The sequence below is a fragment of the Magnolia sinica genome, chromosome 7 (genome assembly GCF_029962835.1).
Source record: "Magnolia sinica isolate HGM2019 chromosome 7, MsV1, whole genome shotgun sequence".
Taxonomy (NCBI): Eukaryota; Viridiplantae; Streptophyta; class Magnoliopsida; order Magnoliales; family Magnoliaceae; genus Magnolia; species Magnolia sinica.
In genome coordinates, this window is record NC_080579.1 from 5,694,262 (window position 1) to 5,749,930 (window position 55,669).

Sequence of the window (55,669 nt, forward strand, 5' to 3'; positions counted from 1 at the left end):
GGTAAACATTATAAAAATGAAGTAGTATACGATGTGGTTGACACGAAAGTATATCATATACTACTCGGTTGACCTTAGTAATCTAACCGTGACACCACTCATAAAGGGTAAGATAATATGTATATTTTCATCAAGGACGACCGGAAAACCATATTGGCCCTTATGGATCTAGAGGAACTACCTGAAACTTTTAAAGTGGAGGGTCATTTCCTTTTAACCATGCGAGACTTCGTGGAGGAATCCAAAGAAACAGGACAGGCCTATGCACCAATTATAAAAGGAAAAAAAACTCGATCCCACCAACATCCCTAATGAACTAAAACCCTTATTGCATAAGTTTAAAGAAATCTAGCCTAATGACCTTCCCAATGAATTACCTCTCATGTGAGATATCTAACAGTATGTCGATCTTGTCCCTGAGTCCAGCTTACTCAATCGTCCTCACTATCGGATGAGTCCAAAGGAGTGTGAAATTCTACAAGGACAAGTGGAGGAACTGATCCTTAAAGGTCTCATCAGAGAAAGCATGAGCCTATGTGTCGTATCGGCTCTATTAACTCCTAAGAAAGTTGGGAGTTGGCGCATGTGTGTCAATAAATGAGCCATCAACAAGATCACCATAAAGTACACGTTTCTCATACCACGACTGGATAATATATTGGACATGTTCGAGGGCGTGAAATTATTCTCTAAATTAGATCTAAGGAGCGACTACCATTAGATTCGCATACGGCCAAGTGATGAGTGGAAAATGGCCTTTAGGATGAAGGAAGGATTGTACGAATGGATGGTCATGCTCTTGATCAGTCTTTTGAACGTGCCTAGTATATTTATGAGATTGATGAACCAAGTTATGAAACCTTTCATTGGGCAATTCATTGTGGTTTATTTCGATGATATTTTCATATATAATTAAGATGAAACCACCCATGTGGAACATCTCAAGAAGGTCCTTTAAGTGCTTACTGAAAATAAATTATATCTCAATTTTAAAAGTGTAACTTCATGACCGATGCTTATTATTTTTGGGCTTTGTTGTGACATCCATGGGCATTCAGGTGGATGAGGAAAAGGTGAAGGTAATCAAAGAATGGCCAGTTCCCACAAATATTCACGAAGTACGAAGCTTTCATGGACGGGCAACATTCTATTATCAGTTCGTGAAGAATTTTAGTACCATTGTATCACCAATCACAGATTACATGAAGAAGGGACAGTTTCAGTGGACTGATGAAGCTGACATGAGCTTTGCTAAAATTAAGTGCAGATTATCCACAACCCCAGTTCTTATACTTCCTAACTTCGACAAACTGTTTGAAGTCGAATGCAATGCCTCATATATCGGAATTGGGAGAATTTTGTCTCAAGAAGGTAAACCGGTAGCCTTCTACAGTGAGAAACTTAGCGATGCACCCAAAAAGTGGTTTACATATGAAATCCAATTGTACGTAGTGGTCCAAGCACTGCGACACTAACGACATTATTTGATTCAAAGGGAATTCATGTTTTACACAGACCATCAAACTCTTAAATTCATCAATAGTCATGCTAACGTTAACCGTGTGCATGCTAGGTGGGTTTTGTTTTTTACAGGAATTCACATTCGTGCTGAAACATAAGTTTGGATAACAGAACAAAGTAGTCGATGCACTGAGTCGCCGTGCAACTTTTTTAGTCACTATGAGCAATGAGGTTATCGGGTTCGAGCGCCTCAAGGACATATATGCCGACGATAACGACTTCAAGGATGTGTGGGTTAGATGCCAAGAAGGTCACCCCGGTAATCTTCATATTCAAGATGGGTTCCTTTTCACGAGGAATCGACTGTACATCCCCAGGAGTTCGTTAAGGGAACAAATTATTTAAGAGCTACATGGAGGTGTCCTTAGTAGACACCTTGGGCGAGACAAGACGCGAACTCTTGTGGAAGAGTGGTATTACTAGCTGCAATTGGTATATGATGTGGGAAAAATAATTCAACGTTGTTATATTTGTCATACCTCGAAGGGGCAATCTTAAAATATGGGCCTCTACACCCCGTTACCTATGCCTGACGGCCCTTGGGAGGATTTATCTATGAACTTCGTGCTTGGTCTCTTGCAAACACATCGCAATATGGATTCAGTGTTCATGGTGGTAGATCGTTTCTCCAAGATAACGCACTTCATCCCGTATAAGAAAACCCTCGATGCAACACACGTGGCGAATCTATTCTTTAGGGAGGTCGTACGGCTACATGAGGTCCCTAAGACTATTATTTCTGATCGTGACACGAAGTTCATTAGCCACTTTTGGAGGACTTTGTGAACTCGATTCGATACACGACTTCAATTTAGCAGCGCCTACCACCCACAGACTAATGGGCAGACTGAGGTTGTGAATCGCACGTTGGAAAACCTCCTTTGCTGTATTTCAGGAGAAAAACCAAAGCGGTGAGATTTGGCCCTGTCTCAAGTGGATTTTGCATTTAACGACATGGTGAACCGTTTGATAGGGAAATCCCCGTTCCAAATTATTTACAGACAAGTGCTTCACCACACACTTGACTTGATCTGTTTGCCCAAACTCCCAGGCAGGAGCATTACAGCAGAACATATGGCAAACAGGATCATGGGTATCCATGTGGAAGTGGAGACCAATCTACATACCTCGAACGAGAAGTACAAAGAATAAGAAGCATCGACGACAAAAGGTGTTCGAGGTGGGCGACCGCGTCATGGTCCATCTTTCCAAAAAAAGATTTTCGACCGGGACATACAACAAGTTGAAGAATAAGAAGATTGGACCGATACCAATGATCTGAAAGATCAATGACAACACCTATGTTATTGATCTTCCAGATGATATGGTGATCTCATGGACTTTCAATGTCATGGACCTGACCGAGTATCATGAACCTAATCACTCAGTGGGGTCCACTTTTGATTGTGCATCTCACAAAGTTACTTTATTTAGATTATCACAACCATTTGATTAATGAACACTTGAATTGATGGTGATAGGGAAGTTTGTGAGATGAGTTTTTACCTGATATATAAATCTATTTTAAAACAATCCAAATATTGGTTAGATGGTCATGCTAATAATGCAAATGTGGGTTGAACCTCAACTCTACCCATCTCCTTGAGTTGCAATCCTTTTATCTACACAACCCACTTATGTATGAGATTTTGTTCATCAAGTGTGCTTAATCATGCATGCATGATATAATGACAAAAGCGCCCTTAAAACATTAAAGGTACTTCACCAGGCTGGGCTTATGGACTATTTGGACTATTTGAGACAACCCCACTACAACCCAATTAATAAATGGCCTAGTTTAATGGATTTCGATCTATAGGGGTTTGGGGTTTTTATCTACAACAGGTTCGAGGTATCGGAGATGGTGACTAAGGGAAGAAAAGATATCAACTTGGAAGAAATGATAAGAAAATTGTGAGAGAGAGAGAGAGCGAGAAATCAAACTTGGAAGAAATGAGAAGAAAAATGAGAGAGAATGAGACAATAGGGTTTGCTGAGAGTTTTAGGAAGACTTAGGAATGGTTTCAAACCATCTGCATTAGGAACGGCCTTACCAAAGACATTGTTGTTCCTAAACCAAAGTTTTGGTGTAGTGGCCAGGTTCCGATCCTGGGATCCTACAAGGAGGATTTTCAAGGTGAATATATATATATATATGAGCATAACCACAATGCACCCAAGTCACAAAACAACATCATCACCACATATCCACTAATAAAATCTTTGAGTACAGTGCTAGAAGGAAAATATGAGATATAATTAAAAAAACTCAAAATAACAGGCATATGCTCCGCGCTTAATGCTTCTCATACGCCCTAACATCACCTGCAACATAAACAAACGCACATAAGCCTCCTACAAAGCTCAGTAGAGTGCGTGTGTGCGTGCATAATGCATATGACAAGAATATATATATATATATATATATATATATATATATATATATATATATTAGAGTATGTGGAAGATGGAGGACTAATTAAGTTGCCAAGTCTATGAATGTTGTTAGCCATACCAAGGCTATGCAATGCAAGGCCTACGTGGCCGAGTGTCATATGCTAGAGAAGTAATGTAAACATGTCAATCCTCAACTAGTCCACATATTAGAACAATTCGTCACTAGAAACATTACCGGGGTCTAGTACACTCCAACATTATCTGCTGCCCCATTGCATATATGACCAAATGACTGGAAAAGACCTCACTATCTGTATCGTCAGTGGTATGCCAATTCTCACCCGACTTATCGATAGCAGACCCATTTCATGAGCTGGTCATATTCAACCTAGCTTACAACCCCTACCCTCGGGAGGATAAAATCACACCCCTTTCCAACTGATCACGATATAGTGGGAGACGCATCCTGCTGGTATTTGGCACTCGAGCACTCATATTATCCCATCGGTTTTGATGTTGAAGCATTCTACTGGTACCACAAGAGTTTAGGGACTTTCACCCAAGGACGTTCATAGCATCCAAGTGCTAGAACAGATATTTCCAATATCCAATCTGGCCATTCACGGTATGCCTGTGGAAGCCACAACCCTGATGTCGCTTGGGTGTAAAATGATTGTAACATACAAGATGTGAAATGCACAAGTCATACCATCCAAGTCATGTACTAAATCTGCGCATATCGTGCGATCATGCGAGGCAACCCTATCCCTTATAGTCCCCTAAGTGTCTCAAGCCAAAGGGCATATGCTATAAACAATCATCATCCACAACAGGCATACAAATAATGTGTATGTATAACTAGGCATGATATCATTACTCTAAGCATGTTATCAATGTGTTCTATAAGGCCAAGTACACTGGTATGTTATCAGACATATCATGTGATAATCGGCCTTAATTTAGCACATCATATACAGAGAGTGCGACCCAAACGGCAGGCCCCACTATAAATATGAAGGTCTATGTGGTGTGGCCCACGTTAGACTAACATCGGCTCCTCATGTAGCCTGTAAGGCATGTATAAAATACATATACCAAGGCGAGCCAACTGGGAATGACTTAGATGGACATCCACATTTACAACATGTGTGCCACTAGGCCACCAATCTATCAGGCACGTGGCCCATCGACGATATCCCAAAACAATTGGATTATCAATGGCATCATTAAATTACTTTTATGGGATGATCTGCACCATTTGAGCATTGTCGGTATAATCGACAGTTATAAATCATTAGTTAGTCACTAGGATATAATTTTGTGCTTGTGGCCCATCTGAGTCTTGAGATTTCATCATTTCAAGTAAAGTACATACCTCAATGGATTTAATACAACTATAGTGTCAACATTACATACGGACACTAATTAGGGACTTTAAAATTGGTTTAATAATTAATTTCAAACCTTTGCAAATACACCTTGAATTTTAACCTAGGATTATAGGGATTTTGAATCCAAGGTGCCAAACATAACCAAGGGATTCCATAAATCCAGGAATCCCAAGTCCAAGAGAGCCCAAAATCCAAGAAATCCCAAATTCAAGGATTCTCAAGTCTACGGGATTCCAAATTTAGGAAATCCAAGTACATGGAATTCCAAAGTCCATAAATTCCAAGTCCTAAGAGTTTTCACCGCACAGTTCCTATGATGCGCCCCACTTAAGATTTGTATTGGCGTGAAACTTAGGCCCATGGCATAACATGGCCGGAAGAAAAGGATGAAAGGCGTGCTGCCCACTTTTCCCTTCTATGTGGTTCGCCTTAGATTTTTATTAGCCTGATTTTTGGGTCCTTAGACTAAAACGATCTGGCAAAACGGATGAGTGGAATGGATAAGGCACATGCATCATGAATGATCCCACATGTGGGCCTCACTCCATGCCTCACAGTGGCGTCGGCTCACCCATGGGCGTTGGTAGCACCGCTGATGCTCTATTTTTATTTTTACTTTTATGTTTGGATACATTATCAAGGTGGGCCCCATGTGGATGATATACTCTGTCCACCGTCTTGGCTAGTTCGAACAGGGTCCAATGGGCCTTGAATCGGATTGGTTTGGACAAACAGGGGCCCACAGTGGGCCTTGAAAGGTATCAACAGCTGGGCATTGTTTCCCTCAATGCAGCCCACTTGAGACTCAAATTTGCCTCATTTTTTAGCTCATAGCCTAAAATGATCCAGAGAACTATGTGTATAGTGTGGATTTAACATATACATCATGGTAGGTAGAGTTGTGCATATCTAACCTGAACCAGTGGATCCGACCCAATCAGGCTAGATCCGACCCGTTCCGAACCGAACCGACAATCTAGATCGGTGCAGATCGGGTAAGGCCATTCAGATCCGATATTTTTTCGGATCCAGATCGGGTCGTGGTCAATCCGAACCGATCCGATCTGAATGGATCCGGACCGACCCGATCCGACCCAATTCGAAGTGGTTCTTATAATGATTTTACTTTTTCGTGTGGTATGGTCCACTTAAGCTTTGGATATGCATCAATTTTGGGTTCAACGACTAAAATGATCTAGAAAAACAAATGGACGGCATGGATAGACCACATGCATTCACGGTGGGCCTCAATAGAGTTTAGAGTGTATAATAAAAAAGGATTCGCTATTGTACCAGCTGTTGTAGGAACATATCGTGCGAAGACGACCACTGATGCTCCTCGAGCTCCGAGTTATACGAACAGTTCAAAGAAGATCAAAGTTATATGGCCCACAGTGATGTATTTATTATATCTACACCGTTCATATATTTTTAGAGATCATTGTAGACCATTGTCCAAAAAATGAATCATATCCAAAGATCATCTAGACCACATCATACATAACAGTAGAGAATGATTTTCACTGTTAAACAATTCGTAGGGCCCACCATAACGTTTATTTTCCTTCCAATCTGTTCATTAAGGTCACAAAGACCTAAATTAAGAGGCAAAAGAAATTTCAAATTGATTCCAAAATTCTGTGAGACTATGACCCCAAAAAGGGTTTGAATGGTAGACATTCAATCCCCACTGCTTTTTTCGGTGTGGTCCACTTGATAGTTAGATCTATCTTATTTTTCGTCTCAAGCCTTAAAACGAGCTCGCCAAATGGATGGACAGTTTGGATATAACACATACCCCATGATCAAACCCACGGAACTTGCCAACGTCAATAACAGCTCTTTCATGCACAGCACATTACAGCTTCAGCACGTGAATACAGCTAGTGCCTCCAGCTCCGAGTTGTACGAACAGCTCAAATAAGATCAACATTATATGGGCCCCACAATGATGTATTTATTATATCCACACCGTTTATCCATTTTTAGTGATTATTTTAGAGTATTAGGAAAAGAATTGAATCATATCTAAAGTTCAAATGGATCACACCAAAAATAGCAGTGAGGATAATGATTTTCACCGTTAAAAAGATCCAAATAATACCCAACCCAATCCGACTCGATTTCCCTAACCGAGTCGGACTCGGTTCGGGTCAGGTCAACCTTGCGTCCGATCAGTTCGAGGTTCGAGTCAGGTGTTCCGGACTCGGTCCCGGATCGATCGGGTTCGGATCAGTTTGTCTGGATTTCGGACCGAACCAAGTTGGACCCAATCTGATCTGACTTGGTCCAATGCCTAGCTCTAATGGTAGGGTCCACAGGCGAGACGCCCCCACCCAAGTATGCATGGCTGACATAACGGATGCTCCCGGCCCCACTGTCCCCTCTGATATGGTCAACTTGATGGTTGGATCATCTTGATTTTTGGGTTCAACCCTTGAAAGGGGCTGAGAAAATAGATACATGGTTTAGATCTAAGAAATACATCGTAAAGGGAGTTAGTGATGCAGGGCCTTACAGGTCGATGAATCAACTTCATGTATTGGCTCCAGCTGGGGATTCGGATGGACAGTGGGGATGGAAAATATGCATCCTGGTGGGACCCACACAATGGCCTCGAGAAGGTGCACACTGCACACAAAAACAGATGGACGACGTGAATACATTATATATATATATATATATATATATATGATTTATCTAGGTCGTACATCATGGTGTGGATCTAAGAAATACATCATGGTGGGTCACACGAGTGGGAACCACCTCCATGGCCCCATGCAAAGGGCGTTAGTGATGTAGGACCTTACAAGTGGTCTTTGTACTTGGTGTGGCACACCTGAGACATGGATCAGCTTCATGTTTTGGCTCAAGCTGGGGATTCAGATGGACAACGGGGATGTAACATATGCATCCTTTTGGGACCCACAAGGTGGCCTCGGGAAGGTGCACGCTGCCCACAAAAATGGATGGACGGTGTGAATACATAATATATATCAAGGTGGGCCCCAAAGTAAGGGATGCACCGTCTTGGATGAGTCTCGATCTGTAGTCATTACAAAATTGTAAAATCCTCTCTCCGTCTACCCCCCTGTCTCTGTCTTTTAATCGCCGGAACAAGATAATCCGTCTGTATTTCATCTCTCTCCGGCAGACAAGATACCATTCTCGGTCCCTCTGTATTTCATCTCTCCTGTAGACAAGATACCCATTTTTTCAGTAAAGTAATATTTCTGAAATATAAAAGAGAACTAATTTTAGGTAAAAAGAAAAAAAAAATCAAATTGGAATTTGGATTTAGAAAAAGCTTAATAGCCTTCTAGAAAACTTTTTTTAAAAAAAAAATGAACTTTGGATATACAATCATGTCCTAATGATATGGCAAAACTGATGGACCATATAAATATAACTAACATACATAATATGGGCAGACTTACAACGCTCAACACCACCTCTGTAAAGCCCCCATGGGTTTAAATCCCTGTCCACATCAAACAAATCAACTCTAACGGCATGTTTGGTTGGATATCATTACATGTAATTTGTCTTTCATGTAATTAATCTCAAAGGAAACAACGTATCAACTGCATATTAGCACAACAGTGAAAATTGCTCATACCAATACATTACATGAAATATAAGTAAACTGCCAAAACATGACTCCATTTGATTAATTTTAGTTTTTGGTTTATGTTGACATGGCAATGGGTGTGTGTCAAGTGGATGTTCAGTCAGATTTTTAACAATTATATCATTTCTTCCTCTCACCTTCATTTCAATGAAATTTCCATCTTCATTTCTGTTCAATATTACCACAGTTTCTTCTTACCCATCAATGCCACAATGCATTATTTTTCTTCTGCATGAAAAACTTTAATGCTCTATGCATTTTGTGGGCATAGCAATAAATGTTCTCCACCAAAAATATCAATAACAACAAAAACTAATGGTGAAAAAGTTAACGTAATCATTAAAATTGACTAATTCACCACTGTTGATTATATCTTCAACGCAAGGAATTCGGAGTTGCTGAATACAGTGACATACAGATGTACTTGAAATTCTTAAGAAAATGTGAAAGAAAGAATGATTCTGCGCAAAATCAAAATTACGGAATTGAGACTCTAGGTAGCGGATTAGGTGTTACCGGGTAACACATTGAAGTGTTATTGGGACCATGTGGGGCTCACTTTGATGAATCAATTGTATATCCACGCCATCCATCTATATTACCGGAGTCATTTGATACTCCGAAAGTATATGATTATTGATACGCAGTCACTCAAAAGTTCTACTTTTTGGGTTTTATCAAATAGTATAGTGAAAATCTCTTTGAAAATAAAAATATTTATTTTAAATTAATAAATAAATTCGATTTTTAATTAAAATTTTATGGTGGAATTAGCCCATCTTTGTTATATCCACACATAATGCACCTAGTTATGTCCACACATAATGCACAAGAGACCATGCATCAAATGTAATCTTTGTAAAAGTGTTCTATTTCATTTTGGTGTTTGTATTAATTGACACATGGGCTTAGTGCATACCCATTATTTATTCTTCAATGGTATGAGTCTACACCCATATTTTTATGGTGGGATTGGACAGTTTGGCCTATACAGAAAACATCTGCATATAATATCAGATAATAAATGAAATGAAATACAAATTAAAATATATACCTGTAGTAATTTCTTTAGCTTTCTCCAGTATCTTAGTTATTTAAAATCATGATACACAAATAAAAAATTCAAGTAGAAGTTAATAAAAATGATATATAAAATGTATTGGAAAAAGAAAATTGAATAAAATAATAATTTTAAAATTTTATTTTAAATACAAATCTTATAACATAATTTAAAACAAACAAATGCAAAAAACAATTACCAAACTCATGTTTTTTAAGGGTTATCAAACTCGAAGGGTTAACTACGTGTGGTGCGAAGCTACACCTCCTCCAAATCATCACCATCTTCTTTCTCATCTCATCCATCATCCTCAACACCACATCCATCATCAGATTCACCAATTTTCACATCAAAATCCCCTCTTATAGTGGTGCACAAGAAAATTTTCAAATTCTGACGCATCTATAAGGTTGAAACTTTGGCGGAGTAGTACGCACAAACCATGTGCCGGATCGAAGTGATTTTTGGTACAAAAACAGGAATCAGATTGCGTCCTACCCCCGCTTGGACGATAATCCGTCCGGGCAGCGATCTGTGGGGCTCATAGTAAGGTAAATACTTTATCCACGCCGTTTATCACTTTTTTCAGATCATTTTACAGCATGAACCTAAAAATGAAGCATGTACACAATTCCAGTGGACCACACCAAAGGAAGCAGCGTTGATAATGAATCCACCGTTGAAACCTTTCTAAGGGCCACGGCGATGTTTTTTTTACCATACAACCTATTCATAAGGTCATGTATACACGTATGAAGTGAGAAAAAAAAAATATCAGCTTAATCCGAAACTTCTACAGCTCCCAAGACGTTTTTAATGGTGAGCGTTCAACCCTCACTTTGTGGTCCACTTAAACATTAGTTCCACCTAATTTTTAAGTTCATATCCTAAAATGATCTGTAAATATGGATGGATGGTGTGGATAAAACCCTTACTTCAATGTGGATTCCACAGATCGCTGCCCGGACGGATTATCGTCCGAGCGGGGGTAGGACGCAATCCGTTTCACCCACCCCTAGCCGATTCTAGCCTATGAGTCCTTTCCTGATATTGTGAGCCCCATACACTTATGAGCGTCCAGTGCATCCAAGCCAACCTACTGTCCAGCATGTGTGGCCCATCCCAGGTCCTCTTCTCCTCCGTTTCTTTCCATTTTTTTAACTTAAAACCTCATTAATCCTCTATTGAAGTGACGTCACCAAGTTTTGTGGGCCCTACCATGATGTATGTGTTGTATCCACACCGTCCATACATTTGGAGAGATCATTTTAGGGCATGATCCAAAGAATGAGGCAGATCCAAGGCTGTAGTGGACCCCACCACATAAAACAGTGCGGAGAGTAACGCCCACTGTTGAAACCTTACAAAGGTCCACCATGATGTTTATTTTAGATCCAATCTATTCATGTGCTAACGCAGACATAGAAGAAGTGAAAACACAAATATAAGCTTGATCGAAAACTTTTGTGGCCCTTAGAACTTTTTAACGGTGGGCATCACTCTCCCCACTATTTTATGTGGTGGAGTCCACTTGAGCTTTGGATCATGCCCTAATATGATCTCTCCAAATGAATGGACGGTGTGGATACAAAACATACATCATGGTGGGCCCCACGGAACTTGGTGACGTCCAGTAGCGAGTCTCGCTACTCAACCTATCCGACGCGGATTAGCTGCCTCGACGGATCCAACCAGTGGGTGTGACCCTGACCGTGGGGCCCACCTCAATGTATGTGCTGTATATCGGTGCTTCCATTTTTTTCAGATCAAATTAGGATATGGTAACAAAATCAAAGCTGATACAAATCTTAGGTGGACCACATACAAAGCTTTTGATGGTGAGAATTCAATCTCACTGTATGGTCCACCTGAGATTTGTGTCATCTTCGGTTTTGTGACCATTACTGAAATAAGCTTGCAAAGCCGATCGACGGCGTGGCTATAAAACACATACACCAAGATGGGCCCACGGTCAGGATCGCACCCACGTGGATTTATGCGGGTTGTGGCTAATAAGCGAACGGGGAAAGGATTGGCTACTCCCCCTGACACCAGCCCCGTGGCTGTGGTCGGTGCTCTGTGGGCCCCATCATGATGTACGTGTTTCATCCATTCCGTTCATCCATTTTTACAGATCATTTTAGGGCTTTTTAAAAATAATGATAGGGATATAAATCTTAAGTGGGCCACACCACAGGACAAAAATAATGAATGGATATTCACAATTAAAAACCTCCTAAGGCCCACTGTACTGTTTATTTGACATACAATCTGTTGATTTCGTCATAAAGACCCAGATGAAGGGAAAAAAAACTTTTATGGCTCCCAAAACGTTTTTAATGGTCAAAATTCATTTAACACTGTTTCCTGTAATGTGGTCTACTTGAGATTGAGATATACTTCATTTTTTCTATCATATCATAAAATGATATATAAAAATATATGGACGGCATGGATTATACACATACATCATAATGGGCCCCACAGAGCACCGACCACCAGCCAATGGCTGGTGTCAGGGGGAGTAGCCAATCCGTTCCCGAGCGAATGGCTACTTGTCAGTGCGCTCTTATCCTACTGAGTAAACTCTGTTCGGCCCACCGAGAATGCATGTGGTTTATCCACGCTGTCCATTCATTTTTCCAAATCATTTTAGGGGTTAAACCCAAAATTGATGCATATATAAAGCTCAAGTGGATCATACCACGGGAAAAAGCGGAAGTATTGATTTCCATTGTTGAAAACTTTCTAAGGCCACCATTGACGTTTATTTGTCATCCAACCTGTTCGCAAGATCATACAGACATGGATGAATGGAAAAAAAACAAATATCAGCTTGATCTAAAACTTCGTATGCCCCCAAGAATTTTTCAACGGTAGATGTTCAATTCACACTGTTTCCGGTGGTGTGGTACAATTGAGATTTGTATATATTTCATTTTTTGTATAAAGACCTAAAATCATGTGGTAAAACAGATGGACGTAGTGGATACAATGTATAAATGACAGTTAGGCCCACGGAGTCTATTCGTAATGAGTAACTCAGTACGCTTCCTGCTCTCTGGGCCTTTCTTTTCAGACTAGCACCGCTCGTCATTATTATGCTCCGTGTTAATGGCTTCGAACGGTCACCGCTTGATTTCCTCATCCTCTTTGTCATCGAACTTGAACCTGTTACCCATTAACAAATAGAGAAAGAAACATTTCTAATTAGGGATATTATTATGTAAAATAATACATTTTACAGGTAATAAAGATTTAGGCATTTTAATAGTGAAAAATATAATTTCCCCTGTATCTTCACTTATATTTTTGCCACCAGTTGCAGGTTGTCATTTGTGTTTTGGTTTGTTATTTTTCGAACATATTGTTCATAGGAAACTGTAGTTGCATTGTTAATATTTTCTTTTTTTGTGGGTTTGTCAGCTCTTCTTCATTTCTTGAATTTCCATTGATCTCATTTACCTCTCTTCCTTTATTTCTCACTGCTAGGGTTGGATTTTCTTGGCAACCGCTTTCATAGTTGATATTCTTCTTCTTCTTCTTTTTTCTTTTTCATTCTTTTTTTTTTTTTCCTTTTTTGCTTTTTAATGAAAATTTTTATAGCTCTTTAAATTATATGAAATCCACTTTTTTCTCCAAATTATTAGTGGATTTAGAATTATAAATGTTTTATAGAAAACTGAATTTATGAAGAAAGGATTGCAAATAGCAAAATAATAATAGAAAAAACATGTACTGTTACCTGAAGTTATGTATTGTTTCTCTTATATGAGCTGTAAATGTTTCACAGATTCTGTCTTACTTATGTCTTATGTATTGGTGGTAATAGCAGAAAATTAAAAAAAGCCCGAGAATTTCATATTTTTTGGGGACCCTCGAAAGTGGATAAAAAATTGAGAATTTCTTCAGTGGAGAGAAGAGCGGGAGTGATCCGAAACAATCGATCTGTAAGGACATTGGAGTAGTTTGAATTAGGAAAAAGAAAATATGATGACAAAATCAGTTATCTCTAGCAATACCTCAAAACTCTTACATACATTTGTATTGTGATATCATACATCATGTGATTATAGATTTTTACCTTTAACCGGCTTTGATTTCTTAATGTTATTGAGATAAAGGATGTGGCATGTAATGCCAGTATCTATTTAGTTAGCAAGTACCATAATCTCAGCGCTTATGGCATGCATGCATGTGCAAAATCCTGCCTGTTCATCTGTGTCACATGTATGGTCAGGCCAATTGATGAACAACGAACGACATGTGTAAGATCTTGCGCATTCATTTGTGCCATGTGGCATGTCTATGGTCAGGCCGATTGATGAAAGACCTATTTCTATGCCTGTACATAACAAGCTGAGAATTCAAAACATAGCATTAATATAACGTTAAGTTAGGGCATGACAATGGGTCTGGGAGCGAGTTGTCTTGCTAATGAAACCTGTAAAGAGGCCATTATGGAAAAAGTAATTATAGACTTTCACTTTTTGGGTGGAAAAGTATATGATTGATGGGGCCAATAGAGCAATGACTCTTACTTTATACACTACCCTACCCGAAGGATATGCATGATATACAGTGTTTTAAGTTTGTATGAACCTTCTCTTACAACAAAATCAGAACTCCAAACACTAAGTTAGAGCACAAGAAATATTCTTTCCAACCAATTTATGACAACATATTAGGCCGTTACAATTGGACCGTGCTTGCGCTAGTTGATTTGATACTCAAATGCTAATCTTCTCACATATGCCAATGTAGGCTAGATATAGGTCATTCATCGATGGACCACCCAACTATACTATGGTGTAAAAATTGGGCCAATTATTTCATTCTTATTATGTGAAATTGTTGTATGTATCAGACTATGCATGCCACTGTCTTACATATATATGTAATGAAGACCGTCTATACCTTAACTTGTATAAAAATAAGAGAGATGCAACTTAAATGAGCTAGGCTCAGAATTCCCTTTCAGCTTGCCTGACTTTTGATTCATACAGATTTTCTACCCATGGAGCTTTATTGATGTGATACATCTTATAGATGTGTTGAATGTGACATGTACATCAAGTGAGCCCTATGGAGCTTTATTGATGTGATGTGTCTTGTAGATGTGTTGAATGTGACATGTACATCAAGTGAGCCCTACATCTACCTGTACTACCAGTAAAAGTTAATGTTCTGGGAGTATATGATTATTCCACTCAAAAGTTTGAAATTTCTTATTTTTTGGGTTTTTTTTTTTTTTTGATATTATTAAAAAAATCTCAAAAAAAAAAATCTAAAAATTATTTTAAATTGATAAACAAATTTAAAATTTAAATAAATAGTTCATACTATCTATCTTTCCGGTTAATATTGTGATAATATGCTTAGTGGACACTTTCACCCAACCATGGCTAAAGTTCATTCAGAAGTTGAAGTATTTTACAAGTGAACGCTAATAACTATTCACCAAAGGGATACTTGTATATAATCTTAACCAATAATAATAAAATATAAATTAAATTTACCTATGATGATTTCTTTAGCTTCCTCCAATCTCTTAGTTATGTCAAATCCTATTATAAAAAAAGAATAAAAGTAAAAAAATTAAATATTGATACATAAAATATACCACAAAAAATGAATTAAATAATAAATTAATCTTTTTTTAATTAAAAATAAAACAACATATTTTAAAACAAATGCGGATGTAAAAAGTAAAACTAAATACAAGTATTGAAAAATAAGTAATTAATTAACTCTTATCTTTCGTGATAATCATTTTAATTTCTAATTTATAATTATTATTGTAAGTTTGAAGATTCACCTTCTAGCTTGGATATCATGAAGTTTTAGTTAAGTTTTTAATTTACCATACCCACCATGAGTTGAGAGATTTTATAGGCATTTTTTATGCTCTGATATCATGTAGTATTGGTTAAGTTTCGGACAATCATGTAAAATGTTATAAAAATTGATTCATGCTTTTCTAATTTTCTTAAATTAATGTTATACGCATGATGAACAGTCGCAAGTATGGAATCCATCTTGCCTTCAATGCTACTCACAATCGTCATTATATGTTGGTCCATTGGAGCACATGATGGTCCAATGACAGAGCTACCCACTTTCTATTTTCAATGCAATGCGAGCCACCATGAGAAACTATGTTTAAATGAAATAGAAAATTTAAAAGAAAATTTTCAATGGCTCAAATTCAAATTCATAAATTGATTATCACAATCATCAATGTAGAGTGATAGTGAGATCTAAACAATGGGAAGATGGACGGTTCAAATCATGACCATCTCACCATGTTCGCCACAAATGGGCTAACACATGCCAAAAATCCTGACCCTAGGCAGAAAAAAGACAAAATATGTTACAAAATCCAGTTTACACCATGCCTAAACCAACCAGGTTTGTGGGTCTACCATGTTGTATGATGTAAAATCCACTACATCTACCAAGTTAGAGAAATGCACCAATGCTCCTGGAGAACTCCCTTTTGGACAATTCAATCTATCAATTTGAACTGATTTTTAAGTCCACAGTACATTCCCTGAGCTCCCATCCAAAAGTTTCAGTAATCAAATGATCTAATCCCAGCCCATTTCCATCCCTACATGTGTACCATCAGGGTCATATTTAAAAGGGTTGATGTGATGAAATATAATGACAAAGGTGTCTCTGCCTAAAAAAAATGTATAAAAAATTTTAAGAAAAAATGGAAAGAGTAAAGACTTTCAAATTTAAGGCTGTCAATGGGTGGGCCTGGGGCCTGATAAAATCAATATTTTAAATAAGCTTGGCCCGGACAGCTTAAAATCCCGGCCGAAGCGAACCCACTAGTTGCAGCCCAATTCAATGGTAGACAAGGAAGCAGCGGAGAAGACAATTCATAATTCAAAAGAAGAGACAGAGACACACAATAACATAAGCCACCTATGTCTTAGAGCATTTTCAAAAAGGAGCCTGCTTTAAAATTCTTTTCCAAAAAACTGATGTAAAAAATCTGCCTTATTTAACTTTGATTAATAGACTTAAACCGTTCTCCCGTAAAAAGATGATTTCACTCAAAATGATTCAAATATTATTTCGGATTGTCGTGGCATGACAATGATGTGGTTTTGATTCACACCGTCCATCTTCCGTGGATTGTTTTATTTGAAGGCATGAGCTCAAAAATGAGAAAGTTTAAAATCTTAGGTTGAGTTTTAAATCCAAGCAGTTTTTATTATATAGTGTCTAGGGAGGTTAGGAGTGAGTTAAGCTGCCTATCCTTGATTTTTACATCATCCACAGCAGTGATTATACAAAATCGGATCCAATTATAAGGTGGTCCACTAAAATTTATGCATATTATAAAAAAAACTCAAGCTCAACCATAATTCAGGCAGGCCACACGAATGGAAATCTTTTTGAGGGCGAGCATGCCCTGTACACTTTCCAATCGTTTAGTATATTGGAGTCAAGGTTGGACCAGAAATTTGAGCCCTGAGCCTAAATGGGGTGACACACCTCGTGGTCTAGGTTGATTTCACATGGGAATGAAGGTTGGCCAATTATTATTATTTTTTTATAGCCCAGGAGGCTCACCTAAAGTACTAACCTCATTCCAGCCGAGGCCTATAAGGACGGTGGATACAAATCTCTGTGGGCCGCACCATGATGTATATGTTTTATCCACACTATCCATCCATTTTTCCATATCATTTTAGTGCATAGCTCAAAAATAAATTAAACACAAATCTCATGAAAACATAGTGATTAAGCGCCGAAGATTAATATCTTCTTGAGGACTACAACAGTTTTGGATGAAGCTTATATTTGTGTTCTCTTCCTCTAGGTCCTTATTCTATTGGATGGCAAATAAAAATTACAATGGACCCTAGGAAATTTTTAACTATGGTCGTTCAACCACAACTGTTTTCGCGCGGTATGGTCCACTTGAGGTTTGAATCTACCTCATATTTAGGCTCGTCACCTAAAATAATCTAGAAAAATGGATAGACAACATGGATAAAACACAGTGCACAGAGCACCAACCACTAGCCACCTTGCCACTGTCAGGGACAACGGCAATCCTCACAGTGCAGCCCCAGCCTCACCCAACACGTTGTCGCCCTTACTGTGGGGCCCGCCTTAATGCATGCATTCTATATCGCATTGTTCATCTGTTTTTTATTTTAGGGCATGGGCCAAAAATGAAGCAGCTCCAAATCTCAGGTGGACCATACCATAGGAAACAGTAGTTATTGAGCATTAAAAACTTATTATGGGCCACAAGTTTTGGATGAAGTACATGTGATTGGCCACCAATGGGGACCCACACCAGATGCTTAGATCCATCTCTCACAGTGCATGTGTCATAGTGATGTGTGCATTGGAATTGTTCATCTAATAGGCCTCATTATCAATGGCAATTTTTTATTTTTATTTTCCAAAAGATCACTAATCAAACCATTATCTTCACTTTTGTCATTTTTAGCAGTATTCAGTTGCTAACGTGAATTTCTAACTGAAATTTTTGCACCATTGGATGACGGTCCACATAGCCAACTGAATATATATATATATATATCAGCTATAGTCGATAGCAGTTGCAATGAGCCAGGTTTAGGTTGGGTAGAGGATCCTTCAATGGGTACTGAATCCATATTTATACCAGTACAGTGGCACCCACGCCAGCTCGTGTGGGTCCCAAACTGAAGATTGCAGGTGTGATCCAAACACAAAAGGGGCCCTGCCCCTTTGCCGGGAGTGGCTCCAGCAAGGAGAAACATAGATGCCTAGAAGGATTTGGATAGAGGCGGCGAGGATGGATATGAAAACTGGTTCACCTGCCCATGTATAGTTAAAAAAATTGATAGCGATTACTTGCTCACATTGGTATGCAGTGCAGCACCCCAATTTCAGACATCTATGAAAACAAAGGGGCAAACATGCATGGAGACAAGCTGCATGTTAATCTGCACCATCCAATCTTTTGGCTCAATGACAATGAGGACCCACCCATCCAACTTTTACACAGCTTCACCTACAAACACTTGATTTCAGCAACACAACTATGAAAGAAAAGATCCAAAGCTAAAAATAACTAAAGCTAAATCAGACCAAAAATAAGAGACAAGAGGCACAAAGATTTACATGATTCGATAATATGCAAACTCTGTGAGACAGCTTGCCTCTCACTCCCACTACACAAGATATCTCTCTGGGCCTAGAGAACCGCACAAGTAGATGCTCTCTAGAAGATACCCTCTCTCTATCTATGCTCCTTATATAGACCACCACAGGAGGGGGCTTTGCAAAAAGCCTGAAGAAACTAGGCTACCCCAACGTACACACGAGAGAGGGGGTGGAGTTAGAGAGAGAGATGGATGTCTCACGCTAGGAGACTACCACACCAACATCCTAACCATTCAATTGATCAATGGACAACTAAACACAATGGGGACCAATCCAAATTCAATTGATGAAATCAAATGACTAAAGATCATTCAGTCAGTATATTCAGCATATGCTCAATCAGCGCTCCCACTAAAATGGGTGGTTTGGATTGGCATAATGGCGTCATGGATAGCATGGCATGAACCTTGGATGAGTGTAGCATACAATCTCTTCGGATATGGAAACCCATGGTTCAGTGACAGGAACTTTCATGTCTCTGTTTCTTAAACTGCAGACTGATTTCCCATTTGGACAGTCACATGCACATATAAATACGATGGGCAAATATAAATAAGGTGAAATGAACAAAATACCTAAATATTTTTCTTTTAAAAGGGGCAAGGTAGAGAATTGTAGGGGCCACCTGTGGGCCATACTATAAAAAAGCAAAGTACACCACCCAGAAACCTCCAAATTCATGCAGCCCATCTGATGATTCAATCAACCAGATTCTTCGTTCCTCTGGATGTCCTGGCAGGGCAACATCATGGTGGGGCAAATATGTTGGATGTGCTGGATGCCATACACAGCCATGCGGCCCCCACAAATATCAACTTCATCAATTCGTATATGGGGGCCCTAGACACTTCAAATGAGTTGATGTTAACAGTAATTAGGTATTGGACTGTGATCTCTAATACATAATGAGTTCATGTTAGCAGTGATTGTGTATTTGAGGTCAAGACCTCTAATACATACGAGATGAACCCACAAATATCAACTTCATCATTTCTTATATGGGGGCCCTTGACACCTAAAATGAGTTGATGTTGACAGTAATTAGGTATTAGACTGTGATATCTAATATATAATGAGTTCTAGCAGCGATAGTGTATTTGAGGTCAAGATCTCTAATACATTCGAGATGAACTCATTTTTAGGCGTCTACCAAACAGGGTCTCATGAATTTCCCCAGTAAAAACCCCTAGGAATAATAAATACAATGCTGCTCCAATAAAACTGCGAGGTTTGCTCAAGTACATCCTGTATCATCAGGATTTTAGCCATTTATGTGATAAGGGTCCCGTGGATTGGAGATGCCTAAAAAATTCTCAAATTGAACATTTCAAACCTTTGATTACACAAGGCCACAACGGACCATCCACATTCAAAGCAAAAGAGCCAGAATATCATAGATTGAAATAGTTCAATTTAAGAGATTTTATTTGTCATTTATCCAAGAAGAGTCAATTTAAGAGCTTTTACTTGCTGTCTATTCAAGAAGTGTCACCTTATAAATCGTTTGGATCATTGGAAGATGTCCCAAATTCAAAGGCTAATGTCCCGACATACTGTAATACTTGTAATACACTGCATGGTATTTGGGCAAACCTCTAAAAGGCATTGATAGAGTTGGCTCCTTTGTTCCAGTCGATAACAATTCCCTCCAGCTTCAACGGTTGAATCTCAGATGGATTCAAAACTAACAGAAAGAGAATAAACAAAACGAACTTTCTAAGAATCTTTTACAGAATCGGTCCTATATTAGATGGTCAATATCCCACAACAAACACCGATTGGATAATGCTAACCTTTGATTGAAACTTCCATGGACATTTTATAACCATCCATTTTCTTAATCCAAAATTCCTATTATAGAATGGTTAGGATTATCAAATTGTTTTTTGTTTTTTTTTAAAAGGCATAGGCCATCCAAGGAAGAGCAAACCTGATAATAAGTTAAGGATATTGTACCTATTTGCCAAACATAGAAGAAATCCAAAGCACAAGCTAAAAACAACAGGAACGTTAAAGAAAAAGTAGCTAGTGCATGTATAACATTTTCTTCAAGATCTGTAAAATAACATTCAAAGTTATGAATTCTACATTCTACAATTACAACACTCTACTTACTTTTCCACCCTTACAATTGAATTGATCAACTGCAATACCTCCATTGTACATCTTCATCAAACCCGGGATTTCATCAACGTATGGAATCACATAGTTCTCCAAGAACTTCTTTTCAGGAAGACAAAATATCCTAATCAGCTTCTTATCGTTCTTAAGCAGCTTCTTTGAATCCAAAACCTGAATAACCACATACCTCGGAAAAATCCTCTTATCCAACCCATACATAAGAAGTTTCGGATTTGTAATCAACATTGACAGGTCAAACCTCAATGTGTTCACATAGAAATCCACCATCCTCCGAATCTTCTCCTCCGAACATGTCATACAAATCGGCTCTCGCTTAAAGATGGTCAAGATCTCCTCTTCCGACCACCCCAAGCTCTTTAGAAATGTGAGCTTACTCTCCCACAAGGAATTACTCATTGTACTCATCCCTCGGATTGCGTGCACAAACATAGGAGACCCCGGCATGATACCCAATTTCTTGACCCTTTCCATGATGTCGACAAACAGGCTCGCTTTTAGCATTATAGCTCTCGGATAGTTCAGAATCAATTTCGAAATGCTTGACTTGGGTACTCCTTGATGAACTAAAAGATTGAGATTCGGCCTCAATCTCCCCTTCAAATCAAAAGTTAGCAACCATCTTGAGCGCCTGATTGCGGTTATGACATTCTCATTCGTCTGAAGAAAGCTCTTGAGGAAATAAAACGATGGTTTTAGGTGATTGATCAAGCTTCTTTGCAGAATGAGAGGATTTGATATGATCAGTTCGGGTAGCCTTGAGTTTGAGAAGCCCATTTTAAGGAAGAACTTGATTTTGGGCTTGAGATTGCTGTCCATTTTGGATTGGAGGAGTTGAGGACGCTTTGTGATTAGTTTTGTGATGTGTGTCTCTGAGAATCCATGGGATTTGAGGAAGGTGAGGACAGAGTCAGGTTTTTGCAGGTTGTTTTCCTCAAGGTGGAGCCTTTTGGATATAGAGAGAGCTGTTTCTAATGCGAGTCTGCATGAGTTTATGAGGTATTGGACTGTGAAAGATGGTAGTGGGGTTGTGGAGGCTGTTGTGAAGGATTTGAGAGATGGGTTTTGCAGGAAATGGAAATGTAGTAGCCTTTTGTATAGAAAATGAGACATCTGAGCAGATCAATGAAAAAGAGAAGGATCAAGTGTTCCAATAATGGAGATTATATGTGTTGACTGAGAGAAGTTGATCAGAGTTCATTGGAATACAGATGGATGGATGGATAACAGGTGTTGAGCTTGGAGAGTTGTTCTTCAAACTTCATTTAAGTTAAATGATAAAATGCGGGGCTGCAAAATGTGTTAAGCTGCCACTGTCACTTTCCAACCTAGATTTCAAAATGAACAAATTCATGTTACCTTCGACATATATGTCACCTACAATACCATTTGAGTAATATAATAATTATAAACATTAAAACACAAACTAGACTTTTGATTATTACCCACCAATGCAAGGTATTCAAAACCAGTTATGTGACGACCGAAACAGCCGTTACGTAACGGTAACAGTCATAACCGTTATGCATTACAGGGTTGAAACGGCCGTTACAGAAAAAATATGACGTAACGGTCCTGTAACAGTTTTTTCAAATAATAAAAAAGGGCCATAACAGCCCATATGGGGGCCGTAACGGCCGTTATGGCCTGTATCATAATGGCAACAGTGACGGCCACCATTACCATTTTGGAACACCTTGCATCAATGTAACTGCATTCACCCTGAAATTTTGTTATTTTATTTTACTTGCATCATGTACTACAAAGCATGAGCTCCTTCAAAATTGGTCATATGGCATAACAGTGTGGTGGTATTGACAGTGTTTGTTTTTTCAAATCTGCTGTGGAATGGCTATGCTTCAAAAACTGCCTGAATTAGAGAAATTGGCAGTTCCTGCGATCATTTTTTTATTTATTTTTACAGAACATGAATTATTGATATTATTTTTAGGTGTCCATTTTCAGATCACAGAAAGATGGGTAAGATTGTCCAACTGATGAGATGCTTCGCTTGTAGTTCAAGCATGTAGGAGGCCAGCAGATGAACAGTCCACAATTCCATGTAAAATGGACAGTTTTAGTGACAACACAGGTAGCCAGAAGCCTAAGATTTTCCCATTTCTTCAGTACAACAATCAGCTCAAACCTATCATTGCCAATAAATTTACTTCCCCATAATTCACCATGCAATTTAATATTATAATAGGGTCATTGCACAATGGTCCAGATGGAACTTTTTTTTTAAGGGTCAGATGAAACCTATTTTGGATGGGCATGATCCAAGGTGGTTTGAATTATGAAATCCTATTTTCCACATTGGTGGACTTTTTCTCCTTAGATATGGACCGTTGCATCCATATGCAAGAAACAGTTTGGATGGTTGAAATTTCAGACAGGTTAGATTTCTCTTTTTCTTTTTCAGGGTTCTGTGGCCCATGGTGGCAGCTCAGATCACCATTGCTGTGCCACAAGCACATTTCTCAGTGGAATCCCATGATAAATTCTGCTCTTTTTGCGATTATACACATCCACATCTATCTCCGCCCCATGAACGGCCTAGATCTCGATAGCATTCGTGTTTAGGGTTTTGCAGATGCAAGATCAAATGAGAGAGAGAGAGAGAGAGAGAGAGAGAACTTACATTGAATCGTCTTGCGAGTAGGCAAGGAGCTCTTCTTGCGTCTGACCGGTAAATGCACCTGACGGGAAGGAGATGAAGCGGATCTTCTCGCTCTTTCTCTGCAACCTAGAAATCCCCCCCTTTTTTTTTGTAAGAAACAAAAAAAAAAAAAAAACCTCGAAATCCTCACACTAGTAGCAGCTAACAGCTTCGCATGAACATGAAACGCGCTTGGGTAACTCGCTCTCGGTACTAACAGACGCGATTGCTAACTGACCGACTGACGGTGCTCTGTGGGCCCCACATGATATATGTGTGTTTTATCCGAGCTGTCCATCTATTTTTCTAGATCATTATCGACCATGAGCCCAAAAATGAGGGAGGTCCACATCACTATTGGACCACACCACATGAAAACAGTGGCGATTGAATGCCCACCATTAAAAACTTTCAAGGGTTCACTGTAAAGTAGGGATTGCCTATTAATGAACCATAAAACTTTTGCATCAAGTTGATATGTATATTTTTTTTCCCTTCATCAAAGTTTACATGACCTTATCAACTAATTGAATGTCAAATAAATATTAGGGATATATTAGGGTAGGATCTAGGAATTTTTTTAATGGTAAAAATCAATTGAAGTATGGATTTTGTATAAATTGAAGTTCAAATTATAATTACCATGAAATTCACGTGAACTGATATTCACAATGGTATTTGGTAATGTGCATTTGGATTCCATATGAATTTAAAGGTTGATGTTTAACACATTTTCCATGTGCCGCATACATTTTACTAATTCTCAATTGTGACTTATATTAGGGTTTATGTGAAATTCACTCCAATCACCGGGGATATCACTTGATAATTGTTGTTTCCTATGGTGTGGTCACTTGAAGTTTGTATCTGCTTTATTTGTTGTCTTCATTTTTTTGTTTTTTAGACCACACCCCGTAATAAGGTAGCAAGATAGATGGTGTGGATATACGATGCACACATAGGTGGGCAATAGTGTCAGGGTCACCCACTTTGATGGTTCTAGGGCTGCAGCCAAGCGGTGCTAGTAAGTTGAAGGAATGCTCACTTGTTAAGGGACCATTGTGCGCACATCCCAAGCATTGTGTTGGGTTTAACATAGGACGCGGATTGCCTTGGACCCTAGACCTTAGGAACTTCTTGACGTGGAAGTTAGGTGGGGCCACTGTGATGTTTATAAATAAATTCTCCCCATCTATCTATTTTGCTAGCTCATGATAGGACATGAGCCCAATAATGAGCGAACAAAACTCTGGCTGGCCACCTGACAAGAAAATTTCCCGGGGGGGCGGGGGTGTGTGGAGTCCACCATGACACCCGAACTCGGAAACCGGGCTCACAAAATTCCCGATCAACGAATCCGGCGCCGACATCCTCCGTAGAACCCCGTTCTCGGATCCCGATACCCATTCACCAGGTTCCGATCCTGGGATACTACAAGGAGGGTTTCAAATCATCAGTCTGATTCATAATGAGCATAACAAAAGCATAACCCACAAACAATAACCACAACAACACCACCACAAAATCCACTATGATCAAAAACTTTTTGTACAATACAACAGAAAGGGAAAATACAATGTAACAAAAGAAGCGAAACTCCAGAAGCTCAGCTGCACGCTCCAACTACAGTGAGACTATGGCTGCGACTGCTTCCTGGCATCACCTGCACGCATCAATCGTGCATAAGCTTATAGAAAGCTTAGAGGGTGGTGTGAGTGTGTGCGCAATACAAACGTGCTCAAAATGCAAGGTCAGAGTAATGCGGAATCATGGTGATGAGCACATGAATGCAATTAGCCGTATCAAGGCTATGCGGTGCAAGATATGAATGCCATCGGCCATACACAACCATGCGATGCGAGATGCAACTCAAGCATGCCAATCCTCATCATGTATCAGTACAGTTCTCATTCTGGATAATCACCGGGGTTCAATACACTCCAAATGGCACTGTCGCTCTCCTAGCCGCACAGTCCAAGTGAGCGTAAGAAACCTCACTATCCGCCTGACCAATAGTCTGCCAATACCTATCCGGCACGTCGATAGCGGACCCATTCGCGAGCTGGTCAAACTCAGCCTAGTATTGCCCCCTACCCTCGGGCGAGTAAGGCCACACTCCTTTCCAACCGACCACGACACAGTGGGAGACGCGGCCTCCTGGTATTCAGCCCTCGTGCGCTCATATATCCACTCGGTCTCGACGTTGGAGTCATCTTCTGGTACCATGGGGTTTAGGGATTTTTACCCAGGGACATCTATGGTGCCCGTATGCTAGAATCAAATATTTTCGGTCTCCAATCCTGCCATCTACGATGTATCTGTGGAGGCTATGGCCCTGATGTCGCTAGGGCATACAGTAACTACAATCGCACAAATGCAAGTGCATGAATCATACTATCAGTCATGCAACAGCCCTGTATATACCATGCACTTATATGAGGCAACTCCGCCTATCAGGGAGCCCATAAACAGTCTATCCAAAGGTATATGCTATGATCGGTCATTCCTCACATCAGGCATACATATGGTGCGAATGATCATGAATCATGCATCTATACTAAACATGTAATAAGAGATGGGTTCTAGGTATAATGGAGATGGGCCTAGACGGCCTACTTACCACAAGTTTGGGCCTATCAGTGGGCCTTAGGGAGAGTTATAATGCGAACATTTAACCAACATTATCTATTCAATGTGGACATCAAACCAACGTTGCTCCCAAGGAATGGCCTTCCATGAATCACATATTGTAATGGGCCTTTTGTACATCTAATTAGGCCTTGACCTAAGGACCCAAATACATCAAATGGGCTATATAACATGAGCCCCATATCTATATCAAGGTGGGCCTCAATGGACCTCATAATATAGGCCTAATACAAATCAAGGTGGGCCTCAACAAGGACCACTACTGCATGAAGATGGGCCTCCATAATGAGCCTTAAATTATCTCCAAAATAGTTGGACAGTTGGATGAAACACATACATTATGATGGAGCCCTCACTAATAGAGGGTGTGGTTTACAGTACTTACATAAGTGGGGCCCACCAAAATGCTCATTCTTCACCCAGCCTAAGGCCCAATATAATGTTTATTTTCCACCCAACTTAAGGCCCAACAAAATGTTTATTTTCCACCCAACTGTTCATAAGATCATGTGGACCAGGGTAGGGCCCACTAAAATATTTATTATCATCCAATCTATTCATAAGGTCACGTGGGCCTGAATAGGGCCCACTGAAATATTTATTTTCCATACAACCCGTTGACAGGGTGGTGTGGACCAAGGGCCCACTGATATGTTTATTTTTATTATTAATATTATTATTATTATTATTATTATTATTTTTATACAACCTGTTGGGCCACGTGGTGAAGGGGCCCACCGTAATGTTTATTTTTCATCTAACGTGCTGGGCCGGTCACGTGGGCAGGGAGCCCACTGTGACGTTTGTTTTAACGTCCAACCGGTTGATAAGGTCATTGGACCTTGGGGCGGATGTGGGGCCCACCGAAATGTGGTTCACAAATCCAGCCCATCCATTATGTGGGTCCCATCTAAATGACGGTACAGACCAAGTTTAAGCAACATCCAAAACTCAGGTAGGCCCTGCCAAATGATTTTATATGTTTTAGCATGTCTTCACATGATTTTAAATGATGTGGCCCACCGGAGTTCCATATACAGCTGAATTTTGGGGTGGACGGCTGAACTATGGGGACCCATCAAATGCACGGTTTGGATGGAAGAAATGCATCAAGGTGGGGCCCACAGCTGGGGCCGTGAGCCCCAGCTCGTCCGTCCGTCAGCCGTCTGCGGAAGTGCTGCTGCCTCTCTTGTATATAAATTTTTTTTTTTTTTAGGAAACAAAGTTTTTCTGCGGATTTTCTATGGTAGGGCCCACTTCAGTCCGATCCGTCCCAGCCACAGGATTCTACGACTCATGATCGACGAAACGAGACCAATATGCAATGTGTTGTTGGCGGATGGAAGGATCAAAGTGGATTTCAATGGTGATACGTCTATTTCTTACGGTATGGCCCGCTTGAGAACCGGATTGGTTCCAAAATTTAGCTCAACGTCTAAAATAATCCAAGGAAGAGGATAGACGGATTAGATCAAATACCTGAATCAAGGTGGGGCCTATATGAATGGTCCACCCTAAAGGTTACCTTTTTCCCCCTTTTTTTTTTTTTGTTAGTACACACCCACGCCACTTGCCAACGTCCAGGGACGCTGGACGGCATACACAGATATATTATTGGGGTGGGTCCCACGTAGATGTGGCCCACCAACATATATGCATATAAATAATATATATACATTATATTATATATATAATACATATTATATTATATATATTATATAAAATATAACATATATACATATATTTATATATATATAAATACATTGGGTCCATCCAAACAATGGATGGCGTGGATCATCACCTGCAATAGAGTGGGCCACACCGTCTGGTGTAGATGGACGGGGTAGATGTAGCACATATTGGTGGGATCCACACCATTACAAAGAGAGAGAAAGAGAGAGATAAAGGGAGATATACGGTGAGATAGAGGAACCCCGCCACTATGGGCCCTCTTGATTAGATCACATACATCCAAATGGGTCCCACCAACAAGTGGGCCCTAAAATTTAAAATAATGGAAAATCACCCACCTTATCTTCCTTCTCCTTGCTCCCTTGGACTCCTTAGCTCCTTACCTTCACTTTTAATGGAGGATGATGGGGGATTAATGGTGTGGATGAGAGATGGGAGGGTGTAGATGGAAGATGGAAGGTGGGCCACACTTGAGAGGGAGAGGAAGCTTGGACGTTTGAGGCTTGGGGGTTGCTTGGAGAGATATGAGAAATGAGAGAGAGAGGGGTGATAAGGATGGGTGAGGTGTGATGGGGGATGGTTTAGGTTGAAAAATTGTAAAAGGTGTATGGTTGTTGTTGAAATTTGGAAAAGAGGAGTGGTGAGGTGGAAAGAATGGTGGACTTTTGGAAAAAGAGGGAATGGGTGTAGTACTTGATGTATGGGATGCATTAAATGTTGATTAATGGAACTTATTGTGTAGAGATTCCCTCGAAATCCGCAACGCGCGGTGTTTCTTTGGAATAAACGCTGATCGGTATCTTCTTACCTGGGTATCAGTTCGGTGCGCAAGTCACGGCGTTGGAACCGCGGCGACGACGCGGTCGCTATGATACAACTTTCGGATCAAGCCGACGTCGGTGCACGGGACCTAGCTTAGGATCGTGCGCAAACACCGAATACGGTGCGAAAGTTGCCGGAATTTGACCGGAAGGACCGCGGAAGCTAACGGAATGGTACGGATTAGGACACGGGTCTTACAGGGACCATTCATAAGATCATTTCCACTTAGATGAACTAAAAACATATATTAGCCCAATCTTTAGCTGTACAAATGTTTTAACGGTTGGTGTTCAATCCCCACATTTTCCTATCATATGGCCCACTAGCTTCACAGACAGATGGCATAAATTTCTCACAAACATCATAATGAGCTGCTAAGCTTCGGGTCCCAAGACAAGGTCGTACGCAATTTGCGTCCAAGATCTAGTGCCATTTATAAGTGGACCCATAAACCAATCTTAACATCCTCTCCATCAAAAAGGTGTTGAAACCTTCCTGAGTCCACCATGATGTTTACATGTCATCTAAACCATTCATAAGATCATTTCCACTGAGATGAACTAAAAACATATATTAGCCCAATCTTTAGCCGCACAAATGTTTTAACGGTTGGTGTTCAATCCCCACATTTTCCTATCATATGGCCCACTAGCTTCACAGACGGATGGCATAAATTTCTCACAAACATCATAGTGAGCTGCTAAGCTGCAGGTCCCAAGACAAGGTCGTAGGCAATTTGCGTTCAAGATCTAGTGTCATTTATAAGTGGACCCATAAACCAATCTTAACATCCTCTCCATCAAAAAGGTGGTCATTGATCTTATACATGCCATGTTCACACAGTGCCATGTAGAATACCTTCTTCCTTAATTAGTTTTGCACCATTTTAATGGTGGTGGCAGCGGCAGTTTTGTAAGGGGTCGTTTAGATGCTTATAAAGTCATTAAGTTGTAATTTGATTGTAAGTAATTTAATTGCAAGTATAAAGTGCTTACATGCAGTCCTATTTGGCTTTAAGTTGTAATTTGATTATGGAGAAATAGTTGTTTGTGTTCAGATAACTTGAAATTTGTTTACAACTTGTAATTAGGTATTCACTCACAACGTGGAGTAGTAAATCCTTTAAAAATAATCAAACGATGCATATAAGTTTTTATGTAAGATAGATAATTGGGATAAGTCTAACTCAATAAAGCACGTGATCAATTTTTACGATAAACAAATCATTTGGTGGGTTATAGAAGTAGATCCACTAATTCAAACACAGCACTAAGGTTTGATAACATCCCAACATACGAGAAGTTTTAACCCTAGCAACAGTAACAAAGAGAGAGGTTTGTCTTCTTCTTCTTTTTTCTTATTCATCTTTTTCTTTCATTTTACATCCTTGTAGCTATTGAAAGATGATATACAATTATTCCTGCTTTAAAAATTTTAAAGAATTGTAGCCATTGCCTGAAATCTCTTTACCTATAATATAAAATAATACTTTTTCTTATATTTCATATCACAACTAAAAGTTGTAATCGGATTATAACATGCAATCTAATTATAGACGGATATATCCATCTAAACACTCTTTATAATTTAATTACCTGTAAACAGATTCCTACTTAGGGACTTTACAGGCATCCAAACGACCCATAAGGTAATCTAATAGCCTTCAATCCCTTAGTGAAAATTTACACTATAAGATGATATTAGCGATACCCCTAAGGTAATCTAATACCCTTCAATCCCTTACCGAAGTTTTGCACAGATGATATCATTGATCCTATCTTCCCTTTTAAATTTGGATCGCCTACTATTTTACTTCTCAACAAGTTATTTGATTGTCATTGAATGGATGATTAGAATCAATATCCGCAGTATCAATAACCGATGAATTCTCTTCTAATGAAGCAGCTTGAAAGTTATAGAATTTTTAGGTATCAAGTGATATATTAGTAAATATGGACATGTATTGTAGATATATTGATATTTCTTGTGATGCATTTATTAGAAATAATGCAAAATTTACAATAGAGGAATGGAAAAATTGAGATGAATAAAATCAGATTTGCAAGTTTAAGGTTTAATTAGAGTAATCAATATCTCAAAACAATAAATGAAGGAAATTTGTAAATTGTCTTCAAAATATAACGAACTCTTAATTCGAATTTCAATATGAAAATTTACATCTTCAAGTGTTGAATGGATCTCTAGTTTTGACATCGATATGCCACTAAAACATTCAAAAGAAAAAAAAAAAACACACACACACACACACATAGCAAGAAGTCTGATATAAGAGTACCAAACAATGATATATATATATATATATATATATATATGGAAAATGTCCCTTTTAAACTATGGTATCCCGGATATATAAAAATGGAAGGATCATGGAGTCTTCCCCGGAGAGACACTCATGTGCTTATTCAAGACATCCACACCCATTTACTGTAAAAGATAATCTTATATGAAAGGACATGATCCTATCCTAAGGTAGTTATATTTGTAGCATTTTAGAAAAAAATGGTTATCTACCAGTGTAAAACTGTTGTCACATGTAACTTGGGTCCTAATCACCATAATTGTCATCACACGTAAGACACGCGCACACCAAGATAAAAACCTTAGGTGCCAGAGGGTCATACCTCAAGCTAGACACTAATTCAGTTTGAGTTACACCATGGCTCACATAGGTTTGAAACAAGTGTCAAAAAAACTAAGAATCTTTTGGCTCTTTGCGATGATGTGCATGTGTGAAGTGTATGTGAGCGAGGACGATTCACATATTCCTTGTGAAGATTCGAACCTTAGTTTAAAAAGCAAAAACCCATTCTCTTACCATTTGAATATCTAAAATCATATAAAATGTTTCCATAATAAATATATTTATTTACTTATTAAAAATAAACTTTAAAAAAAAAAAAATTATTTTTACTATAAAAACAGACAATATTTAGTATATCACCATTATAAAGTAGAGTGTATTGACCATATGTTGATACTTATTGCCTGTACATTCTGGATTCGATCCCCTTTTGAAAAATTTAAAAATCATATAAAATGCATTAAAAATTATAATTTCTCTTCTTCTTCTTCTTCTTCTTCTTCCTCTTCTTTTTTTTTTTTGGCTTCCAGTACTTTCTTAAGTTGATTTCAACCAATTCTTTTCAATTTTTGGAAAAATGAAAGCTCTGACGTGAAAAATCAACATTGCATGATAGATGGGTCAAAAATGAAATTGGTAAGCTTTTTTAAAATATATATATATACACACACACACTTGTTCAAAACACTCAGAATCATTTAAAAAAAATACAAAATGCTAAGCCATGATTTCACATGCTTAATTATGAGTTTCAATATTTAATTTATGAATTTAAGGACATTAGAAAAAAAAAATCAAATTTTTTTCCTAATTTCACCATTTAACTTGCAATTACAGTGTGCAAATATTATATTAGAATGGTTGGAGGTTGATCTACAAATTGCCGGTATTTTTTAGATTTTGGAAAAAAAATTATTTTTAATAAAAAAAAAATTTAAAATATATATATTTTAAAAATCGATCAATAGATGTTATTTAGCCTTGATATTTATGTGTTAGTTGTGTTTTTGCATGCATCTTTTATTATTTATAAATTATATGAACTAATTTTTAATGTAGTTGTATAGCTTTTGTCTAGTAGTAGATAATTTAAGACTCTTTACCGAAGAAAAAACCCTTATTATGTATGTTTGTTTTTATGATCTTTTGAGTTTTGAGTATGTAATGATGTTTTTTATTATTATTATTTAATATTATTTAAAGTTTCATTAAAAAATTTGACCAATTTTCCAAAGTTTTTCAAAACTAAAAACACATATCGTGATACATACAGTAATTTCCATGCAATGCTCTATATGTTTCCATATCCAAAGGGCACGACACATTTGTTAAAACCAATACTGAAAATACTAATTATATATAATAGGTTTATCTATGTGATTTTAGATATCTGTTTCATGGACAATGTGACCCATCATTTTGGATGGCTTAATGTTTGTGCATCATTGTGGTGTGTAAGGAAGACGAGTCATATTCAATTTTCAAATCATGAATAAGTTGGGTAGGAGGGCAGTTTGGGTTTAAACAAAGGTGTTTCAAAAGAAAGACAGTGCAACACCACTAAAGCCTGAAGGCATGACCTCTAAGGCATGTTCAAGTAAGGCAAGCCAGGCTTGAAGCACCAATCTTTCCTTCTTAGGAGAGGTCTCTGCAGCCCACCCTACAAGCTAGTAATTAGATTTGTTGCTTTGCTAAAGAGGTGAGATTACTTGTTCGTATTTCAATGCATATGAGGAATGTTCCCGTCTATGCACCTGTGTCACATATTCCAAACGCACTGAGCCTGCAACCTTCTAGCTTCAAGCTTGTTGTATGCACAGGGTTTCAGTCCTTGCCCGAGTGGTAGACTCTAAGGAGTTTCAACACGAGGTCTTGGGTTTGAAACCCATAGGTGGTGAAATCCCACTATGGTGTGCGGGGCTGTGTGGTGGGTGCATGTGTAAAAATAAAATAAAAATTGCCATATGCACAATATGCCATCATCTATATTAATCTCCTCATATGTTTCAAGGTGTGTGATAAATGAGAAATAGAACAACCAACCGTAATAACATACCCGCGAACAACTAGTCCTCACAGGGCAGCAGGGGTCTTTTGTTTCTTATTATTTCTCTTAGCTTTTCTCTTTCATTTTGCTTGTTTCCTAAGTCGGAGTGTGGGCCATTTGAAAGAAATAAAGGTGCTTCCTTACTTTTTAAAAAAAATTAAAAATAAAAAAATTTAGTCCAAACAACATATCCTTAGATAACTAATCACAACACAAATTTTCTTATATTTAAATAACCCACTAAATTAGTTGAAAAATATCGTCATCATTTTAACCAGTTCAAAAAAATTAAGAAATAAAAGAGAGCAAATGGTAACATTTTTCTTAGGTTTTGTTTTGAGATTTGTAGAAATAATTTTCCTTTCATCATTTTTTCTTTTAGGTGGTTAATTGGACAATTACCCTGTAAATTTGGGGGTTATATTTCACAATTTACTTGTTTAATGCCCTTCTCTTGTCACTTTTTTGTGAGATTATTATTGATGCCTTCTTTTTTACCACCTCCTGTTAGATGGAAGTAATGGTAATGGTTGTCTGATTTTTTTTATTATTTATTTATTTATTATTTTTTAAATGACAAAAGTATTATCAATATTGAAAATGGGGAAACACCAGTAAACAAAATGCCAGAAATATCTTTAAATCTGAGGTGAAGCAACCTTTGAAATGAGTATGTTCATCATCTTTGAGCTTCGGACCACTAGTAAAATAGGCAGGATGGTTTCTAGAAAATACAAATGGTCATACTGATTTTGCGAATTTTTGTCATTTACAAAAAGGGGATGATCATGTCTTCAATCTGGCAATAAATAAGTAAATAAAAATAAATTATAGGTGCTGAAATGTAATATAATTTTTTGGGTGGTTTTGTTTGCTTAAACAATGAAAGAGCGGATGTTTCTAAAAGATTATTTTATTTTATACCTGTCCCAAAAGTATTATCTCTAAATATTAAAAAACATGGTCTCATGTAATTTACAGATGTGGCCACATAACTGGTAAATTGGTATTATATTCAGCTACTAGTGAACTTTAGAATCGATCCACCTTTCCAACGATTGTGATTCTCTTTGAAAGTGATCCAAGCTCTATAAAGTGTGTGAATAAGTGTAGGAATCCGTTTGATTTATATATTACAATGTAAATACATTGTAAATAGTTATCATTACTTATACTTGTATTTCCTCTTATTCCAAAGTTTACATTGATAGGTTAAAAATTTTAGGCAAAATTGAGGTGCCAAAATTGTGGAGCGCATCATGATGTATAAATCATATCCATGCATGCCGTCTATCCATTCGCTAGTACATTTTAGGGCTTAAGTCCCAAAAATGAGATAGATCTAAAGCTCAAGTGAACCACATCTATAACATGGGAATTGAAATCCTACTCTTGGGATTTGCTTGGAGGCCATTGAAAATTTGGATCAAGTGAACTTTTTTCTCTCTTTATTTATGTTTGTGAGATATTATGAACATGTCGTATAGCAAATAACATTAACGTGGACTTAGGAAGGCATTAGCTTTCAACAGTTGAGATTACTTATAACCACTATTTCATGTGATGTGATCCATTTGAGTCATGGATTTGCCTCATGTTGCCTCATTTTTGGATGCATGCGCTGAAATGAGCCTGTGGAATGGATGAACAATATGGATATGGCATATTAGTTATGGTGGGCTCCATGTTTTTGTGTATATACAAATACAAAAAATTCAATTAAAATTTTCACAATTCCAGAGGTATAGCAGCCTTCAAAAAAAAAAAACAAAACAAAACAAAACAAAAAACAAAAATTGTAAAGGATAATAATGACTCTCGTCATGTCATTTTTGTCATACCCACAGACAATGGAAAATAATAATTACTACCAAATCATTTCACTTAGCTGATACCATGCATCTTCTTTGAATGGTAAGTGAAAAGCTTGTATTTGTGAGATGATGGTGAGCAGTTCAATAATTTAAATAAACAAATTTATGTTAATTGAAATCATCATCAGTTGAGTTTGATAGCCTAAAATCAAAATTAGCTACATCCAGCAATCCAACAATTGGAATCACCAATTTACATATGGTAGCTTGTATTTAAATGAAATGACTTTGACTCGCATATTGGTAGTAATTGGCTGTAAACGAAATCCATGAAACATGAAATCATATTTATATGATGCTGTTGTGATTTCAAAAAAAGTGCCTTCCGAGATATTTGATTCCAACTCACATCGAATGCATTACTCCAAACACGCCAATTAACAGCAATTCGTATTCTCAAATAACCTTGACATATGAAAAACCAACTGTTACTTTACTATTGAAGATATCATCCTATCAATGAAAACCTTCTCCATATCTTTCTTTTTTTTTTTCCATGAATTTCATGTATCCAAAACATGGCCTTACATTCAAAGAGGATTCATGCATGACACCGCGCACACAGGCATTTCAAATGGTTTACTTGGAATGTATTAACTAAAAATTTAAATAGATTATTCAGTGAGTGAATGGCTAAGTTACAGTATGTAAATAATGTTTGGACAATTCAAACCTTGAATTCGTCCTATTTTTTTCTTCCACTTAAAAATATCTCTAGATTTATTTTAATTTTAATTTTTTTACTGTCTAATAAATGTGTAGCAATCTAATAATTAGATAATAAAATAAAAGTGAATTTTAGTTCATGATACATCTAAACTGGTACCCATGGTCTGTACTGCTTTGTTTTGTGTTATAGGGAAAATAAAGGTCAGTTTGGAACCCCGCACACTTCCCCAAGTCAAACACAACAGTGGGTTCTATCCCATATTCAAAACTTGAAGAAGAAGTAAGATCGAGTTCAACATCTCGTCACCAGATTGGAATACCTACCAACCTGACACTCGAAAGAGCACTACCTCCGTTGCTTCCAAGATTTCTAGAGTTCATCAGAAACAACCCGTCCAGCTTCTCAACTAAGGAGACAGGTCGGCATAGCCCGGGTTAGTATGACTTAGGTCGGCTTGACCCAGCTCCTCATGACCCAAGTTGGCACAACCCAAGTTGGTGTGGCCTAGGTCGGCATAGCTCAAAGCGGCATGTCACTCTTATGTTAGGTCAACAAAGGCCACCTTGGCCTCCCATTGTACATCTCTACTGGTCTAAGATAATTAGATTTCACCTAAGAGAGATCTGTTCGAGGCCTTCTCCAAGGATCTCCAAGGATATCCGTGACACGCTTGGACCCTCGAGATATTCCGTAAGGACTTCGGAAGATTTTCCTACCAATTCGGGATCTGAATCCATTTTCAATATGCACCTACTAAGTAAGGAGATTCCCTGTACGCCACTACCTCTCTTAAAGCTATAAGTAAAGTACCTCTAATGGTGAATGATATGTACTATCTTTAACCATAAATCTTCAATACTCAACTAGACTTATATTCATTTTTTGACTTAAGCATCGAAAGGTTCCTTACTCTAATAGAGTCTTTCTTGTCTGTTACTTATACAAGTGAGCGGGTCCAAAAGAGCTAATTAGATTTCGCACCAATATTTTACACAAAAATTATATAATTTATAGATAACTTTCAACTGAGTGCTTATCATCCATCGCACTCACTCTTCACGAGCATCGAAGGAAAGGGCATGATGGTGATTTCATGCCAATCTTCGATGGACAACTCTATACGAAAAGTATCGAAGGAAAGGGCGTGAAGGTAATTTCACACTCTCCTTCCATACACAACTTTATGTGAAAAGCATTAAAGGAAAGGGCATGAAGGTAATTTCACACTCTTCTTCCGTAGACTGTTATTCTTCCTTAGACAGTTCCAAATAGCAGAGAGATGGAAGCAGAGTAAAACAGTAACACATGGAGAGGAGACGCAGAGATTGGAAAGCGGGAAGAGCTCATCTTCCCTCTTCTTCTTCTTCTCAATCTGCCAATTCCACATATCAACGACCGAAATTCCCCTCAAATGCCTCTAGAAATCCAGAAAATTACAACCGTAATCCTTCCACTGGCAAACAGAGGATCAAAGAAGGCGAAGATTCTTGCAATCTTCCCTCCGTAATCGGAACCTGCCCCGACATGTGCCCAGGTTTTCCCTCTCTCCCTTTCCCCATCTTCTTCAAAATTCGATTTCTTTTTTCTTTTTTCTTTTTGGTTTCAATGGCTGTGATCCAGTCGATCGGTAGAGGTATTATTGCAATTTTGTGGAAGATGATTGTTGTTTTGCGAAATGAAGAATGCTGCTGTGATGCCTGATTGAAGTTCTAATGTTCTATCAAATGCTACCCCAGGAGTACACATGGCGTGGATGTGTATTGGGACAGTTGACCGGCGGTCTGATGCGTTGATGGGCTGTGTACAAAGAAATTGCAGTGATTGGAGAAATCTAACCGTCCGATTGTTGTGGGTTTTGGTTGTTGAATGTTGAATTCTTGAGTCGACCATCCCTTGGCAACTGACTGGATGCCTGTTGTGGGATATGGTTTATCCAAGTGGTGGCCCACCGAATTAACGGTCCTGATATCCGGCACAAGTGCCATGTGTACACTAGAGATGTTTTGTTCCACATTCGACGGAGGTTGGATCCCAGTCGCATGCCCTCTTTGCAAGATAGTTGATATTTGCTTGACTTGTTTGAGTAGATTGATCCTGATTTTTGGTCCATGCTTTGTTCTTGGTGGGGCCCACTGTATGAGTGGGCCTGATCTTTGTCATGTTCACCATGTATTCCTCCGTTATGTGCTGAACAAAATTTATATCATGCTATTTGGTATTTTATTTACATGTTAGCATTATTTTTCTGTTTTGTGAATTACTTGGACATTAGACAAATAAGATTCCTCTCTAGTGTTTTTTTTTTTTTTTTGGATGGGGCCCACATGCTTCTGCGGTCGGATGATTGGAATTGCCCATCTGGTGGGCACTGCTATGGATGGATAGCAGTCTGAAAACCACACCAACTTGATGATCCTGGCCATCAAGTGGGGGCATTCAGTTGATGATTGAGAGCAAATGGTCAAAAGGTCCACAATCAGCAGATAAGATTCAATGCTTGGTGTTTAGGGTCATTCAGTGTGTTTTGGAGCAGCGGCTTATCCATGGCTGTGCCACCAGATGGATGGTTCTATCATATGGCCATGTCTGCTCGTCGGACCCATCCACGGTGTAGGATATACTTCACTGTGACTGAATCAAAACACTGTCTTAAAGAATATGTGAACTTTCTAGTTTATAGAGATTTTTGGTTACGTAAGGCTGTGTTTGATTGCACCAAATATTGTATCATGAAATTTCATGATATTTGGTGAAACCAAACACAGCCTCAATGAAATGTCACGGTTGAATTGATGTTTTGATAATTTCCTATGATTTGTCGATGAGGAAAGTTGTGATGAAGTTTCAAAGATTCTTAGTTTTGGATAATTGTTTAAGAACCATTTGGATGGACTACTTTTTTTAATCATTACACAGATTTCTTAATAAAATTTGTTGGGGCAACCGAAAGCTGTCTGATTTTGTTGCAATGAAATATTCAGAATCAGTCCAATATCATGATTTTAGAAATTTGTCCAATATCATGATTTTAGAAATTTTAAGTCGACATGAAATTTTAAGAATCGCTGTACTGAATTGCCTAGGTTTTTGTTGTCCTGTCTTCCCTCCACCGAATGGGCCCCAAGGCCAGTAGCTATTTTACATTTTCTTGTTTGCTGATTGTGTCCATTTGATAATAGCAAGGGAAAGAGCCCAACGTGAGCGACTCAGAGATTTATCTGTGTTCGAGAGGTTAAATGGGAATCCAGGGAGAACGTCTTCTACCCTTGCTGTCAAAAAGGTATGGTCATGAATATCATTTCTTTCTCCTATCTTGATGAAACTTTTCTTGAGGATTCTGTTTTCACATTTATGAAGCAATATGGAATGGATCCAAAAATAAACAAATAAACAAATAAATAAATAAACAATAAATAAAAGGAAAGAAAGAAAGAAGAAAAGGAGTGTTGGATTGTTACTAGAGGTACTGTTGGAGAAGTATGTTATGAATGTTTGATTTTTTGACAGGAGACAGTGGGGCAATTTTAGTTCCTTACGTGAATACTAAATTTATTAATGAGAACACACAGACACACGTGCGCGCGCGCACACACACACACACGCACTCACACGCACACATGCATAAACAAACAAACAAAAAAGGAGAGAGATGAGAGAGCTCCAGGACACTTATCCTATGCTGCTGTGGAGAAAATTGAAAAATTGCATGATTCCCGGTATACTGACATGGCTAATTAATTTACTGGTTCATGTGCTGTTGCGGAGAAAATCCCCTTATTTCCAATGGACGGACATGACTAACTAATTCCTGTTCATGTACGACTGGAGAGGAAGTCGTGTTACATTCAGTATTTGACTCTTACAACTTTCAACCAAAACAGGGGTGTTGTCTGTTTCTTTCTTCACGTGTTATGGTATATTATTTCAGTCTCATCATTATATTGGATAGACAGCCTTTGGCTGCATGGCAACGATGGTTGGTTTACATGGCTCATATTTGTTATTTATTTGTGCATATCCATTGCATGATGGCTTTTCAATTCATATATAGGTTCAAGTAAAGCTCGTACAGGGAACTTTTCATTTTTTTTAAATGGTTGAACTTCTGAACTGGTGATGTTTTTGCAAAGCTAACATGTTGATACGTGTGAATATGCATGTATTCTCTTTTTTCCCATTGTAATACACGGTCCTGTATTTTATTCCTGCACTATTGATGCAGAAAACAGTTCACGTAACATCCTTGTCACTAGTTTTGCAGAACTATGTCTACCATGGATATGCAGGCATCAGACGTGCGGCCTCTCCCAGTGTTACGAAACACATTGAAGTACCTCTTCAACTTATTGGACTCTTCAGAACAACCATTTGAAGTAGTTCATGACTTTGTCTTTGATAGGACAAGATCGATTCGACAAGATCTTGGCATGCAGAACATCATTAGTGATCAATCGATTCACATGTATGAGGAAATGGTACATTTCTGTTTAACTAATTCCTGTATCTTGTAGTTGCAGATATTGTTGTTATGCTTAGCACACATATCTAGCTTCCACTTCAGAAAATGGTTACCCATATAAAACCATATTTCAATTGAAAATTTCACATTCAAGTTTCAATTTCGAATCTTACACGGTGATGAGATGCTCCAGTCTCTCTTCACACCCCCCCCCCCCCCCCCCCCCCCCCAAAACAGTAATCTCATTGATAAAGGGCCGTGCATTATACAACCAGAAGAGTTGTGTGCATGACTGACCTTCCAGCACGTGTTTCGTGTTTCCTGATTTATTAGATAGCGAATACTTAGCTGTGAGTCACCTTCAATCTCAAGGCCCTTCATTTAAGTTTCCTTGCTGGGACAATGCCCAGGGCAATTGCCGAGCATTCCTTGAAGATAAACTGAGCAGTGAAGAGTTTAGAGGAGAAGCCTCCTATGAGCATCCTGCATGATCACAAATAATGCCCCCAGTACCACCATCCACCTCATTTTCTTGGGAGGAACCATTGAAGTTCAGTTTGCAGCATTGCGGCTTATGGAAATCCCATTGCACTGGAATTAGACATCCAGAGATAGTATTCAGTTGTTTTGATTCCATTGCGTTTCTCCTACCAATAAGTCACGTTTCGGGGACAGTGAGTTGCGAAATGTGGCAACCTTAATTCTGATGCATTGAATCAGATATTCTGCTTTACTTTCTTTGTTTAGGTTCCTGATGGTTTATTGAAAGATGGACTCCCAGAGAATTTGAGCTTGCCCCCACCCAAATCGGAAGTGTGCCACTCACAAGATGCATATGGGATTGATGAATACTGGTTCAGATCTGGTTGAGTTGGCTCTTCCCATGTTCCCAGATGAGTTGTGAGCATTGACAGTTGAGGACCAGGTGGGAGCTGCTCTTAAGATCTGTTTGCATGATGGGCAAATGGGTCAACAGGAGTTTTTTTTTTTTTTTTTTTTTGTGATAAGGGTATCTTTGGTTAGGGCTAGGTGATGAAGAACCATCCAAGGGAAGAGTTGCACTTCCGGTGCTGCGGGGCATTTAGATGCCATTTTCCAAATATTGGGGTGTCTGTCCGTAGTCAAATGGTTGTCCAGTTAAAGAAGGTGATAGGCAATTTAATTGGGAATTGACTGTTAGGTGAGGGTTCCTAGGTTCTTTCATCCTGTAGAAACTATATGCCAATTGGCGTTTGGAGGATGCAGTCTGACAGTGGAGATTCCAGGTGAAATTGATGAAAGGAGAGTTCCAAGATGTCCAGTCTGGTTGGATTAGCTGGGATGTAGTGGCATTAGGTTGGGGTTGTAGGTTGGGCTTGAATGTTAGCTGTTTTATAAGGGAACCATTGGTCTGTCCAAATTGGAGTTTGTTGACTATTTCGCAGCAGCCAGAAAGTTCATCACCATCTATATAAGCCTTATCCCGATTAATTGGAATCAGCCACATATATCCTGTTCCTAATCAGCTAGAAGGATCACTTCCTCAAATGTTCACGTATGTCCAGAATACTCGTCTAGACAAGATATGTATTTTGGCTTTGGGAGATACTGTCTAAAGCTTGTCCGTGAGATATTTATATTTATGTACTTACACCACAAGCTTTGCTCACTGTCTTGGGATTGGATGAGAAGATCCCTACTCAACTTCATCACCAAATTCATTAGTTACATTTTCAAAATTCCTAGACCAACATTTTGATTAGTTGGCAGAGTGTTACCCAACTGATGGTATGTTTTATTTGGCTGGGGTATTGTAATTCCAGAAAAAAATAAATAAAAATGCATTGCGCTTGTTTCATTTCTGCATTATTTTGTTTGGCAATTTACATACTGACATGAGTAGGGCGGAAGACCAACAGTGACCGATTTCCAATTTATAAGGGTTAACCTTCCAGCAGTTTTCCAGCAGCAAGGATCTGCTGTATTGTCCTTGTGTGTAAGCTTGAGTTCCGATGGTTTGCAATGTAATGGATGGTCAAAAATCTGCTTTTTATCGTGATTAAAATATTTAGTGGTTTCAATGAACCCAAGCATTTCAAAGTTCAAAAACATGAAGTTTGATAACTTGTAGCATATTTATTAGTTCATCATTTTATGCTTTTGGTGGACTTTGACATTTCAAATGCTATTAAGTTCAAGTAGCTTATTTTTATATAAAGAATAAAGATTGTTACGTTAAATCTAATCTCCGTATTTTCTTTTCGTTCTCTAAATTCATGACTTTGTTACCATATGAGCAGAAACTATACATTGTGGCACATACTGTGATGCCTTTGATTGTTTCATTGCATGATTCAAAGCATTGTACAAAGCAGAAAACTAGCTTAAATTGTGGAAAATGCAACATCAAAGTATTCCTTTTTTAGAATAATTTAAGGCCTGTTTGTATGGGGATCTACATTGGATCAAATTGATAGGATATCCTTGACATGTGAAATAGAGTAACAGCATGCCACAACAAGAGAGAGGCTCGATCTGTTTTTTGCTAGTTTTATGTGTTGATCTTACTGAAGATAATTGAAAATTTGGGCATATCTGAGCAATATTAGCAGATGCAGTAATTTACATGTTTTATGCTATCACTTTACTACCCGTGTTGTTCATCATGCAGGTTAAATTTCATATCATATCGCACCACAAGCTTATGAGATGTAGTGGCGACTCCAATATTTCTTCCCTGCATTATCTGAACATGGAGCAGCTCATGAAATCTCTTGTATCTCTTTTTGATCTCTATGACATCAATCAAAAGTCCAGCTCCATTAACAAGAATGCAGCCGAGTTCTATTCATTTTATGTACTTCTGCATCTTGCTCCTAACAGCCAACCAATGGTCAATCTCTGGCTTCATTGTTGTGTTTTTTTCCCCTCGTTTTCTTTTTCTTTTTTAAATTCTTGTCAACTACATAATTATACTGAGATTGGTGCAACACTGCTGTAACATTCATTTACAGGGGGAGTCACTATCTCTGTGGTTACGGCAACTGCCCTCTACAGTTATTAAGTCGAAGGAAATGTGTTTTGCTCGGAGTCTTTTAAGGTAGAGTAGGGGTGTCTTTGTGGGATTGGGTGCTGTTAAAGGGGCCCGCATGAGTGCACTTGCCAGAGCTCATGGTTAATGTGGCAAGCAATGCGTGTCCCAAATTACTCACCAGGTGCCCCACTGTGTATTTTCCCTTTGAGGAAATTAGACTTGTCCACTCATCAGTTGGCTCACTGGTTACAAAAAGAAACGAACAGTTAAAAACTATTTACCCAGGACCCATTTCAGTTCCCTGCAGTACCATGAAATGAACTGTTTACTCTAATTTTTGGACCAAGGAATCACAAGTTGGCCCATCCCATGACTGGCTAAGACCTCCAATACGTGTCATGATGACACATGTGGGCATGAGTTCACTGGTAGCTTTGCCCATGATAATGCTGTCTGCATTTTTGTTTGGAATTTCCTTTGGTTCTTAACCTTGCAAGTAATGTTCAAGTGCCTGAGTAATTTTGAGGATGTTCGCTGCAGTCTAAACTTCTCCTTTATTTTTATCCCTTCTCAATTTAAAGCAGCAAAAAACATTGATGGATCTAGTTTCATTTGTCTTTTTATTCAGTTAATTTTATGGCAGTCTGTCATCCATGAATTAGCTCGAGTGGAGATTCACAGAATTCAAAACCGTAATATCTCTGTATTTTTGTTCATCTTTTGTGATAGGCACTCTAGAATGGGCAACTACAAGCGTTTCTTCAGTATCATAGCAGCAGAGGCATCTCATCTTCAATTCTTCCTTATAGAGCCTTTCATCAATGAGGTTGTATTTTGATGTATCCTTGTTTAGAACTTCCTCACTCAATCTGCCTCTCTATGTTTCCTTTTGCTCTTGTTTTTTTTGCTATATCCATTGTCTGCAAAATGCTGGTGACATCTGCAAAAGTAGGGAGTCATGGATATTCTCATGCCCAAATGCTTCCTAGCTCTGTCTTTGGATTGTATTTATACATCCATATTTGAAAGGTGTGCCAGCTGCTGAGGAATTGCTCTTAAAACCATCACCATCAGAATTTCACCCATTTGAACCCTGCTAAGTAGGTTGACTTATGCTAGTGCCACTTACAGGGTTCTTGCAGCTCACACATGCATACCAATGTGGCACACATGTGCAAGAACAAGCTGATGATGCACTCCAGTGCCCAGATTCTCTGGCCCAAAAATTAGGTAATCTGCTCATCAGGTGTTTCACACATGTGCAAAAGAAATGGACATTAAGAAACCTGAAGAATGGCTGGCATGCAGTATGCATTTTTGGTCCACCAGATTTGCAAAGAGGCCTGTTTTTGGGCCCAAGTATCTTCGTCATGGGACCGCTTAATGAGTGGCTTAGATCTTGAACACGTGTGAGCCACAAGTGGGATTGGTCATGTGCACTTGTCCAAGTATCGTGCTTGCACACACTGCACTTCTCGACTGATTTACATAGCCATGGTAATAGCAATTTAGTTTAAAATTTTATTATACCACTTGTGGCTCACATGTGTGCAAGATCGAAGCCATTAAAATTGAAAGGGAAATTTTTTAGGATGGCTATATGACCAACGATGCATTATGGGACAAAATGTTGGGTGGTTAGGGAATTTTAATGCATGTAGATGTGGGCCCCACGGCCCCCACCTAATAGATGTGGATGTGGGCCATCCCACTGTACGGCCCACCTAGTTTCTTTTTTACATTTAGTATTTATATTGGAATAGGATTTGTTTGGAATATCAACATTATTAGTGAGATTATATTTGTATTTTTTGGACTTTATTATTAATGTAAAGGGGAAAAGTGGGAACTCTAGCCCTAACTCCTTTTCCTCTCCTCCCAAGTGTCTCTTTTCTCTCTTCTTTTTTTTCTTTAATTTATGATTCTACATGGTACCAATGCATCCTTGTTGTTGATCTAATCGATCTTTCTCCCTTAATATCCTATAATTCTTTTTCCTTCTTTTATTTTTTGGTCTCTCTTATCCTTTTTGTGCTGAAAATCTTTTAAGAAACGTAGGATTCCTTTTCTTTTTGTTGTGTTTGTGCGTGAGAAGGGGATGAAGTGTTCGTGATCACCACCTCACGTATGTTCTCTTCAAGTATGGTGTGCATTCCATATAAAGCATATGAGTTGGGTGTTCATCGGCCATGAAAGGTCAGCCTATGTTTGTATAAGCTTGCGGTAGATATTCTAGTCCATTATCCTATATAGAAGAGAAAAGTGATTCGAGAATGGGATTAATAAGTCCATCGATTTTTTAGGGGTTCAAGTAACCTCTATTAAATTAAATGGAACGAACTATCTTCAGTGGTCCAAATCCATCCAAGTGCTTTTAACTGTAAGGGTAAATTTAAAATACTTGACCATCGAAAAGCCTGATGAGAGTATTAGTACGCATGTTCAATAGATCCAAGAGAATGCTCAGATTATGACATAGTTGTGGAATAGTATGGAACCTTCCATTATTGCGAATGTAATGTTTTTTAATACTGTAAAAGAAGCGTAGGATGCATCATGACAGATGTATTCATCCAACAAAAACATCTCTCTGACATTTCAGTTATTCGAGGAAATATTCGAGCTCCAACAAGGAGATAAATCACTGAGTGAATATTATTCAAAACTCAAAGGAATGTGGGGGGAATTGGAATGTGTATCAACCCCCTACTACTGATTTAAAAAAAGCAACGTTAACAATGAGAGAAGTTCTGTGTGGCCAAGTTTTATCTAGCTTAAATGTGAATATGAATCAGTTGGCAAGGATGTGCCACCTTTGAATGAAGTGTGTGCTTGCCTCTAGCATGTATCTCTTGGCTTTACAAGTGGAGCCACTGACAACTCTTGCTTTAACAACCTTTATTGGTCGAGAGGCTGAAGTGGTGGTCGTGGTGGTAGAGGCAATCAAGGTGGTCATGGTGAAGCAGGAGGAGGTCGTTGGTGTAGGAAGTGCACTTATTGTGGGCTTACGAATCATTCTTTGGAAAAATAATGGGATCTTTATGGAAAGCAACATGGGCTAATAAGGTATCTCACATTGGAGTATTTGACCATAACTTCTTCTTGGCCTTTAGATCCCGGAAAACACAATATGAATGATAGAAATTGAAAAAGTAGTTCAGGGATTTGGTGACTTTGCTAATAGATAGAAGACTTAAAGAAAATTTTGGAACAAATAGAGAACAAATGATAATGAAAGGAAATAACTTGTTTGAATAGTACCCATTTCACATACTTTGGGTTGGGTACCATCTGCAAGAGTGACAGATGGACTCGATAACGATGTATCAATGGAAGAAAACACATTGGACTTACTTGTGATATGGGCAGATGCTCCGAAATCATGGTGTATAGTAACCGTCGTTTCGGGGCCGTAAAGGCCATTACATAAAGGTAACGGTGGCAACCGTTACATGCTATGGGGTCGTAGCGGCCGTAACGACCATTAATAGAAAAAATGACCCATAATGGCTTGTTATGCTCCCTATAAAGGTTGTAAAAGCCCCATAACGGTCAATTACGAGGCTGATACAGGTTTTTTAGGTTTTTTTTTTTTCCAATAAAAAAATAGACCGTAACAGTCGTTACAGGGGCCGTAACAGCCGTCATAGCCCGCATTATAAAGGTAATAATGGTGGCTGTTACGGAATACCTTGTCCAGAATCAGTGACCCATGGAGCGGGGGACTTTGATCATAAATGGCCCATACCTAAGGTCACAAATGTAGCCATAGCTGGTGGCAGTTGCATAAGTGGTGGGAATAAGTTGATTCTACAAAATTTTCAACCACTTCAAGTACTCCTGAGTTAGTGTAACCTCTTCCCCAAGCATACGTGGCAATGGCGTTGTAGACATAGAACTAGCCGGATGAGGCCAATTGCCCTCTCCAATGTAAGATGTCTGATTAGCCGTTGTCGGCTTTTTATGGATATCCTAACATCTTTGAACCGAGTAATGGGAGAGCCCTTAATGGGGGCACTTCCCAGGTCCATAACCTCCTCACATTTTGTCTCGCCCACCTTAATTACCTCTGTCGCCATGGCCACTAACACTTCCTTGACTAGTAAAAGATGCTAAAGCTAAATTGTCATTGGCTCCACTCATAGAGCCTAGAGATGCACGCTAGAGGTGAGCATACATCTCCTTTAGAGATGACACATCCTTGCTAACCAAAAAATTTGTGCACGAACCAATTTATATTCACATTTCAACCTTGATAAGAACCCAACCACATGATACTCTTTATGTTGCTGAAGTAGCTTCTCCAAATCAGTAGTAAGGGGCTGATACACATTCAGCTTCTCCCACATTCTTTTGAGTTGGTAATAGCATTCGCCCAGAGATTTATCACCTTGTTGAAGCTCAAATATTTCTTCATAAAACTAATATGCACGAGAGATATTTTTATCAGATGAATACATCTCTCACAATGTATCACACACTCCCTTTGTCGTGTCCAAAAACATTACATTCATACCAATGGATGATTCCGTACTATTCGACAACTATGTCATAATTTAAGCATTCTCCGGAGTCCACTGATCATGAGTACTAGAATCTCATCAAGTTTCTTCATGGTCAAATATCTTAATTTTTCTTTGGCCATTAGAAGCACTTGGATGGACTTTTAGACTATTGGAGATTGTTTGTTTCATTTAATTTAGTAGAGGTTATCTAGACCTTTAAATAATCAGATGGAATTATGAATCCAAATTTAGGATCACTTTTGATCTCCATTAGTACAAGAGAAAAAGAGAATACCAAACGTCTCGCACAAACACGGGCTGACATGATTGACGAACAAGCCACTCGTACACTTCACACACCAATGTTCGAAATATCGGTATCGCGTTATGTATCGCATCCTTGGGATACAGATCCGTATCGGTTATCGCACGGGATATATCGCTTGTATCGGGTAATTTATCACACTTTTTGGGAAACATGAGGAAACATTGAGAAAATGGTTGAATTTTTCAATGAAACTTCATGGATTGTAAAAAGAGACATTAATACACACTTTTAAATCATAATATCTCAGAAAAAAAAGTTCACATAAAGGTTTTCTTTATATAGGGTCCTAAGTTATGCATTGTCGAACTGAACTAATGTAGCGATATTCAAATTGAATGCATAGCATTTAGAGTATATGTGATGATGATCATTTTATCAAACACTCTTAAATACTTTGAAATTAGTCTCAATTCACAGTTGGTTGAAGGTAAATTTTGAAAAAGATTAATATTTTAATAATTTTTTAATTAAAAAATGATTTTTATTTTTCAAAATTTGACAAAGACTTAACAAATCAGAAGATCAGTCCTCATTCATGCTTGATTTTATGTTTGGAGTGCAACATTGCAAGCAATTTGGGAGAAATTGGAAAAATTTTGAATTTTCCGTAATTTCTCCCAAATTGAACCACCTACACTCAGATTTCGAAATTAGAGTGTGTGATGATAATTTCATCAAATTCTCCTAAATATTTTGAAATTGGTCTCAATTGACAGTTGGTTGAAGGAAAATTTCGGAAAAAAACATGGAGAACCAATGGATATCGAAATCAAAGCTCCAACTCCATGATTTTTCTTGCAAAACATGAAGAACCAATGGATTTGTAACCATTTTACACTAATTTAACATAATTTCAACAAAAAAAAGGATCGAAATTGAAAATGCTCACCGAATCGAACATGTGGGATATATCGGCACTACTTGTGCGTTTTGTATCGCACGAGAGGGATACAAGATATATCGTGGGATATATCGGCCGATATCATCGATATTTAAAACATTGTGTGCATACCATGCTTGGAAAGAGAAATCTTACCCACGTCCATGCTTTCTAACTGCTAAAAATGAAGATGATCATGAACACGGTATCCAACAAGGCAACCAACCCACGTGCTTCTAATAACCACACGAGAGGTGGATCATATGGACTTCATTCACCTACTCATGCACAGACCATTACAAAAGCCCCCGACTCAAAAAAAAAATAAATAAATAAAAGGAAGGAAAGAAACCCTAGGTTCCTTAAAAGATTTTTAATACAAGAGACATGAGAAGTACCAAAAGATAGATAAGGGAGACAGAAGTAGAGAATAGGAGGAATAAAATGTTAATTTAGAAACAAGGATGTTATGATACCATGTAAAAGCATAGAGAAAGAGAGAAGAGGAGAAGGTTGGGAGAAGAAAGGGGAGCTCAAATTCAGGGTTGATGCCCCCACTCACTCCCTCTTTATATAATGAATTTTCTAATAATAACAAAAGTTCCGTTAATGACAAAAGAAAAAATCCCTATCATGTCCTAAACCACTATAACCAAGAGAGCAAGCATAGAAACAAATCTGAGCCTAGGTGGCCTGTACAGTGGTATGACCTTCTAATATAAAGGGGAAGAGTAGAGACTCCATCCCTAAATCCTTTTCCTCTCCTCCCAACTTTCTCTACTCTCTCTTTTCTTCCCTTCTCTTTTTTTTTCTTCTTCTTCTCTGATGGAGATCTTTGGGCCGTCTTTCATCAACCATGGGGTCCACTACATTGTGATTTGGATCCCCAAAGGGTGGGCTCTAACCTGTATGGTTTATTGGGCTGAAGAAATGCTCGATCATACACATTGTGATTTGGATCCCTTCTGGCTTGTGCACAAGCCATGTTTAACAATATCATGTGCCGAATTCAGATGCAAGCAGCGGCTTGCATGCATTGATTGGATATGCTGACATGTTTTTTTTTTTTTTTTGTTTATTATTATTATTATTATTATTATTTAATCATTTGCTTTCTTCTTGGAACTGTTTTATTTTCTCATTAGGCCCAGTTTGGATGTAATGCTAAATGGCAATTTAGCGCCTATTTGAGGGCCATCAAATGGCAGAGGGAGAAACCAAGTCGTTTGGGACTATTTGTTTGTGCCTCGGGGAGTGTGCATGCTATCACTTCTCAAAGGATCACAATCATCCCATTGGTGTATTTTTGCATTGTGGCCTACTAATAGTCTATGGAATGAGTGGACTAGATTGATAATTGGACTGTCCCACATGCCCAAAGCAACTAGTTGTATTGTAAACCTGCGGTACAAGTAGTTGTATTTGATCTTTTCTCATATGTGTATGCATGTATTCATAGGGATGTTAGTAATAGTGTCAAAGCTTTAAATTGACACATTGGATATATATCATTGACTTAGATTGTCCACTCATTCCCTATCATTAGGGGCAGGCGATGGTGCGAAAATCACTCTGATTGGATGGTCTCAACTCTTTGAATGCTGGCCATTTTATAATAATTATCTGTTTCACGAGCCATAGATCTGACGCTAGCATTATCTAACCAAAGTGCTTCTTTTGAATCATAAAAAATCCATGGTGGGTCCTATTGAATAGAAGTCTGAAGACACCGTGATTTTACATGTTTCTCCACTCAACCTTGATTATCCATTTTTCTTGATATTGATAATGTGGTTAGGATCAATCATTGTGATTTTTGCATCATGGCCTACCACCAGTGTCATTAAACCGATGGACAATCATTTAAAAGCTGGACATTGCTAATGACCCCATGAAGATGTGATTTAGCATTCCCCTGTTTGTGGCCTCAAAATGAATAAATAAACAAAAAAATACTCATCTTCAAATGCTTCTCTTATTGCCTTTAAAAGGTTCGTGCAATTGCATTGTCTTATATCAACCACGGGAACTACAAGCTTCATCCATACCCTCTGGCCCACCTGTCTGAACTCTTGATGATGAAGGTACAATTTCTATCAAATTGTTGGAATCATTTTTACTCAATCAAGACAATAGGCATACTTGATCCATTTGTAATTTGAAAATCTACATCTGAACCTTTTAGGAGTCCGAAGTGGAGTCCTTATGCAATGCTTGTGGGCTTGAAACCAGCACGGATGAAGCAGGAATTAAGCTTGTGCCCACTAAGCAAACGGGTTTCTGTCTGCCCAAAGGGGGGTTCCAAAACTACAGCTTCTTGGGTTTGGAAAGATTGCAGAGGTATTCTTCTTCTTTTTTGAATTATTTAAGGGGTGTGTTCCGGTGGTATAAGCTATGGTAGTACTGGACAGAAGTGGCCCCATGTGATTTATTCAGGACATCCATCCTGTCCATCAGATGCATGATCTCAAGTTACCTCTGGTACCCAAGAATCAGCCCAATCCAAAACTCAGGTGGGCTACACCATAGGGAACATGTTGAGAGTGGGCTCATAATGTCATAGGGAGCCCACCTGTAGTGTGTATATGTAATCAGGCCATTCAGATCCTTCATCTGGCCTGTGAAGGGTCAGGCAAAAAATCAGACTGTTTTGCAACTCAACAGGCCCCGGTGCAAATCAAGGGTGGATGTTCCTTCCCATCTTGTTCCTTGTGCTATGGCCCATATGGATGTTGGATTGGGCTGAGTTTTGATACCTGGGGTTAACATGAGCTTAAGCATCTGTTGGACAAGTTGGATCTCTTGCGTACATTGTGTGGGCGCCACATTTGCTCCTACAATGGTACTGGTACCACTGAAGCATGCCTTCGTTATTTAATAATATATACTATAGCATAGAAAATGCATACACTATCTAAAGCATATTAATCTTTTATTAGGTTTATGTATCAATATTATATAATTTACATGACTCATCGTGGCTATGCCAAGCAACATCAGGATCTTCTTTGGGTTTGGCTCCGAGGAGACTTGGGTATTAAGGACAGGGCCTGTTGGCACATATCCCTTCTGGCAGTATGGTGGGTGACGCAGACTGACAAAAATAGCTGTTTTTTCAGTAATGTTTCACTCTCAATCAAGGTGCTGATCGCTAATGTTTTGGCCCTCGTTTTTGAGTGGGCCTCCATCTTGAAGAACATGGATTGTTGGTTGTTTCTTGTGTTTTTCCCAGGTTCGGTTGCCATTTGTATCCTTCTCATTGGCTTTTGCCGGGGCCTTTAATAAAATATCCATTATCCTTCAAAAAAAAAAAAAAAAACTTGTATAAATACAATTATTCATCTTTGGTAAGTGGTATGGGACAGGTATGCAGTATGCTACTTCTCCAATACGTGGTATGTTAGGAGTAGGATCATGTGTGTCATTCTAATACATACATTGTGTATGCAATATAGTTTTATATATGCACTCATAATGCTTAAATGGTGAATTCATTATTATAACTAAACAAATGAAAGTATTTATCTCCACATGACATTGTGAAACTGCCCATTTGTTTTTCCTTTTATCTTTGTTGCTACTTTCTATATTCTAAGGGTCTGTTTGGGTGCCACTTAAAAGTGAGTTCATCTCAATTTGGTAAACTTTAGTTACACATAAGAAATCATAGAGTTTAGTATTGGTTATATTTTTAATCCTTCCCCCCCCCCCAAACAAAAAAAAATAAAATAAAATCGCTAATACATAATTACAATAAAATAAAATGTGATGAACTATTTTTTCAGTGGCAGCCAAGCAGGCCCTAAGTTTATGGTCATCAAGGAGATATAATTATCCTGACAGCCCTTATCATGCCCCTAATTACCTGTTGTTGCAGGCAAGCTGCATTCAATGACGCCAGACAAGCTGCCAATACCGAGTGAGCTGAGCTGCAGAATGTGTTGCATCACCATGTTGGATTTATATTAATTCATTGAAGAATTACCGCAAGTGGGCCACTATTTAGGCCCCACCCTGATTGATAGATTACCCCACCCTCTACCACTTTTAGTAATTGTGATGGTACAAACTTGGTAATTGTGACGGCGCTTTTAAGTGTGTATTTATAGGCCTTGGTGGGTGCCAGCGTCAATCTACTTGTTGGAATTGCCTCCGGTGGCACTGTAAGATGTAGATCTATGTCAGCTGATAACTTGAAATTGTTATTTGCTCCGGATGTTAGCGATGATGGCAGCGGACCTAGAATTTCTAGTGACAGTGGGAGTTACTGGGCTATGGAGGACTAAATGTAGTAGAATTCTTCTTTGGAATTGAGGGCAAGCGCTATACAAATTTAGTCTCTGATGTTATGCCTATTATGTTTTTAAATTTTCTGCTGTGTTTGTACCTAAGTTGTTGTTCACTTGAAGACTCTCTAAGGCCTTTCATGATTCAACTCGATATTCTAATAATTGATATGTATATTATTTTGTGAGATAATATTTTTGGGCGCGGAGTATACTTGTGTTGTGGGCTATGTTTGAGTGCTGAGGGTCAGTGAATTGGTCAAGTCATGTTGAGTCGTTTCAAGTCAACTGAGTTTATGAGCCAACTCAATGAGTCTTGTCCAGTCTTGATCAGTCACACTCACCAAAGAGTTTTCAACAGAAATGGCTTGAAATCTCATCGAGTTGACTCGGCCGAGTTGGAGTCAAGCTAGTGAGTTTTGGAACTGCGACGGTGGGTTCCACTTTCAAGTCCCAAATGTTCACCTAGTGGCCCCTACTTTGATGGCACATGCCGGATTATCTCCTCGAGATATGATTCTGACTAATGAACTGGTGTTTGTGAATGAGTGATTTGGCACATTCAGAGGAACGATAATTGACTAATGGTGTCAATACGATTTATTATTATTATTATTTTTTAATAGAGGGTTTTAGGCTATCTGTTCATGATGACAAGCGATCGGTGGCCGAACAAAGGCCCGTTTTTCCCTGACAAGCATTAGCATATTTGCTCTTGTCGCATCCTTATTCATGTTACTCCAGATATCATAAGTGATCATGTTACCAGATATCATAAGTGATCTTCATCGATGACCGCAAACACGAAAGCTCTAATTTGATCGGTAAAAATGTCCCGATGATGATTTGGCCTGTCCATTGTGCACACACCAACTTGTATTGCCTGCCGCTTAAGAATTACTTAATCAAATAAATGATGCATGGTGATGTATTACTCTACCTCTCAAGAATTGCTTTGATCAAATGAATGATACATGGTGATTACAATGAAAGGTCTAACCACACTGTTGTTCCACTTTTGATTGTGCATCTCATAAAATTATTTTTGTTTGGATTATCACAACTATTTGATCAGTGACTGCTTGAATTGACGGTCCTGAATGATGATGAATTGATGATAGAGAAGTTCCTGGGATGAGTTTTTATTTGATATATAAATGTATTTTAAGGCAAAATGCTTAAGTGCCTTACTAGCTCAGTTGGTTAGAGCATTGTGTTACCTTAAACAGATGAAAGTGGGCAAGGGCCAGGATTGGAAACCCACACCGGCAAAAATAACTCAAAACAGCCATTTATTTGCACCAAGGCAATTTTCTGTTCATTAGTACCAATAATTACATTCGATAATCAAATTTTAACTAAAACAGACAAACTCAAAATTTGATTTAGAATAAAGCTATTCAAAATTTGATTTAGAGTAAAACTATTAATAATTGTTTTTTTTTTTTTTTTAAAGAAGACGAAAATGGGTGAAGCAATTTCCTTCAAAATCGGATTTAGAATAGATTAATAAAAATTTTAAATATTTAAAATAAACAGAAAATCTCAATTTTGATTTTAGAATAGACTTAATAAAGTGTAAGAAAATTCTGGAGAAATTAAAAAGAGAAAGTTTGAACAATTTTAGGGGAAGAAAAAAACTAAATTGAAATTTGGATTTTACCATAAACTTAATAGCATCAAACAAAACTTTGAAGAAATTACAAGGAGAAAATAAAGAAATTTTAAGAAGAAAAAAAAAAAGATGATGAAATAGCCCTACAATCATTGGTAAAACGGATGGACATAATATAAAACACATATTGTTCATGAATAGATGTATAAAATATTTTTAGAGAGACATGCATATGGCCTATTAGCT

At 38.4% G+C, this 55,669-nt stretch overlaps 2 protein-coding genes and 1 non-coding gene across 5 annotated transcripts in view; 2 read left to right on the top strand and 1 right to left on the bottom strand.

The window, feature by feature from the left end:
• Positions 1 to 21,193: 21,193 nt before the first annotated feature.
• On the bottom strand, positions 21,194 to 24,080 carry LOC131250936 (transcription termination factor MTERF4, chloroplastic-like). The gene is made up of 2 exons (XM_058251339.1): positions 23,964 to 24,080; positions 21,194 to 22,650 (listed from the first exon to the last, which is right to left on the bottom strand). Exon 2 carries the CDS (start codon positions 22,433 to 22,435, stop codon positions 21,281 to 21,283), a length of 1,155 nt encoding a protein of 384 aa, XP_058107322.1. The 5' UTR covers positions 22,436 to 22,650; positions 23,964 to 24,080; the 3' UTR covers positions 21,194 to 21,280.
• A 13,316-nt stretch (positions 24,081 to 37,396) lies between these two features.
• Positions 37,397 to 54,001, top strand: LOC131250937 (SAC3 family protein C). 3 transcript variants are annotated; one of them, XM_058251341.1, is made up of 10 exons: positions 37,397 to 37,487; positions 37,578 to 37,871; positions 39,517 to 39,617; positions 40,591 to 40,812; positions 43,447 to 43,668; positions 43,790 to 43,875; positions 44,539 to 44,635; positions 51,514 to 51,606; positions 51,708 to 51,862; positions 53,400 to 54,001. In XM_058251341.1, the coding sequence occupies exons 2-10, from the start codon at positions 37,643 to 37,645 to the stop codon at positions 53,443 to 53,445; spliced, it is 1,251 nt and encodes a 416-aa protein (XP_058107324.1). In that variant the 5' UTR covers positions 37,397 to 37,487; positions 37,578 to 37,642; the 3' UTR covers positions 53,446 to 54,001. The 3 variants fall into 3 exon arrangements, 2 of the variants coding, with proteins under 2 accessions (XP_058107324.1, XP_058107323.1); XR_009173507.1 differs by lacking the exon at positions 53,400 to 54,001 and adding an exon at positions 44,941 to 45,039 and having other exon boundaries at positions 37,436 to 37,871; positions 51,708 to 51,730; XM_058251340.1 differs by having other exon boundaries at positions 37,445 to 37,871.
• Positions 54,002 to 55,657: 1,656 nt separating this feature from the next.
• The window catches only part of TRNAI-AAU (transfer RNA isoleucine (anticodon AAU)), a 74-nt gene continuing 62 nt past the window's right edge, over positions 55,658 to 55,669 (top strand). The window contains exon 1 of the tRNA in view: positions 55,658 to 55,669. This exon is cut by the window's right edge and continues 62 nt beyond it. This is a non-coding gene — a tRNA (tRNA-Ile).

Coding starts and splice junctions, on each gene's coding strand:
- LOC131250936 (XM_058251339.1), bottom strand. CDS start 22,435: ATGTCTCATTTTCTATACAAAAGGCTACTACATTTCCATTTCCTGCAA.
- LOC131250937 (XM_058251341.1), top strand. CDS start 37,643: ATGGAGAGGAGACGCAGAGATTGGAAAGCGGGAAGAGCTCATCTTCCC. Junction 37,872..39,516: donor CTGCCCCGACATGTGCCCAG/GTTTTCCCTCTC, acceptor ATTTGATAATAG/CAAGGGAAAGAGCCCAACGT. Junction 43,876..44,538: donor TTTGCTCGGAGTCTTTTAAG/GTAGAGTAGGGG, acceptor CTTTTGTGATAG/GCACTCTAGAATGGGCAACT.